The sequence below is a fragment of the Podarcis pityusensis genome (assembly GCF_964106645.2).
Source record: "Podarcis pityusensis genome assembly, chromosome: 6".
NCBI lineage: Eukaryota > Metazoa > Chordata > Lepidosauria > Squamata > Lacertidae > Podarcis > Podarcis pityusensis.
The window spans coordinates 88,984,421-89,056,509 of record NC_138030.1 but is presented as its reverse complement, the minus strand read 5'-3'; the positions used below and the strand labels follow the sequence as shown (position 1 = coordinate 89,056,509).

The 72,089-nt window shown below is 43.1% G+C and overlaps 2 long non-coding RNA genes across 2 annotated transcripts; one reads left to right on the top strand and one right to left on the bottom strand.

Annotated features, from left to right (window-relative positions):
* Nucleotides 1-11,807: 11,807 nt before the first annotated feature.
* LOC308480653 lies at nt 11,808-45,132 on the bottom strand. Its single transcript, XR_013988191.1, has 5 exons — nt 45,052-45,132; nt 34,486-34,645; nt 30,977-31,065; nt 14,063-14,233; nt 11,808-12,137 (listed from the first exon to the last, which is right to left on the bottom strand). It is a non-coding gene; the product is annotated as an uncharacterized lncRNA (long non-coding RNA).
* LOC308480642 lies at nt 30,049-31,807 on the top strand. Its single transcript, XR_013988173.1, has 2 exons — nt 30,049-31,203; nt 31,676-31,807. It is a non-coding gene; the product is annotated as an uncharacterized lncRNA (long non-coding RNA).
* Nucleotides 45,133-72,089: the final 26,957 nt, after the last annotated feature.

Genomic DNA, 72,089 nt, shown 5'->3' with positions numbered 1-72,089 from the left:
ATGTCAGGTTCCTACTGGAAGACCGGACAAAAGCTAGAACGTTGGCTGTGGCAAAGTTTTTATCAGTGGTTGCAAGAACAAATGAGCCCTATATGCTAAACAAAATGCTTGATTAACCTGGAGGTAGGCTGTATGAACTGTGTATTGATTTGTAATGTTATGCTGGGTCTATGGACCGTAATAAAGATTGTTGTTGTTGTTGTTGTATATTTGAAGGCTGCTGAAAACACATTTCTTCATGCAGCCTTTTGGTGGAAGACTGCAGGATCTTTGGGCTTATTTTAAACTGCTGCTGAATTGTTTTAATCATGGAACAGGTTTTTGTTTTGTTTTTTGTTATTGGTGTTTGATTTTATTTGTTATTTTATGGTATTGCCAGCAGTCTCATACCCGGCATTGCTCAGGAACTCTTAAGAAACACACACAAAATGTGCAGTTTTGAAAAATTCAGTCTGCCATCTTGATTTAAAATGCTGTCCAGTTGTATCAAAACATAAATGAAACCCTGCTCCATGATCTCAGAAACAATCATGCAAAATTTCTTTATGGCCACATAAGTAGAATGTGCAGAATGTACAAAAAACTTTCCCAACATATAGTAGATGTGCACTACCCTGAGATCCTTTTGGATGAAAGGCAGTCTGTCAAGCAAGGAAGCAAGCAAGCAAGCAAGCAAGCAAGCAAACAAACAAACAAACAAACAAACAAACAAATGTACAGTGGTATCTCGGGTTAAGTACTTAATTTGTTCCACAGGTCCTTAACCTGAAACTGTTCTTAACCTGAAGCACCACTTTAGCTAATGGGGCCTCCTGCTGCTGCCGCACCGCCGGAGCACGATTTCTGTTATCATCCTAAAGCAAAGTTCTTAATCTGAAGCACTATTTCTGGGTTAGCGGAGTCTGTAACCTGAAGCGTATGTAACCTGAAGTATATGTAACCCGAGGTACCACTGTACTACATTCCAATCATCTGTTTGCAGGTGAGATAAGGCTCACTTCAAGAGGAATATCATAGAGCTGGAAAACACATCAAAAGAATAATAAAAATGATCAAGGGCTCAGAGAAATTTCCCCACAATGATAGATGAATGTAGCTGGTGTTGTGTTTTGTTAGTTTAGGAAATAGCCTACTAAAACAAGCTGGCATGATTAGAGTTTTATGTATATACAGGGTGGTGAATAGCAGATTGTTCTCCCTTTCTCATAAGGCTAAGACACAGGGTCGACCAATGAAGCTGACTTGAAGAAGGTTCAGGACTGACCATAGGAGCTACTATGTCACACAAGCACTGATTAACTTGCACCATTCCATCTTACTCTACAACAGCAAAGGAGAATGTGTGGCTCTCTAGATTTTGCCCTACTACAACATTCCTGATGTCTAACCATAATGGCTGTAGGTGATGGACATTGGAATCCAACACCATTGTGGGTGATACACCTTCCACATCCACAACAAGATGCAAATGGTAGCCATTGGCTTATATGCCTTTAAAAGGAAATCCAACAAAATCATGGAGGACCGGTCTTATCCACAATTACTAAATAAAACATAATTGAGCAGAGTCAACATACCTCAAAATACAAGGAAAGCTTCCTAGACAAACAGTCATACCTCGGGTTACAGACGCTTCAGGTTGCGCGTTTTTGGGTTGTGCACCGTGCTGAACCCGGAAGTACCGGAATGGGTTACTTCAAGGTTTTGGCCTTTGCACATATCCAGAAACACTAAATCGTGCTTTGCGCATGCGCAGAAGTGCCGAATCGCAATCCTCGCATGCGCAGATGTGGCGCTGCAGGTTGCGAATGCTGCGGGTTGCGAACATGGTTCCCGCACGGATCACGTTCACAACCCAAGCGTCCACTGTATCTGGCTGGCAGCTGGTAAAAACAGAACGTTGGACAAGGCAAAGTGAAATCATCATCACAGGCACCAGTTCCTAAAGGGGCGAGGTGAAACCCTCTTACTCCTAATCTTTTTCACCTTGCGCTCCCTAAGCTAGCCTGATACTGTCAGGTGCAACGAAGGATGTTGTCCCATCAACAGTGTTTGAAGTAAGAGAAGGGCAACCAAGATGATCAAGGGTCTGGAAACCAAACATTATGAGGAACAGTTGAAGGAGCTGGGGCATGTTTAGTCTGGAAAAGAGGAAACTGAGAGGAGATATGATAGCCATCTTCAAATATCTTAAGGGCTGTCACATGGAGGAGGGAACAAGCTTGTTTTCCCCTGCTTTGGAGATTCTGACTAAATATATGGCAAAAGTTTCTGACAGTAAGAGTTGTTTGACAGTGGAACGGTCTCCCTCAGGAGGCTGTGGACCCTCCTTTCTTGGAGGTTTATAAGCAGAGGTTGGATGGCCATTTGTCATGGATGATTTGGCTGCTATTCCTGCATCAAAGATGACCTATGGGTCCCTTCCAACTCTCCAATTCTATGTCTTGTCATTTTCTGTATGTGGAATGGAGCAGGACTACCATCTTGTCCTTTGCATCCTGTATTAAAATGTTGACCTGGCCCTGGCTGCAGTGGCTGGGCCTTTGAGCAAATCACCAAGGCAATTTCTTGTGTCCTTAAGACAGAGGTGAACACTAGAGACTGGACTAGCACAGCCGTGGAGTTGACATGACTGCAGATTAACAGATACAACTTAAACAGACTCTAGCCTCTGTAGACGTTTTGCAAAGATGTTCATATTTTCCTTTGAAGTGATATTGAGCAGACCATGTATAATGTGTTTCTTCTACAAGCTGGTGCTATCTAGATCAATGAATACACCAGGGGAAGAATTGGTTAGCCTTAGCTGCTTCGCACAAAATTGCTATTTTTTTCTCCTTCCCTGAACAGATCTTTCCCTCTGTAACAAGTTGAAAGCATGCTTGAGACATACGCAGCTCCAAATAGACTGACAATGTCACTTTCAGATAAATCAGAATTATGAAACCACCATTTAAAAAGAGTTTAACCTGGTGTATTTCCTTGAAACTAGATTTCCTGCATAAATCATTGGCGAAGGGGCTGTGTCACAAATTTCTCTGTGCTAATGGGGTCTACGAACGATGAAATATTGCTTCATATGGTGTATCAATAAAGGCTATTTGAAAATATAAAGCATTATCACCTCCTTTCTTTGTAATTCTTCAGTATATGTTTGAAGTCAGATCCCCTTTGGCTTCTGTCCCATATTTTCATTCAGTCCCTTGGTGTCTGTGGCTTTTTTTTTTTTGAAGTGTGCAATTGCTTTTGCCAGCTCTCATGCATTTATGTATATGGATCTTATCAAGGGACTGCAATCCCCTTGTCTTCATCATGATTTGCGTTAATGAAATGTTTCCTCTGAAGATGACAACTTCATAGACTGCATTTTTAAAAAGAACTGATTGGTATGGGACTGAGATGCCTCACCGGCTACTAAGTACTCGAAGAACTCTTGTACACAAGCCTTCCAGAAGCCTGTCTATCAAGATTCAGATGTGGTGATCAGAAAGCCACAAGGGGATTGCATGGACTCGGCGCCGATGCCTTAACGAAATCCACAGGAATGTTACAGCTACAGCTACAAACCACTTAAGAGCAAGTCGTTAGTCCATCTAAAATGTCATTGACTTTACTTTGCTGGGGAGCCACGACTGGGGAAAGAAAGAGAGGGAGAGAGAATCCAACTATTGGCTGCCCTTGCTGCGTTCTCATGAGGAGCCTTGCTTGTGTTGTAAAGGATTTCTATAGTTGTCCTCTGGCTTCAGAGGGAAATACTTCACTGGAAAGGAACACGGGAACAGAGTATATTCTGGTTTTGCTGTAAGAGGATTCATTGGCCACTGCAACAGACACCCAACACAATACAACACCAGCTACCCCATCCAAGGAAGGCAACTGGCACGGAAATTGCCCACTCACAACAAAAAAACACAATATACAGGATTCTTCCAAGATCCTGTAATTAGAATGAGTGCACTTCATATCATTTAATGAAGATCCGTTGGAGGGCAAGCCTGGTGGCAGCTGCCGTGGTAATTCCAGTGTGGTGTAGTGGTTAAGAGCAGTAGTCTCATAATCTGGGGAACTGGGTTCATGTCTCCGCTTCTCCACATGCAGCTGCTGGGTGACCTTGTGTGACACTTCTTCTTTGAAGTCTCTCAGCCTCACTCACTTCACAGAGTGTTTGTTGTGGAGGAGGAAGGGAAAGGAGAATGTTAGCCGCTTTGAGACCCCTTACGGTAGTGATAAAGCGGGATATAAAATCCAAACTCCTCCTCCTCCTCCTCCTCTTCTTCTTCTTCTTATTCTTCAGTAGTGTGCATTAAATTTGCTGCAGTCAAGAAAACCTCGTTGTTGGATCTTGGGATCAAGGTGGTGGTCCAGTCCACCATGAGGTGATCTGCCACCTATCTCAGCCCCTCAACCTGATAACCATATATTTAAGGAGGAAGACCATGTGAGAGATCTCCACTAGGGATTTTTGAAGAATTTGGCCTTTGTGAATTCCTATATGAACTGCTCTAAGCTGTGGCTCCAGAATTAACAGGCATATCATAACTGGCTTTCACATATTCTTGACTCAAAAAGAAAGACAGAAAAGAAAGCATTTTAAAATATGCATTTTGAAGGAAATGCAGTTTAAGTGCCCATATTCATGCAAATTATGCAGAAAATTCAGATTATCAGAGAGATTGGATTTGCAAATAAACACATGGGAACCTGTCAAATGATTCATCCATTTTGAAAATGGAGAGGTGCTGGTGTGGGGGAAATGGTGTTTTCTCTCTTGTATCTTGCAATAGTATACCTTCTTTCCTGAATATAGGGATTTAAAGTTGCATCAAAAGCAGCATTATTTCATGATTCCATCAGCACTAGGATTTTTGGTTGTGCAGCACCACTTTATTTATTCCATTTATATATAATAATAATAATAATAATAATAATAATAATAGTAATAAATTTTATTTATATCCCGCCCTCTCCAGCCGAGGCCGGGCTCTGGGTGGCTAACAACAATAAAATATTACAACATTCTAAAATCATTTCATTAAAAAATTACTTCAAATCAAATTGATGGCAGCCATTGGGCTAGAGTTCTGTGAAGATTGCCAAAGGAGGCAGTCAGGCTGTGCTCTGGCCAAAGGCCTGGTGGAACAGCTCTGTTTTGCAGGCCCTGCAGAAAGATGTCAAGTCCCGCAGGGCCCTAGTCTCTTGTGACAGAGCGTTCCACCAGATCAGATCTGTGAGGTTGTCTTGAAGTGTTCCGACGTCGCTTCCAGGTCCTCCGTCTTGTTGCGCAGGTGGTCCAGGTTCTCTCCCCTTGCCAGCATACGCTCCATGTTCTGCGTCATGATGTTCTTGACACCCTCCACCTCATTCTGGAGGTTGCCATCCCGGGGGCACTTCCACCCTCCATGAGCCTGTTGAGTGGGTTCCCCAAGCAGGCGCTTCCCGGTCCTCGGCGAGCTCCCCAAAACTTCCTGCTTCTCTCTCACTCCCAACCGGCGGCCGCCTTTCCCTGCAAGGAGCCCTCTGCTCTCCATTTTATCCTTACAACAGCTCTATGAGGTCGGTCAAGCATAGGCAAACTCGGCCCTCCAGATGTTTCGGGACTACAACTCCCATGATCCCTAGCTAACAGGACCAGTGGTCAGGGATGGTGGGAATTGTAGTCCCAAAACATCTGGAGGGCCGTGTTTGCCTATGCTTGCGGTAGATTAAGCTAAGAGACAGTGATTAGCCCAAAGTCACCCACTGAGCTTCATGGGTAGGGATTTGAACTCTGGTTTCCTGGGTCATCACACAACATTGCCTCCCCTCCCTACTGCCCCATGAATTACTAAATCCTTGCACTGACAGAATGCATTAGTTGGATACTGCCCTTACTTCAGAGTAGGCATGCGGGTGAATTGTATTATTAGTAACATGATTGTCAGGTGACTAATATTACTGCTATAGCTTGGGACACTTGCCATGCTGAAGGTGGTTTTTGGCAGCAATGACAGCAGCATAATAACATCAGAATCAGGACAGCTAAAAAGCTTTCCTGAATCTCACTTGCCTTTTCTGTGCTCCCCTATCAATGCCTCATCCAAAGCCGCTCTTAGCTTGGAAGGCCCAGAGGGGCTCATATTGGATAGTTTTAATAGAAAAAACAAGAGTAAACAGACGAAGGAATTATCTGAAGTGCAATTTAATCAAAACTTTGGTGGGAAGCTTATTATAGCTGTAAATCAGTTTGTGTAAATCAGCCCACATGATATAAAAGAAGATATTTGTCTTTCAACCGAGCAGCTGAATGTATTGATATTATTTTACATTTTAATAAAAAAAGTTAATATATAGCTGCTATTAATTTCAGCAGTTTGATTATGGCAATAACATACAGAGTGAAGCAAGGTGCAGTAAATTATCTGGAGAGTCAATAATCAGAGCTTATAATGGCAGTCCGAATTTGGGGAGGAGGCACATCTTATTGGCAAACCCCATCTTAGAAGCTTTTAACATTATCTAGACTTTCTTTTGGTTCAATTCGAAGTAGAGTCTCAGTTGTTGAGTATTTGTACAATAGTTGCAGTATCAGCCTAAGAACAGGAAGTCTAAGCATGTGACAGATTGGATTGGAATGGCAGAATTCCAATTGGACCAAGCTAATTGAGAAATCCATTAGTGTGGATTATAGCAAAGAAGATCAAGGTATACTGTGCCCATCACTGGACTAGCTAGGGAAATATGGGTGGGTCGTGGAATCTGAAGAGACAAAACAATAAAAACGAAAAACAGTTCATGGCTATAAGTAGAGTTAGAGGTAAGGAGAAGAGGAAAAAATGGAGAAGGTGAGGCAAGGAAAAGATGAGACAGAAAAACATTTGAGAATCCAGAATGTGAGAGTAATGGGAAAACAGGAAGAGATAAGAACTACCTATGGTGGACTGACAATGAGCACTCACACTTTACATTGTGGGTGCCCTTTGCGGGTTCGCGTGTGGTGCTAGTTCCCAGGGAGCTTGCTGGCAAACATGGGCTGACTTGCCTCTCAGTGTTAATTTTGGAGGTTCACGCCCAGCCTCAGTAATCAAGTTTCTTGCTGGGAGGTGGGGCCAGCCCCATTAATGCTGTATTGTTTTTAACACTCGATTGGGAGCCTCGCAGAGTGGCTGGGGAAGCTCAGCCAGATGGGCGGGGTATAAATACTATATTATTATTATTATTAAATAGGGTTGGAGCCGACAATAGCCAAGCAGTCGGCTCTGGAGTTTCACCCTCCCTACCCTCCCTTTGTTTAATGTTTTCTTGTTTGCAGGTTAACTTTTTCTTTCTGTTTAGTGGGTGCTGCTACAGTCTTTGGCTGGTTGCTGTTGAAGGAACAGGAAGAAATTTTCCTGCATTGGCAGGTTTGTCTTCCCTGTAGCAATACGTCACAACGTTATGGCCTTGGGTGGAATCCTTTAGTCTTTTCTTCCCTATATTGGTGTGTGTGAAGTGGTGACTCACCCCCCTGCGGCGGTGATTCCAGGGTCCCCCTCTTTAAGGGGTTGCATAATGGGTGTCACTGGCCATACACAGAAAGGTTGTCAATGAACTACCCTGCGTGCAGGGATATGGGCTGGGCTGCCTACTACACTTACGTCTCACAGAGCACCCCCATATCCTATTTACCCTGATGTGCCCCAGTTCCCCCAGCTGGGGGGCTGGGAGAGATACACGCCCGAGGCCTAAGCCAAGGTATTCCTACATTCAGAAGTTTAATAAAGTTGTGGCCTAATTTTAATTCCATATAACATGGTCAGAGTCTTTATTCCTTTCTTATGATCCCTGGGGACTGGGGCTGCCGCCACCTGATCACGCAATAACATCTCTTTTGCACAGATGGGAGACCTTATCAGGTGTTTGGGAATATTAAGTTGTGGGTGAACATATCAGACGACACAGCGATTCTTCAAACAGCTCTTGTTCATTCACAGGCCAGAACAGAACTAAACTGAAGGGTTCAGCCAGCCTGCTTATATAGAGCTCCACTACAACGCAACTGTAACACTTTCTGTAACTATCCAATCACTGAACGTCACTTTCAATCCCTTATTTGCATATGTGGACCTGAGTGAAAACTACCTACAGTATCCCCCTGCTGGCCCAGGGTGAAAACTTCAGTACATAACAGGGAACCATGATTATGGAGCAGGAAGGGTAAAAAATGCATCCATTCTTTCTTCCCGCTCATGACCTATGTGTGTTGATTTAAGAGTAGGTGAATAGTGCTTAGGTGGGTAGGCTCTATTCAGATGTTCAGATCAACATTTGAGAGTTGGGAAGAGATACAGTGGCTGCTACCCTGCTCCATTTCCAAATGTTTATCACCTACAGCTCATGCCAGCCCAGTAAGTGGCGAGGAAGGGAGAGAGGGAAGTTGGAAAAATGAATTTCTCTATAACCAGGCCTTGGGCTGACTGAACATTCTATGGCTTTTAAATGTGTTCATGGGAAGGAGGTTATTGGTTTGTTTTTTGTTCTTTTTTATTACGTATTTTGTGTTCTCATTTTGTGTTCTTATGCTTTGAATTGCCCTGTGAACTTTGGATAAAGGGTGCATTATACTATAAAAGAGAGGAAGGCATTTTTTTTTGTAGTGCTTACTTTCCTTAGTATAGTGTTCCCTGACGTTCTAGCACTTGAATGCCTGGAATGAATGGAATTGATTGTTTTTAAAAGTACATATCAGTCATACAGTTAAAACAGCACTCAAAGTCATACTCAGAAATTACAAAAAAAAAAAAAAAATGAACAGTAAAATCCATAAAATCATTCTACCATTATATCAAAAGAGAACCAACTTTCACAACTTCAAGCTGCATGTCTTTAAAGGAAAATTTCCAGAAAGCCTTGGCTGATTGGCAGAGATAGATGCTGGATTGCTGTGGGTAGGGAATGACCCGGGTGAGAGGTATCTGCCCACAGCCCAATAAAAGGAAAGCTTGGGGTTAACTGTTTCCAAGGGTGCTTAACTCTGAGCCTGATTGTGGCCATATCACCTTGTGGCACTAATTATCGAGCATTAATGAGAATAGGGACGCAGGTGGCACTGTGGGTTAAACCACAGAGCCTAGGACTTGCTGAGCAGAAGGTCAGTGGTTTGAATCCCCGCGACGGGGTGAGCTCCCGTTGCTCGGTCCCTGCTCCTGCCAACCTAGCAGTTCGAAAGCACGTCAAAGTGCAAGTGGATAAATAGGTACTGTTCCGACGGGAAGGTAAACAGCATTTCTGTGCGCTGCTCTGATTCACCAGAAGCGGCTTAGTCATGCTGGCCACATGACCCGGAAGCTGTACGCCGGCTCCCTCGGCCAATAGAGTGAGATGAGCGCCGCAACCCCAGTCGGCCACGACTGGACCTAATGGTCAGGAGTCCCTTTACCTTTACCTTTAATGAGAATAGGGCATTGGGTGTCCTCACCTTCCTTGCTTACCTGGAGATGCAATAGGAAGGATCATGGCAGGTGCTCTGGTGGGGTGAAGCCACAGTACTGGGTTCCTGGCAACAAGGTTGCTGCCACTTACCTGGAACGTGAGGTAACAGGGATGCTGGCATGGTGTGGGTTCACTGGATTTGTTCCACCAGTGCATCTGCACCATGCGAACCTCCCCATCACCTTGTCCCTACCTGTTCCCTCCCTTCCAGGAAGCTAGTGTTGTGGCTTGTTGAGTGAGAAGCTTCTGGGTAGGGTACCCATTCATTCTTAGACATTTCAACAATGCCTAGGATAGAGTTTTCAAAGCAACAGCCCCCTCCCCTCATGCAGTGATGAATTAAGCTCTGGACTCAACCAGGCATTCTTCCTGTGCTTGATTTTATGAGACAGGAGCGACAGGGGTCAAGAGGGCACATGGTCAGAGGTATAGCTGCCAACACCTTTTCAACGCCAGCCAACTACAGAGGCAGAAACCAATCCCACATCACATCAAAAATGTTATTATAAAACTAGCCTGGGAAATTCCAGCAGAAAGGATCAGAAGTGGCAGCATCCACACAGGTGGGGTGGGGGGGACTAGCATCATGTGCATCAGAAGTAATGTTATTATTTTTATAGAATCATAGTTGGAAAGGACCCTGAGGATAATCTAGTTCTGGTCCAGCTCCCTGCAATGCAGGAATATGCAGCACTGTGAGACTGAAATAACTGAACACAGATACATAGGAAGTACCTTTGAACCAGATCATTGACCCATCTGCGAGAGGATCGTCTACAGTGACTGTCAGTGGCTCTTTAGGATTTCAGACTGAGAGATGCAAGGAGCTTTCTGCATGCCAAGTGGTTGTTGTTAGAGGCCCTGCCTTCACTAAAAGACCATATAACACCGGTCTTGAAAGACCTACACTGGCTTCCAGTACGTTTCCGAGCACAATTCAAAGTGTTGGTGCTGACCTTTAAAGCCCTAAACGGCCTCGGTCCTGTATACCTGAAGGAGCGTCTCCACCCGCATCGTTCTGCCCAGACACTGAGGTTCAGCGCTGAAGGCCTTTTGACAATTCCCTCGCTACGAGAAGCCAACTTACAGGGAACCAGGCAGAGGGCCTTCTCGGTAGTGGCACCCGCCCTGTGGAATGCCCTTCCACCAGATGTCAAAGAGAAAAATACCTACCAAACTTTTAGAAGACATCTGAAGGCAGCCCTGTTTAGGGAAGCTTTTAATGTTTAATAGGTTATTGTATTTTAGTGTTCTGTTGGAAGCCGCCCAGAGTGGCTGGGGAAACCCAGCCAGATGGGCGGGATGTAAATAATAAATTATTATTATTATTATTATATTATTATTATTATAAAATGTACCAGGCAAGTAGAATTATAGTATCAGAGAATTGTAGCGATGGACAGAACCTGAGGCTCACCTAGTGCAACCCCCTGCAATGCAGGATTTCTGCCCACAGCCATCCCTGGGTGGACTCGAACCACCAACCTTCTGGCTAACAGTCAGGCACACTAAGCCATTGCACCACAGGAGTAAAGCTGTCTTCTTGTCACTTTTGGTTTCTTTTTTCTTGTTGCGTGTTTCTGCAAAATTGAAGTTTCGTTGGAGAGCAAAATAATAGGATTCATATTGGGGCTTCAATCAGCTACAGAGTTGTTCACAGATGACCTCCATACTAACCAGCCTATTTGACTTTAATGGAAAATTATCCACTTAAAAGAGAAATGAAAAGCAATATTCTGCTGACAGGTTTGGAAAATGATAATAATTCATTAAGCCAGAGGATGAATTAATTTAGTTGGAAACCTTCCCCGCTACCACCACTTTAACTCAGGTGCTCAAGTTTATTTTTCAAGCCTAATAACAACTGTATGTGCAGCAATTGAGAGTTACAAATTGAGATGGTTGATTTTCTCCATAAGATTATATCCCTCTGCTCAATCTTCTCCTTCCAAACTCAACAAATTTGCACAATGCAACATAGATTTTACTTAATTTTGCCACCATTTTTTTCTGAAAGTGGAAGTTGAAGCCAATTGAAAGTCCTTTGGCAGGTGAAACAGCTCAAGCAACGTTGGGATACAACTTAAATAACTGTAGCAAAATTACTCCAGAAAATCTCTTAAACCACTATTTTTTAAAAACAACCACCACCCTGTGTTTATTAGGCATCAGCATCACTTCTGTGGTGGCAAAATAGTGGAGCAAATTCGGGTGATTCAGGAGTCATTCTTCTTCCCAAGTTGAATTGCAATGTCAGTAACTCATATCCTCCTAGAAATTCATGGGAGTTTTGCACTGTAATTTCCCCACTATTTGTAAGGATCAAGGTGGGAGTCAGGAGCAGGTCAGCAAGATGGCAATGAAGTTAACTCTTTATTCAAAGGAAAAAACAGCTCAGGTCTGCCAGTAGGTCTTGCCCCCAATGAGACAGTTGTTGTGTGGACTGAAGGTTCCTGCCTTCCCACCATTCTCTAAGTCTCCTCCTCCTCCCCTGGGTTCTTCACAAGCAACCCGAGACTTCTTCACTTTCTCTATCTTTGCTCTGCCCTCTTCATACCTCTGCATGCTGTGGGAGGCCAAGGGGGAAGGGAGCTGGTTACTGCAGGAGGGTAAGTCTCTCTGGCTTCTTAGGCACAGCCTGCCACATCTCTGCCTCTTGGCCCTCCTCCTCTCCAACTTTTGCCTCTGGACTGCTCTCGGCCACAGAAGAAGAAGAAGAGGAGGAGTTTGGATTTGATAGCCCGCTTTATCACTACCCGAAGGAGTCTCAAAGCGGCTAAGATTCTCCTTTCCCTTCCTCTCCCACAACAAACACTCTGTGAGGTGAGTGGGGCTGAGAGACTTCAGAGAAGTGTAACTAGCCCAAGGTCACCCAGCAGCTGCATGTGGAAGAGCGGAGACGCGAACCTGGTTCCCCAGATTACGAAGCTACCGCTCTTAACCACTACACCACACTGGCTCTCTTCCGCACAGCCTCTTTCTGCTCACTAAACCCTTTTAGCTCTTCAGCTTCCGACACTTCCTCCTCCCCAGTCTGCTCTCTCTTCTCCCTCTGACCACTCGTCAGTGTCCCACCACCAATCCCCTGGCTCTGAGCCTTCTTCTCTTGGGAATTCTCCATTTCTCTGCATCCATGACACTCACATCCTGTGATGAAATGTGGTGTGGTATGCTAGCATACAGTTCTTTCCCACCGTTTTAATGGGTGAATTATGCAGGAACGCTAAACCCAGCAGTAGGAATGGAATTTTGCATGACATGGTGGTATAGGTGGCAACCATTTCATGTGTGGGTTCCGTTCCTGGCCCCATGCACATCGGCAAAACATGTATAAGCATGCATAAGGCCCGTTACACCCTGTTACGCTCTGTCCCCATTCCTCCCCCATTCTGCCTTCTTCTAGGTCCAAAAGGACCCTGACATTGATTAATGTTTGTCAATTGGACACACCTAAAATGGCCACAGCCTGTATTCTGATCAAAAAGCCACCGTTCCATAGTACACAGTATACAGTGGTACCTGGGGTTAAGAACTTACTTTGTTCTGGTGGCCAATTCTTAACCTGAAATTGTTCTTAACCTGAGGTACCACTTTAGCTAATGGGGCCTCCCACTGCCACTGTGCTGCTGCCACACAATTTCTGTTCTCATCCTGAAGCAAAGTTCTTAACCTGGGGTACTATTTCTGGGTTAGCAGAGTCTGTAACCTGAAGCGTCTGTAACCTGAGGTACCACTGTAAAAGTAACATTAGAAACCGTGCATAAAAACCCCTTAATCTTCCTAATTAATACTTAATACCTAAATAAACCTAGACAGCATCTTAAAAAGCAGAGACATCACCTTGCCAACAAAGGTCCGTGTAGTTAAAGCCATGCTTTTCCCAGTAGTGATGTATGGAAGTGAGAGCTGGACCATAAAGAAGGCTGATCGCCGAAGAATTGATGCTTTTGAATTATGGTGCTGGAGGAGACTCTTGAGAGTCCCATGGACTGCAAGAAGATCAAACGCATCAATTCTTAAGAAAATCAGCCCTGAGTGCTCACTGGAAGGACAGATCGTGAAGCTGAGGCTCCAATACTTTGGCCACCTCATGAGAAGAGAAGACTCCCTGGAAAAGACCCTGATGTTGGGAAAGATGGAGGGCACAAGAAAAAGGGGATGACAGAGGATGAGATGGTTGGACTGTGTTCTCGAAGCTACAAACATGAGTCTGACCAAACTGCGGGAGACAGTGGAAGACAGAAGTGCCTGGCGTGCTCTGGTCCATGAGGTCACGAAAAGTCGGACACGACTAAACGACTAAACAACAACAACTTAAATAAACATTTTCTTTTTTCTTAATTCTTTTTACTTTAATTTTCTTTTTGCAGTATGAGATTGTAAACTCTTTGTAAATTCTTTGTGTATGTGTGCAATTTAAATTAATAAAGTTTTTTTAAAAAAGTAATGTTAGAAACCTAGACAGAAGCACTAGCTTTATAAATTGTGTCCAACAAGGAAAACCAGTGCAATAACCCCCATGTCTTAATGCACCCCATGTGGTCATAATAAGTGTAGGCTTTAGGGGTGGGAGTTATGCTGTTAGAAACTCACAATGGGCAAACAGAGCTCATACCTGTGTCAGCAAGAATCCTGAAAGTAGAACTGCAAACTCTCCGTCTTTCTTCCTAGAAAAGGTCCTGCCGAGCCACTGAGAATTCTCCCGATTTGTCTCCCTTCTCAGCAACTTCTTCAGTCTGGCAGCTGCCAGAGCTCAGAATGAGAGGCCAGGCTACTAATTTAAACACTGGGAAAAGAAACCACATTTACTTTTTGAGTGACAGATTGGATATTTATTACAAAATTGGATACCAACTGTCATGCTGAGATCCTGGATTTCTGATGTGAATCTGATATTGCTGTGAGGTGCCAAAATATCTCTGGGAGTTATATATGACATTTCCTGGCCTCTCCCCCCCCCCACCTCCAATATACTAAAACAGCTCAAATATTGAATGTATAGCTTATGGTTTTTTCAGTAGAGGGGGAGAAATTCAGAAAATTTGGAGCAATTGCTCTGCAGATGAAATTTCTAAGGGCACATTTGTTAACTAGGTAATGGAAGATAGTTACTGTTTTGCTGTTGCAGTTTTGTTACTTTGTGTAGTGTTTTATTGCAATGGCACAATAACTGTATTCATTCTTGTGGTTGAAAAAATGTGTTATCGTCATAACAATCATGACTGTTACATCATCATCATCATCATTAATGATAGTGATGCTGATAATGTTGATAATGTAGAGTTGTACACACACACACACACACACACACACACACACAGACAAAACCTGGGAACCCAAAAACGCTGAATCCAGCCCCAGAACAATTTGTGGTGGGGCTAATGTTTAATTAAGGTTTCTAAACCCTAAATAAACATTTGCTGGGGGGGGGGCAAGAAGGATACACTGCATTTCCTCCCTCCCTCTTGCTGAGTGCTCATTTGCAGCTGCCTTCACTACAGGGAAGACCCTCTCAAAGGGGCACCTAGAAGTTTGCAAAATTAGGAAAAAGAGGGAACATTTTATCACATGTGGCGGGAATGTAAAAAGGTGGAATGCTTCTGGGAGATGATATATAATGAATTGAAAAAAATGTTGAAATATACATTTATAAAGAAACCAGAAGCATTTCTCTTGGGTATTGTTGGAAACGATATAAATAAAAAGGAATGTAAGCTTTTTCTATATGCAGTAACAGCAGCAAGAATACTTTTGGCCCAAAAATGGAAGCAAGGAGAATTACCAACGATGGTAGAATGGAGGATGAAATTAATGGAATATGCGGAATTTGATAAACTAACGGGAAGGATCCGAAACCGGCGGGACCAGAAGTTTACCGAGGACTGGAGTAAATTTACGGATTATTTGAAAAGTATTTGCGATGACCAGACGACGTTTGTAGGTTTGCAAGAAGCTCTGTGAAGAATAATATTAGAAATATTGCAAAAATGAAGAAGGAGATGGGATATGTTAAAAATGTAAAGGCAATATTAAGTTAGGAAATGTGTAAGAAGTGAATAAGATGGAGGATTATTAGAGGTGCTGATGGAAGTCCAATAAGAATGTATTTGTGATAATTTGTGTGGTATGTTTTATAATTTTGTATTTTAAAACATATATATATGTGTGTGTGTGTGTGTGTGTGTGTTTGCAAAATGCAATCCTGCTGGGTGCTGCTTCCCAAGTGCCTTCCCAGCTGCTCAGGAGAGGATTCAGCCATGATGGGGTCTGCACAGAGACCCCAGCGCGGTCTCTGTGGGGAACATGCTGATGAAGTAGACCCCTGCAGCCTGCTTCATCAACCGACAACACCAGACTGCATTGGGTAACCCAATCTGGGTTGCTCCAAGGCTCTCTCAACCCATCTCAGCCCAAGCCTGGATCCCAGAAAATTGACCTTCAGTTTGGGATTCATCAGAACAGGGTACACAGCCCTAGATATCCTCATGATCATGATGATGATCTCCTTGACTAAGCTTCTACTTAGCGGCCCAGTTGTCCCACCAGGCTCATTAGCCACCACCGACCATTGCTAGGCATTATGGTGTCAGGGATTCCCGGTCCCCCAGCCTCACTTGCCTACACCATGAGTATCTGTGTCTAAGTTTATTTAATCATTTTCTGTGTTTGGTAGTTTTGGACATGAGGTGGAGTTCACCACTTGAGACAGTGGGAGGGCTGTCACATACTTGACAGGTCACAACATATAGCATTTGGCTTGGTGAGTCAGAAGTTCTGGTGAGTCAGAAGGTGTGGGCTTGTACTACATCTAAGGGATTGCAGTATTTCTTGATATTCTCAACTGTGATGCTGAAGGCAACATATATAAACTTTGGACAAACGTAGAAAATGAAAACAAGGTGCAGTAAAATGGCGTTGGCAAAAAGTGGATGGAATCATTGGTGGCCATACAATTGAAAATGTCACGGTCCGGTTCACAGGCGATCAAAGTCCCAGCTGGGGACGTCGGGACCGGGGGCAAGATGACGTGGTGGAGGTAGGAACAGGTCCAGAAGCCAAGAGTCTGAGGGTCAGAGAGCCAGGAGTCAAGAAGCCAAGGGTCTAAGGGTCAGGAAGCAAGGAGTCACGAAGTCAAGGGTCCAAGGATCAAGAAGCAAGGAGTCAAGGAGCCAAACACAGCAAGGCAGCGAATGTGTTGCTGTGGCAAAGAGCTGAAGGGAAATGCTGACCTTATATCCCTTCCCGGTTCTTGCCACCAGGTGCTGTGAGTTACCAATCAGCCTCACCTGTGCAGCCTCACATTGCCTCTTCAGAACAAACTTAGGAAGGCCCCAGTCCTGCAAAGTCCTACTGGTCACAGGGCCTGGCTCCTGCATGCACTCCTGACAGAAAACCAAGCAGCAGAACACAAAACAATATAATGTGGGGGAAAGGAAATATCTTCTTTTAATGTTTTAATGAAATTTGGGTTGAGCTAAAGGTTATGTTGTTGCTACAGTGCTGAATTTGAACAACCCACTTTCCATTTTTAACACATATTTACCTCAGAATGAATGGTCTTGATAACAATCAAAAAATCAATAAGAAATCCAGTATTCAAAAAAAGAAAAGAAGAAATATAGAGTTATGAAATATAGGAAACATGCATAAGAACATAACTCACTGATGACATTTAATAAGTGTTTAAACCTTCAAGCTCCAGCCATTTCCAGCCCCATCACATAGTGGTTATAGACGGGTATACACTCTGACAGAACTCTAGAAAATTCAGAGGGGATGTCAGCTTCTCTCAATCATTGTAGGATCACTTATGGTTCCATCATATCCTGCATTATTCAAAACCCAGTACAGTCATACCTCGGGTTACAGATGCTTCAAGTTGCTTTTTTTTTGTTACGGACCTGCCGAAACCTGGAAGTACCGGAATGGGTTACTTCTGGGTTTCGGGGGTCGCACATGCACAGAAGCGCCGAATCGCAACCTGCGCGTGCGCAGATGCGCCACTGCGGGTTGCGAACGTGCATCCTGCATGGATCACGTGTTGATGTTTCACAACTTTGACCTGTGGCAGGACCATCAGTTGCAGGCACAATGGACGAAGCAGGAGCAAAACGCTGCTACTAGTAACTTGGTTACTTAGATGTGTTTATTATTTACAGCAGACTCTACAAGTTACTATATACGAGAACAGACACACGGATCTTTACTAGCTCTCTCTTAACAAACTCCAAACGACTCTCAGAACTCACACTGACCAACACACTCTCCAGTCAGTAAGGGTCATAAGACATTATGCCTGTGTGAGAACTTAGCCAATGGTAAAGCTGTTTCCAGGGTCTCATATCTCCAGGCAGATAACTCCTCTCTGCTCAGTCATCCTTGGCTGTCGGCCAACTCTTAATTGACGCTGTGTGAAGCTGCACAGAATGGCACGTAGTTAAAAATCCCAACATCATGTCCGCAACCCGAGCGTCCACTGTAGTGACAATCAATGGATGTGGAGAGAGGATGGAGAAATGTAAACTATGATGATGTCACAATATAGGTAAGGGCACAATCCTGGTTCGACATCCACTGGGATGAGCAAGTTAGGATGTGACAGATCTATAGCTCAGCCAGTAGGTCCCCAGCTCAGTTTGGCAAAAATTTGGTCAGATAACTGGCTCTAAAAAAATGGCTAACCTATAAAAAATTATGAGAAGAATGTCATAATAATTAAGATTAAAAAATTATGACACTTTAAAACAAATTGGCATAATTTGGCTGCAATATTATCAACAGAATCTTTGAGCAAGATAAAAGAAAAAAGGGGTTTGAGAAAATAATCTCTGATTTAGACTAAGAACTCTCAAATAACAAAAAAGAATCTGTCTAAAATGTACAAATTATTATTAAAATTGCATTTTAAGATGTAATGGTAAAATGGGCACAAGACCTGAGATATAATATAGAATTAGAAAAATGGGATATCCTCTGGAAAAATGATATCAGATTCACAGCCTGTTACATGATTAAAGAAAATTTTCTTAAAATGATGTACCGGTGGTATATGACTGCAGCAAAATTGGCTAAAATGAACAAAAAGATTAGTAACAAATGCTGAAAATGTAATCAAAAAGAGGGGAGTCTTTTCCACATGTGGTGGACGTGTCCCAGAATCAAAACATTCTGGTACATGATATATGAAGGGAAAAAAAATGATTAGACATAAATATTTTTTAAAAGCCAGAATTATTTTTATTGGGAATTTTCACAACAGACATCCCAAAGGAAAATAAAAGAGTATTTCTATACGCAATCATAGCCGCAAGGATCATGACAGTGAAACAATGGAAATGTAATACAATTCCCACAAAAGAAGAATGGCACTTAAAATTAAGTGAATATATAGAACTTGCCAAATTAATGGATCTAATAAGAAATTACTCAAAAGAAAGAACAAGGAGAGAATGGGCTGTCGTTACTAATTACATGGAAAAAGAAGGTTTCCAGAACATCACCTGGTTTAGCATAGATTAAATCCCACTGACAGTCAGACTGTCTCTCCAATTTACCATTCGAATACAGTTATCTGGAAAAAAATGATTTGCTAAGTATGTTCGTCGATAGCGGAAAGTCAAGATGCGAATAAAGGAGCCAAGCCAAAGCTGTTTTAAAAAGGCTTGAACTCCCTATGTAGAAGTTGATATGAAAATATATTTTTTTTTGAAGTTTGTTATCTATTATTTCATTTTCATTCTTTGTTTTGTTTCTTTTCTCTTTTTTATTCTTTACTTTTCTTTTTAGTTTTATTTATGTATATTTTATGTATTTATGTGTTTGCAACTAATAAAAATCTTAAAATAAAATAAAATAAATATAAACTAATGCTCTGTTCTCAAAAGGGGATTCCAAGAGGGCAGCGGGGGGGGGGGGATTAGTGTTTCTAATTAGTTGCAGGTCCTTTCTGTATTCAGTCCAGAAGAGCCAATCCCTTAGTTGACGTCTATTCAAGCTCAAAGCCGAACTCAGTTCTGAAAGAGATATGGTTTTCAGAGTCGGTTACCATCCGATTCCATATAGCGCAGAGCAGGAAAATGCTCAATAGCCATACCGTGGTACCTCGGGTTACAAACGCTTGGGTTATGTGTTTTCAGGTTGCGGAGCGCAGGAAACCCGGAAGTACCGGAAAGGGTTACTTCCGGGTTTCGCCACTCGCACATGCGCAGAAGCGCCAAATCCCATCACGCGCGTGTGGAGTGTCGCGAATTCTCCGCGGCGCTTTAGCAGAAATGCTCAGAGTTCCAGGTTCTTCAGTGCAGAATATTTATTGTGAGCTATATATACAAATATCTACAGGCTATAATACACAAGCAGTTCATACAGTCAAACAGAGTACCTGGCTGCACCTTAAGGCAAATAGGAAGACCTTTCTATCTATCTATCTCTCTGACCACACTCCTCTACACCAACCCCTTACTACTGAAGGTTACCCTTTTAAACCAATGACAGCCAATCAACTGACAGCACATTACTGCTGAATCTTTCTGACCCAGCACTTCCATAGGAAGTATTGCAGGCTGACTGCATCAGCCAGTTGCAGCAGCTAGCAAACTCAAGCCTGCAGACTTACTATCTCACACAGCATTCTGTGAATCCCAACACGCAGATGCAGCGCTGCAGGTTACGAATGCTGCGGGTTGCGGACGTGCCTCCATCATGGATTACATCCGCAACCCGAGGTTCTACTGTAATAGCATTTTAATATATATATATATATATATATATAAATGCTATTACAGTGGTGCCCTGCAAGACGAATGCCTCGCAAGTCGGAAAACCCACTAGACGAAAGGGTTTTCCGTTTTTGAGTTGCTTCGCAGGACGAATTTCCCTATGGGCTTGCTTCGCAAGACGAAAATGTCTTGCGAGTCTTGAGATTTTTTTTCCGCTCCCCCCCCCCTTTATCTAAGCCGCTAAGCCTTTAATAGCCTTTTAGCAGCTAATCCGCTAAGCCGATAAGCCTTTAATAGCCGCTAAACTGCTAATAGCACTAATCCGTTAAGCCGCTAATAGGGTTGCTTCGCAAGACAAAAAAAACGCTAGACGAAGACACTTGCGGAACGGATTAATTTTGTCTTGCGAGGCACCACTGTACAGTAGAACCTCGGGTTCTACTGTATATATATATACTGAATATATATATATATATATTCACTGAGCACAGTCCCCTCTTGCTGGCCACCCAAATTCTGTACAATGAAGAGCTTTACACCATCTTAACTGAAGATGGCTTGAATTATGCTGGTTTCCCATAGCTATGATTGTTTCCTAAGTGTGCTAATAAAATATATGGATAACGGGAAGACATGATATAGGGGGTGTAGATCTCTACTACTGTCATTCTGCTGCCAGGGATGGAGGAGGAATCGGTTTAAAATGGATTTATACATGAAAATTTGTGGTTCTGATGCAATCAAGTTTTGCACACATTCGTTTGTCGTCACATTGAGTGCCTGTTTATGTCTGAGTTGCATTGCCTGGGTTGTTATTAAGTTAAAAAACCCTCAACTAATTACATGCAAAATTATATGCAAATAAATTACATATATGTGTAATACTTATCAAGGAATCAAGTCCCAGGTTGTACTATATTTCTACAGTGTTATATTATAAATATATTAATACACTTTTTTAGAGTTTCTTTTTTTTTTTTAATATAGATTTTTTTTGGTTTTACAGCATTTTTTAAACAATACAAACAAATAAAAAGACAAACAAACATGTATAATTTCACAACCTTTTTTCCATAACCTTCGTTTCTCGGACTCCCCCATACCTCCCCTTTCTGCATCCCTGTTTGCAAAATTATTTCAGCAGCTTTTAAGCAATTTTATCAAATATATGTCCTCTTAGTCCTTTCTCTAACTTAATCTTATGTCACTGTTTCCCCTTTTCTCTCAGCACCTCGGCATTTTAGCATTCATCAATTTTATAATAGCTCTTAAGATAAGTTTTAAATTTCTTCCAGTCCTCTTCCGCCGTCTCTTTCCTCTGCTCACGGATTCTGCCACTCATCTCAGCCAGTGTCATATAGTCTATCACTTTCATCTGCCATTCTTCCACGGTGGGTAGGTCTTGTGTCTTCCAATACTTTGCGATGAGTATTCTTGCTGCTGTCGTCGCATACATAAAGAAAATTCTATCTTTCTTTGACACCAATTGGCCGACAATGCCCAAGAGAAAGGCCTCTGGTTTCTTAGGGAAAGTACATTTAAGTACCTTTTTCATTTCATTATATATCATTTCCCAGAAAGCCTTAATCTTCGGACACGTCCACCAAAGAGGATAGAAAGTACCTTCAGTTTCTTTACACTTCCAACACTTATTATCAGGCAAATGATAAATCTTTGCTAGCTTGACTGGGGTCATGTACCACCTATATATCATTTTCATAACATTTTCCTTTAAGGCATTACATGCCGTAAATTTTATACCGGTGTTCCACAACCATTCCCAGTCAGCAAACATAATATTGTGACCAATGTCCTGTGCCCACTTAATCATAGCCGATTTAACTGTTTCATCTTGTGTATTCCATTTCAGCAGCAAGTTATACATTCTTGACAAATTCTTGGTATTGGGTTCTAACAATTCAGTTTCTAATTTTGATTTCTCCACCTGGAAGCCAATTTTCCTATCTTGTTTGTAAACCTCCATTATTTGATAATAATGGAGCCAATCTCTTACTTTAGGTTTCAATTTCTCATGACTCTGCAATTTCAATTTATCTCCATCTTGTTCCAAGATTTCCCAATACTTTGGCCATTCGGCCTCCATATTGAGTTTCTTCAATGCCTTAGCCTCCAAGGGTGACAACCATCTAGGGGTTTTGTTTTCCAACAAGTCTTTATATCTTATCCAAACATTAAATAGCGCTTTTCTGACAATGTGATTTTTAAAGGCCCTATGCACTTTGATTTTATCATACCATAGATATGCATGCCAACCAAATGTATTATTGAAACCTTCCAAGTCCAAGATATCTGTGTTCTCGAGGAGCATCCACTCTTTCAGCCAGCAAAACGCTGCTGCTTCATAGTACAATTTTAAGTCCGGCAGGGCAAATCCCCCTCTTTCTTTTGCATCTGTAAGTACTTTAAATTTTATTCTGGGCTTTTTGCCCTGCCAGACAAATTTCGAAATATCTTTCTGCCACCTCTTGAAACAGTCCATCTTGTCAAGAATCTGCAAAGTTTGAAACAAAAATAACATTCTAGGCAATACATTCATCTTAATAACTGCAATTCGGCCTAACATTGACAATTTCAAATTTGACCATATTTCTAGATCTTTTTTAATTTCTGACCAACATTTTTCATAATTGTCTTTATACAAGTTCAAATTTTTAGATGTCAAGTGAACCCCTAGGCACTTTTTTAGAGTTTCTCTCTGTTTATGCACTGGTTAGTTTAGGAAATCTGGTGTGCATATGCATATAATCAGTGCCAGATTTATGTATAAAGCTAAACAAACTATAGCTTAGGGCCCCACTCTCTTGGGGGCCCCCAAATAAATTTAGAGGGGGGGGAACTGGATGTACATTTCCAAAATATAAGATAAAAAATAAATAAAATAAAACCTACATACAGCAACAGTGTTGTGTTGTGTAGGCTCCTATGATTTAAGTCAGGCATTGGCAAACTCAGCCCTCCAGATGTTTTTGGACTACAACTCCCATCATCCCTGACCACTGGTCCTGTTAGCGAGGGATAATGTGAGTTGTAGTCCCAAAACATCTGGAGGACGGAGTTTGCCTATGCCTGATTTAAGTAATGGGCCCCACCTGCTCCCTAAAATATCACTGGTTTTAGATACCTATTAGCTCCATAAATTACCATATAGCATATATTCAACACAATAAACAGCCACAATTTGTTGTTGACAAAGGACAGCTGGGCATATACCTTTAGTAGTATATACCTAAATCCAGCCCTGCATATAATTGTTCATATTTTCAGCAGAACTGGGAGGGTTCGTTGCTTGTCAGAATGAAGGATTGAGATGAGACTTAAGAAAAATATATATGCAGAGAAACTCAAAAGCCGGCAGGCAACAGCACTGCCTCCGAGACAGAAGCAGTGTAGCTCTGCACTGCACAACCAGCCAGCCAGCCAGGAACCCTTTTGGGGGGACAGCGGCATTTACCTGTTCGTTTGAAAATGTCTGTACAGGGGGAAGAGAAAGGGTTAAAATGTAGACCAGTAGGAAAGCCGGAGGTGGAGCCTACCTGTTTATAAAAGGGCTTAGCCCGAGGTTTGGGGTGTGGGTAGTTGGCTGGTTTTAATGGGTTGGTTGGTTGGGAAAGGCAGTTGGAAAAGCAGTTGGCAGGCAGTTGGAAATAGAGAGACAGTTAGGCCAGTGGGTTCTTGTGTGAGGAGAGATATACCCGAAGGAGGGTCTCCACCTCCATCTTTCTGCCCAGACACTGAAGACCAGTGCTGAGGGCCTTCTGGCAGTTCCCTCGCAAGAAGTTACAGGGAACCAGGCAGAGGGCCTTCTTGGTAGTGGCACCCGCCCTGTGGAACACCCTCCCACCAGATGTCAAAGAGAAAAATAACTACCAAACTTTTAGCAGACATCTGAAGGCAGCCCTGTTTAGGGAAGCTTTTAATGTTTAATAGGTTATTGTATTTTAGTGTTTTGTTGGAAGCTGCCCAGAGTGGCTGGGGAAATCCAGCCAGATGGGCGGGGTATAAATAATAAATTATTGTTGTTGTTGTTGTTGTTGTTATAGAGACAGGAAAAAATAAGGCTAAGAAGGTAAAGAGTAACAACATTTGGAATGCAGTTAAAGTTTGTGTCTGCAATAAACTACATTTTTCTTTGTTAACTTGAGAACCTGACTGAGACTAAGTTATTTACCGGGGAGGACCTGGCCGGTGCGAGCGGATTAGTGGTGTACGGTTCAATAGTATGTGAGATGACCGGGAGCTCTGTATGAACGCCACAGGGGGCTCGGATGTGGAGGCAGTGCATCCCTGCCTCCGAGCCCGAGGCCCTCCCTGCAGAATAGGGTGCCTCACTATCTGCAGAGAGGAAGAGGGAGCTTCCACCGCCAGCCGCCGCAATGCAGATGTGCGATGTGACATACACATGCCTTCACGTTGTAGCCTTTCAGACCTTTTCCATGGGTTGGGTGAGCGTTGCTCCCAGGAGGGAGGAAGGAGTCAATAGACACCGAGGGTTGCTTCAGAGAAAGAGTTTATTCCTGCTCTCCGGAGCAGCAGAAAGGCACTGCATGATCGTTCACAGCAAGCGCACTTAGAGAGCAATTACATACAGCTTATATCCCTTTTAGGTCCCCTTTCCCCCTCCCCAGGAATCCAGCCTCGTGTGTGTTTGTACATGTAAGTTTACATCCTTGAGCCTCCTTGAGCATGAACAGACCTTCCTGTTCCTGTACTCTTATCTTGGAGTAGAAAGGTCACCCATTTATAGGAGTACTCCTTACTCCTGGCACCATCCCTGGGCTGACAGGCCTGTCTTGCAAGGTCTGTGCATCATCATTTACAACCGGTAAGATAAGACCATCCCATCTCCGCTAGGAACTGACAAGGCCATCCATTATGCCTTCAGGAACTGATAAAGTAGAAGTCTTTGTTTATACAGCTGGTTTGTGTTATACAGCTCAAGCTAATGGATTTTAGCTAATTATCAAAGAAGAAAGAATTAGGGAATTTGGGGGCTGGGGCCCGGTTCGAGTGACTGCACACTGAACATTCAGGTTTGGGTAACCTGTTCCTTCAACGTAATGTGTGTGACGTCACACATACTATGTGCTGGCATGTGCATGTGAAGTTGCACATCCATGTTGTGGCAGCAGGCACCCTCAATCCTGAGGGTGAGTTGGCCCTCCTGGTTGGAAGTGAACCTAAAGAACACCTATTCCAACCACCTGCAATTCAGGAAAAGACAGCTGTCTCACACAGGGATCAAACTGGCAACCTTGCCGTTATCAGAACCATGCTCTAACCGACTGAGCTGTAAATCCTCCTGCATCTTATACTTAATCTTTCTATCAGCCCATGGTTAGGCCTCAGCCCAGGCGCATATTGTAGAATATCTTGAATCTGAAACCCATGTGTTCTTTAAAAATGTTAAGCAAATGTGGAGTTCTTCAGATTTTATTGGTGTGGGAAAATACACTTTAATTAAAGTTTCTAAAGTTGTAGGGGGTGGAAATCCCAGCAAGTATATCAAATGTACTTTTGCAAATGTAGCCCTAAGGACAAGTCTAATTACTTTCTTTCCCACCGTTTTCATCTTTCTGTTTGTTTTGTTGATAATGTTCCACCATCTGATGACATTAACAGAGAGCAAGCCTAGTGACTCATTCCATGGCTCAGCTAGGGAGCCTGATGCTGTTCAGAATAGAGGGGGGTGCCTATATATATGTCTCTCTCTCTCTCTCTCTCTCTCTCTGTGTGTGTGTGTGTGTGTGTGTGTGTGATAGATTATCTGTGCTATTCTGCTGGAACTCCCACTGTGGCAATCCTTGTTGTGCACCCACAAGAAAAAATCAAATAATACACTAGACCAGAGATTCCCAACTTCTGTATTCTTGAGACACCTCTGTTGTGCCAGATTACCAGTTGGTTGAAACTAATATTTGCAAATTCTCCACATTTTTATCCATTTAGTTAGTCTACTAGGAGCTACTGGGTATGATTCCATGGTCGGAAATAGTGAGAAGGGAGCCCAAGAAGGAGGGGAGTTTCTAAAAGAAGAAATATTGAAGGCCCAAATGCAGACATTAACAACAAGAAAGAAAAGTGGGAGGCATCTCAGGAAACCTGTGTGGCTGCATAAGGAGCTTACAGATGAGCTGAGAGTTAAGCAGGGCATGTATAAGAAATGGAAGAAAGGGGAAATCACAAAGGAGGAGTATACACAAGTAGTCAACACTTGCAAGTGGGAAAGTCAGGCTGGCTAAAGCTCAGAGTGAGTTTAGGCTTGCAAGAGAGGTTAAAAATAATAAAAAGGTTTATTTGGCTATGTCTGAAGTAAGAGGAGGAACAAGCAAGTGGCCGTTCCTTTGTGTGGGGAACATAAAGAAATGCTATTGGGTGACAGAGAAAAGTCAGAACTACTCAACACCTTCTTTGCCTCTGTTTTCACCCCAAAGTGACGCCCAACCTGGTGATAACAGTACAAATGATATAAGGAGGGAGCTGTAGCCTAAAATAGGAAAAGAGGCCGTAAGGGGACACCTAGCTACTTTAAATGAATTCAAATTTCCAGGGCCTGATGAGCTGCATCCAAGGGTACTAAAGGAGCTTGCGGAGGTAATTTCAGAGACTTTGTCTATTATCTTTGAGAATTCTTGGAGAACAGGTGAGGTCCCTACAGACTGGAGGCAGGCAAATGTTGTCCCTATCTTCAAAAGGGGGGAAAGGAAGACACAGGTAACTATCGACTGGTGAGCTTGACATCGATACCAGGGAAGGTCTTAGAACAGATAATTCAACAGTCGGTCTGTGAGCATTTAAAAAAGGATGTTGTGATTACTAAAACCCAGCATGGGTTTCTCAAAAATAAGTCATGCCAGACCAATCTGATTTCCTTTTTTCCCCCTTTCAAAACTGCTTCCCACCCCAATCCCTTATTCATTACTATATATAAATTATACATTAAAGTAGACAAATAATACAGTGGTAACTCAGGTTAAGCACTTAATTTGTTCTGGAGGTCCGTTCTTAACCTGAAACTGTTCTTAACCTGAGGTACCACTTTAGCTAATGGGGCCTCTCGCTACCACCGCTTCGCCACCACACGATTTCTGTTCTCACCCTGAAGCAAAGTTCTTAACCCGAGGTACTATTTTTATTTCTGGGTTAGCGGAGTATGTAACCTGAAGCCTCTGTAACCTGAAGCATCTGTAACCTGAGGTACCACTGTAACTTACATAAAGGATCAATAAATGTGTCACCCATTGTCTATAAACCTTTATCATAATCACATGTCAGATTTTCTTTTGTGAATGAAATACAATGGTTTCAACAATAGCCAATAATCAAATGTAGAGCTTGGGGTACATTAAAAAAGGCATAGATCAACTCCCCAGATGTTCAGTGTCCAGGGGTTCAATGCCTGGCACCTAGAAACTCATGGCATAGGAGAGTCTGGCACCCACAAACTCATAACATTTCACTTCCTTAAGGGGAACAATTCATATTGTGAAGCAAGGTAGCTAAAGTAATGGTGTCATGTCCTCCATTGTAACACATCCCCTGCTGAGTGACTTGGCTGAGAAATTTGGGGAAAGCAACTATTTGAGGATAATTGCTCAGAAGAAAAGAGGCTTTTCAGGAAATACAACTGACACAAACAATGAAGATTTCTTCATCCCGCTTGTAGGTAGGATATCTTATTCTTTCCATAGTCTATTTCTTTTGCTATCCCTTAAGATTTAGAAATATAGGGAATCAGGTCATGGTTAGATTAATTTTTAAAGATTGTCCTCAAGGCCACCTTAGATGCTTTGAGGTAAATTTCTAGAAACCATTCCCTGATTATTTCCCCTCTTCTTCCCTAGGTTTTGAAGTCTCCAAAGACTCAGTGGGCTGCTGGTCTCCTGCTGCTGTGAACAGAGGGAGGAGGTTGATGTGATCAAAAATGAGAAGAAGGTGGTACAAATAAGACAAATATATGTAAGACCATATGACTAGGGGATGGATGCCACCATGTGCTTCTACCAATGGGGAGTGCTGATCTTTGTTCATGAAGAACAGAGAGATCAGAGAGAATCTGGATCACAGGGGTGGGGAGGCAGCTCCCTAATTCAAGAAGAGTTCAGGGATGGGATGAGGAAGGGAGAATAACGTAAGCCACCTTGAGATCGTGGCAGAAAGATGGGTTATCAACATAATAATAAATGGAAATACTAAGAATTGTTTCTCTTCTTTTCTCTGGACTCCCCCCGCCTTTGCCCAGTTCCCCTTCAAAAGAAAATTAAATTAATATATATTTTAAATTGTTATTATAATAAACTTCATTTACAAACATGAGCGTTTTCGATCATGATTTTGTGGGCATGGGTGGGAATCTGGGGCCTCGCTTCAGGAGTCTACAGTTTGGCTCCTTCCCTTGTGGGTACTTGCCCCAAAATGGAAAGAAGAAGTAGTCCCAGAGAAAGAAGAATGGATACCAAATCTTATGGAAGATGGAGAAATGGCAAAACCTTCCGGAAAATAAGAAATCAAGATAACAAATTGTTTATAAAAGAATGGAAATGGTTTATTGAATATTTAGAAATAAACTGTAAACATTGTAATAACCTGAAGTTTTATAAGAGCAAATGAATAAATGAGCAAATTAAGTTAATTTGGATGTGCAGAAAATATTAAACATAAATTTAAGGAACCATGGGAAAAGGCGGAAGGAAGTCGAGTTCTGAAATGTTAAAATGATTGTAAAATTATTGAAATGTATAAAACTGAAATTCCTAAATAAAATATAAAGAAGGGATAGGATAGATTCCAGGTATATTACTTTTGTAACTTAAGTCTGCCTTCTGGGATCCATCTGTGAACAGAATGTGAGTGAGTAAACTCTTTTTATACTTTTATAGAAGACTGTGTCATGTCTATTTCTTTTATGAGGGACTAAAGGGGAAATTACCAGATAACTTATTTTAGAGGCTTTAGCGAGCCTGAGCAAATGCATCTGCTGTGTAAGTTTACAAAGGGGAATGCTACTCTGCTAAATTGTAGAACTTGTTAACACAAGTTGGAAAGGATATAATCAAACAATATATCCTTTCTCGCATCCCTGAACATTCCCATAAAGAGTATTCATTAATGGTTCCTCATCATCCTGGGAAAAAAGTGGCCAGTAGTGTGTCACAGGGTCCTGTCCTGGGCCTGTTATTGTTCAACGTCTTTATAAATCATTTGGGTGAAAGAATTGAGGGGATGCTTATCAAATTTGCAGATGGCACTAAACTGGGAGGGGTAGCTAATGCCGCAGAAGACAGAATCAGAATTCAAAATGACATTAACAGATTGAAGAACTGGATGAAAGCCAACAAAATGAATGTCAACAGGGATAAATGTAAGGTTCTGCACCTAGGCAGGAAGAACCAGATTCCCTAACATAGGATGGGGGACACCTGGCTTCCTAGCAGTACCTGTGAAAAGAATCCAAGGGTCTTGATGGACCACAAGCTTCACATGCGTCAACAGTGTGATGCAGAAGCAAAAAAAGCTAGCACTATTCTAGGCTGCTTCAACAGAAGTATAGTGTCAAGGGAAGTAGTAGTACCACTCGATTCTGCTTTGGTCAGAACACACCTAGACTAATGTGTCCAATTGCAGGAGGTTGGACTAGATTACCATTGGGGTTCCTTGCAACTATAAGATTCTGTGATTCTATGAAATGGATCTGGATCAATGACAGCCATCCACCAGTGTCATATTTAAAACTGCTTCCCACCCCAGCCCCTAACTGATTACTATATATAAATAATACATTAAAGTACACAAATAATAACTTACAATAAACTTGTCACCCATTGCCTATAAACCTTTAAGATAACCACATGCCAGATTTTCATTTCTGAATGAAATAAAATGGTTTCAAACAGTTTTTAATAATCAAGAATCAAATGTAGAGCTTGGGGTACATTGAAACAAGGCTTAGATCAACTCCCCAGATGTTCAGTGTCCAGGGGTTCAGTGCCTGGCACCCAGAAACTCATGACAAAGGGGAGTCTGGCACCCACAAACATAACATTTCACTCCCTTGCAACCTAAGGAAAGCTGTTTATTGGCAGAGCACATTGGGCAGAAACAGAAAGAAACAGGGGGATGAGGAGGTAGAAGGGTGAAGTCCTGCTCCTGTCCATCATAATACTAGACAGTTTACTACAGGGTGTTGAGAGGAGTTATTTTTAACTCTTAAGTGAGAAACAGCATCCATAGTCTAGGCCAGAAGTGTTTTCCTTTGGTGACCCCTCCATGTTGAAAAGTGTGTGTGTGTTTGTGTGCATTTCCTGTCCTTTCCAGAAAATCACGGTGTTCCATGAAAAGGGGTCTAGACCTTTTTTTTAATGAATTAAATAAAACTGCTTAACCCACTAAAAGATACATTTTAAAATGTATATTAAGGGGAGGGATGCCCATTGTTCCATTGTTAAGCGAGGTAGCTAAAGTAATGGTGTCATGTCCTCTGCTGTGACATGTCCCCCTGCTGAGTGACTTGGCTCAGGACTTTGGGAAGAGCAACTATTTGAGGATAGTTAGTCCAGGCGAGAGGAGCTAGTTTTTGCAACAACAAAAATCCTCAGGGCCACCTTAGATGCTTTGAGGGAAGTGGCTTGCCTTCTCCCTTGTGGGCATCATCACAAGAAGGGAATCTCCCAGTTTTGGAGGATCTTTTGACAAGATGCACTCTCCATGAGAGGTTTCTGAAAGCAAGTTTAGCTGCCTGGTGCCCCCAATGCAGTGTAGAGATAGAAAGTGTTGAGGAAATAACTCTAATCCATTACCTGACCTTCTTTCTTTTCTTCCCTAGATTTCAAAGGCTGTGCAGGCTGCTGGCCTCCTTCTGTGACCCACCAAAACATGATGCCCTGGTCTAGGAGGAGGAGGAGGAGGAGGAGGAGGAGGAGGAGGAGGAGGAATTAGTGGCTGTGCCTCCCAAAAAAGGGAACTGGTAGTCAAAATCAGAGTAATCCATGTTTGACGCAAGGCTCAGGGGATGGATGTCACTAAGGTAAGAGATCACCTGTGTTCATGAGAAACAGTGAGGCCAGAGAGAATCTGGCTCTCTGGGGAGGAAGGAGGCAGATCACTGATTCAAGAAGACTTCAGGGACATCTCTTTTGAAGAAGAGAGACAACCATTTCTCTTTACTTCTGTCCTTTTCCATTATGGTGTAGTGCCCACTGCAGTCTCTCAGGTTTGCAGGTGTGCCCATCGGTTCAAAGGGTTGGCAACCCAAGTTAGACTGCTGGACCAGGACTGGGGGACCAGGGTTCAAATCCCCCCTCACCCATAGAACTGAATGGGTGGCCTTGGGTGCTCACTGCCTCTCGGCCTACCTAGCAGAGCTGTTGTGAGGATGGGATGAGGGGAGGGGACTCACGTAAGCCACCCTGAGATCCTTGCAGGGAAAAGGGGATGTCAATGGAATAATAAATGCATAGTGAATGAAAAAAATAAGAATCTTTTCTTTTTTCTTCCAGGCAGAAAACAATAGGCAGCAGCAATAGGAAGTCCAGCATCTCCAGTCCAGCTCCCCTCCAAAAACACCAATTTCCCCCCTTCCCCACAATCCAAAATATACAAATAAATACATAAGTTACACCTGCTTGCTACTTGGATATATTTTTCTTTGATTCTAATAAAGGTCCTATTACAAACATGCTACTCCTGGGTCATGATCTTATCTTTAGAAGTGATTTTTTTTCAACCATTGTGAGCATGGAAGGAAATCCTGGGTCTTGCTGCAGGAGTCAACCGTTTGGCTCCTTCCCTTGTGGTCTTGTTGCTTCTAGATGGAAGGAAGTGTGCATGTGTGAAGACAGAGTTTGGGTGGGGTGAGAAATTCCATTCAGTTTGTGCATTTTAAAGCAGGCCTATCCCATAGGCACATTCTGGAACGATATTGTGAGAGGCCACTCCAACGTCTGTTGAAGGGTGCGAGGTTCTAGGGGTCTTGGCACTTAACCAGGCTTTGTGCTTCCTTGCAATGAGGCACAACAGCCAATGATATTGTTTTTTGGTTGGCACGCTTATTTATGGTATGAAAAGGTGAAAGTACATAAAGGATTTATAAATCATGTAATGAGGAAAAATTTGTATAGATTATGGAATAAATAAACAAATCTATTAGAGGCAAAAACACCACTTTGGCTCTCACCATTGTAAATTATAATGGTTAAGAAAAAGAATATGATCAAAGGTCTGGAAACCAAGCCTAATGAGGAACGGTTGAGGGAGTTGGGTATGTTGAATGTTTATGATGTTTTAATGTATTTTAAATCTTTTGTTGGAAGCCGCCCAGCCAGATGGGGGCGTATCAATAAATTATTCTTATTCTTATTCTTATTCTTATTCTTATTCTTATTGTTATTATTATTAACCTGGAAAAGAGGAGACTGAGGTGGAATCTCCACACATGTTAAAAACATTGTGAAAATGCTTTTTTTTAAAAATTTCCTTTGTAAAATGCACGGAATTTGAAATAGCTCACAGTGTCACAATTGTATATTACACTTTACAATACATTCAGAACATTTTATTTGCAGCTGTACAGCTGAGTCCTGAGAGGAGATATGATAGGCATCTTCCAATATCTTAAGGGTTGTCTCATGGAGGATGGAGCAAGCTTGTTTCTCCTGCTCTAGAGGGTAGGATCCAAAGTGATGTCTTCAGGTTAGAAAAGAGATTTCAACTACACATCAGGAAGAATTTTCTGACAGTAAAAACTGTTCAACAGAGGTATGAATTCCCTCAGAAGGTGCTGGACTCTCCCTCCTTGGAGGTTTTAAAGCAGAGGTTGGATAGCCATCTGTCATGGATGCTTTTGTTGGGATCCCTGCATTGCAGGGGGTTGGACTAGATGACTGTACTGGTCCCTTCCAACGCTACAATTCTTGGATTCACAGCATATTTCACACACCGAATGCGAGACGTTTTTGTCTCAGCACTAATTATAGTGAGTATTCTCTGATGCTGGAGATTAAAAGAAAATAAAGCAGCTAGAAAAAGTAATTAGGTCTCCATGGGTAATTCTTTACAGTGAAGGACTATCTCATCATCCTCATTTTAATCCTAGGAAAACCTCTAAAAAGCCTTTAGGGTCATTGTTTGGCTCAGATGTGTAGAACTATAGCAAACAGCATGAGTCCACATGGTCCCCAGGTGAACCACATCTGCACAACAGTGTTCCAGGTCTCTGAAGCCCATATCAAGAAATGACTGGGGGTTTCCAGACCCTCCACTCCTCTGGTTGTTTGTTTTTTAAAAGCACACTGCAGCAAGACCTTAAGGCTTCAGATCCTGGTATAACACAATGGGAATCATAGCTCTCCTGATGTTGTCAGACTTCAACGCCCATCAGCCCCAACCAGCATTACCAATGAAGGGTGATGGGAGGCATAAGCCAATGACATCTGCAGGACCACAGGTCCCCAATCGACATGGCGAATCTCCCATTCCCTTGTGCCAAAGAAGAAGAAAGAAGACCATGTGCCAGAGCTGAAGGACAAAATGTTTGTTTTCTGATCTTTCAAATTATGACCCGGAAGACTGGGAATTTGCGACAGACTCATGCACTCCCTCTCTCCTCACTTCCACACTCAGATTTTACTGCTGACTTTCTCAGTCTGGCAAACTATGCCTTACAATTAACATCCAAACTGGGAAGTCCCTCTTTCCTCAGTCCCACAACAAATGTTCTGTAGAAGGGCCATGTCTTTGCGCCATGGAGAATCAGGGGGCCATGCATATATTAACCTGCTGTATCTTCATGGTGAGGGAATGGGGAGAGTGCCTCCGACATTGATGTGACTGAATCTGAGCATGTGAGGCAATCGGAACCTTCCCAAACTAGACGAGAGACAGTGGGTGCAGTCTTCCTTTAGCTTTTCATCAAGTAATGATATCCACTGCTACTTTATTCAGAAGATAACTTCACATGATTATGAATTTAAAATATCCATATTCCGCTTTTCTCCCCAACAGCAGGCCTCCAAGGTAGCTGGCAATAAGAGGAAATTAATTCATCAAAAGCAAAAGCAAAATGTACAATGTCAGTGGTGACTAATGAAGGCATATGAGGTGGAAAGTGTTATTAAATGTTCTTAGTCCAGACCTTAAATGGGCAACCTTTTTCTGTTGAGGGCCACATTCCCTCAAGAATAATTTAAAGTAATAATTTGCTAGGAGCCACATACTACTCTTTCCCCCTCTCCTTTTGCCATCTCCTTCTATCTTTATCTATTATTCCTGCCATCTCCTTCTCTCTTTCTTTTTGACATCCCTTTCCTACCTCTTTCCACCCATATGAGATCAGGTCCTGCAGAGAGGGACGAAAAGTTACTTTGCTGTTCTCATCAAGTGCCTTTTGCCTCCCATGGATTGTTTCTCCTCAGTGGGAACTGCCACATTCATCTTGCAGTTTCATTTGGTGAAATTTGATGTTGGCAATTCTACCCAGAACAATTAGAAAAAGCAAGTCTTCAGGCAAGTTTTCAAAGCATACCTCTTACAAATCAGGGTGAAATGAAAGGTGTGATTATCACTTACAGAAACAGTAGTTACAGGCTTTAGAATTTGATTCATATGACAAAATAAAAGTCCTATGAGTCACTATTAAATCCAGCATGAAACAGGGAAGAGAAGCACAATGAAATTAAATGAATTTAGAATTGGGAGATTATTATTGGCAACTCTGTATCTCTATTTCTAATACATTCCTAGGTTGCATAAAAATAAGAAAAAGAACACCCTTTCATTCAGAGACAAAATGAATAATAATGGAGAGGTCATTTTTAGGATCTGGGATTAATTTTGAAGCTGAGGGACATGGAATATCCTGGGGTTCCTCTTGGCTCCTGCAGCTGATGGCCAAATTTTCTATGTGCTCTATCACACCACATAAAAGTCACTTCTGGAAATGTAGCAGAAGTTTAACGTTCATTTCTGTGTTAATTTTTTCCCCATTAACTTGGAAAATCATGAAGTACACATGGAGGAGAGAACATGCTTGTTTTCTCCTGCTCTGGAGGGTAGGACTCAAACTAATAATAATAATAATAATAATAATAATAATAATAATAATAATTTATTTGTACCCCGCCCATCTGGCTGGGTTTTCCCAGCCACTCTGGGCGGCTTCCAACAAAGATTAAAAATACATTAAAATGTCAAACATTAAAAACTTCCCTGAACAGGGCTGCCTTCAGATGTCTTCTAAATGTCAGGTAGTTGTTTATCTCTTTGACATCTGATGGGAGGGCATTCCATAGGGCGGGTGCCACTACCGAGAAGGGCGTCTGCCTGCTTCCTTGTAGCTTTGCTTCTCACAATGAGGGAACCGCCAGAAGGCCCTCAGCGTCTGGGCAGAACGATGGGGGTGGAGATACTCCTTCAGGTCTTCAAGTTGCAAGAAAGGAGATTCCGACTAAGCATTCAGAACACTTTCTGACAGTAAGAGCTGTTCAGCAGTGAAACAGACTCCCACGAGAGGTGATGGGCTCTCCTTCCTTGGAAGTTTATAAACAGGTTGGATGTCCACCTGTCATGGATGCTTTACCTGAGATGCCTGGTTTGCAGGGGGTTGGACTAGATGACCCTTGGAGCCCTTCCAACTCAAAGATTTTAGGACTCTATGTCTGAATTCCCAATTCGTTCAAATTTGAGTAGGAGGTTTTAAGCCTCAATATTTAAATGCTTCATCTCTTGATTGTTTGGGTTCTTGGCAGGCTTCAAGAATGAAATAACCTGTCAACTGTCGAGCAACTCCCCAAATCCCACAGACATTTAAATTATGGAAGGAAATGGCTTCCTTTCCCACTGGTTGTTTACCAGTATTTAAAATAATGTGCTGTAGGTGGCAGTGAATGGTGGGGGGGGGGGGCTGAAATCTTGTTTCCACTTAAGGGAAAGTAGAATAAAGTGTACTGAATGATATTTGTTGCCAGGCACATTGGAAGGACACACTAGCAAATATTAAATCTTCCAATCTAGATTTATTTATATCATGCATTCAAAAAAATGGAAAAATTCCACTGATCTTTGATGGAGTTGAAAAAAGAACTTGCACTGGAAATGTCTAGTAGTTTCTATAAGAGGCAAGCAAATCTGATATTAGCAATGTTTGGGGGGGGGGGGAATTCTTCCAAAATAATAGTACTAAGCTACATCAAAGCAGATAATTATAGGAACAATTGATTAACTTTAGGCAATTTATAACATAATGAGGGACAAAAATGAATTTTGTTGAGTAGCTAGTATAAAATATAAACAAAAAATAGGGGTCAACTGTCAAATTGCATGCTAACATTGCATGCTATCTATCATGTTACTATCATGTAACATTGCATGCTATCTATCAAAGTACCAGTGAGAAATCAAGCTTGGCTAGTGTCTGCCCTCACCACACGATTCTATTTCAATTCCACTCATGTTGACTTCTGGTTGGAGTGAATGTACTGCAGGACAAAGGTAGATGCCAGCCCAATGCTCTACCCTAGCAGTATAAACCAGATTTGGGGAACTACAGGCTATGGTGTGGCTAGGTAAAAAGGTAAAGGACCCCTGGACGGTTAAGTCCAATCAAAGGCGACTAGGGGTTTGGGGCACTCATCTCGCTTTCAGGGCGAGGGAGCCAGCGTTTGTCCACAGTTTTCTGGGTCATGTGGCCAGCATGACTAAACCGATTCTGGGGCAACAGGACACCGTGACGGAAACCAGAAAACATGGAAATTCCATTTACCTTCCCGCCACAGTGGTACCTATTTATCTACTTGCACTGGTGTGCTTTTGAACTGCTAGGTTGGCAGGAGCCGGGACAGAGCAACAGGAGCTCACCCCGTCATGGAGATTTGAACCGCTGACCTTCCACTCAGCAAGCCCAAGTGGCTCAGTGGTTTAGACCACAGCGCCACCTATGTCCCACAGGGTGTGGCTAGTGTGTGTTTGTTGTGGTCCTCCAGGACTCTCTATCTGGCCCATGAGATTCTCCATGGGCTCTACACCCCACCAGCATTTAGTATTTCCTGGCTGGAACTTATCCTTGAACTTCACTAATGGCTCCTGCTTGGCTATATGGAGGATGGACAGGGGCCTGTTTGCATATGTGTAAGGGCAGAGATTTTGTGCTGGTTTCAAGTGGTCAGCAGAAGCTGCTGAGAACCCCTCAGACATGTTCCAAGCAGAAATGTCCAAATTAGCCCTATAAATTTCCCTTTGGGCAAAATATGGTGGCGAGAACCTGCATGTAAATAGAGAACTAGTTCCAACTGTTGCAATGAAGGAGTCACTTCTTCTGAGTAGACATATAGAATTGTTCTATATGTATCATGTCTCCTTCATTGCAAAACGTGTTCTCCCTAAATGAGAGCATGTGTTGCGGTTGGGGTAAACAAGCCACCCTGATGTTAATGGGCAGATTTGGTTAACCCAGGCCTTTAAGAGGTTAATTGGGTTACTGGGGAGTTTTGAATGTTGCCAATTTGGAGGTGGGGTCAGAGGCTTTAAATACAGGACACCCAACGCTGGGCGTCCTCTTGGCCTTTTTACACTGGATCAGGAGCAGCCTGCGTCTGGAGACGGTTGTATATTAGGCCTTGCTAATTTACAGATCCTACTTTCTGCTCCCTTAGGCCCCTCTCCTCCTTGCCCTCCGTCCTTTACCCCTGTATTCCTTCTTCCCCCCCCCTGTACCTCTCCTTTCTTCCTCGAATATACCACCTATATTTACCACTCTAATTATTTCCTTGGGGCAGAAAGAGATCGGCTGAGGGTGGGGATCCCCCCCCCAGCCCCGGGAGGCCTCGCCTCACCGGCCCACGGGGCCGGCCCCATCCGGATTGCGGGCCCGGCGGTAGCCTGCCGTAGGGGAGGTTCGCAGCCCCTCCTGTCCAGGCCGCGGGAGCGCCCCGTAATTTTTTGGGCAAATTCGCGGCTCCGCAGCCGCAGAGCGTTGCCAGGCCTTCTCACACGCAGCGGGGGTCGCTTACCTGGAGCTCCCTGTGGCTGTGGGCTCAGCCGTTGGGCCTCGGCGTCGTTTGGGGGCCGTTGCTGCGGTTCCTTTCTTCCCGGCCGTGTTGGCGTCGTTCGCCTTTTGGCGGGGGCGCGTCGGGCGCCTTCCTTTTGATTGGCTCTAGTGAGCCTTTTTTGGGGAGCCTTGTCGCCGCGCACCTCTCGGGCGGCGCGTGGCGGTCTGCGCGGCCCTCCCCAGGTCCTCCGGCGCGGCCTGTGCCTTCCCGTCGGGGTGGCTTGCGGTGCAGTTGCGAGGCCCTCCATTTTTTCCTTGCACGCAGGGGGCTGGGAGAGTGCCTGCCTACGATATTTTACTGTTAGCTGGCCCTCTTGTGGCCGTTTGCTGCCATTGCACCTGGGCTACGTGAGCTCCCCCAGTGGCTAGGTGCAGTATTGCGCCTCCTCCCCCCTCCCCTTTCTTGCTTGGTTGACCCAGCCATTGAGCCCTCTGCTGGCTGGCTTGAGGAGGTGCAGGGTCGCTCGCCATAGGGTTTTAAAAGCAGACAATTTAGATAGAAATAGATAGATAGATAGATAGATAGATAGATAAGTTAGATACGTGCTTGCGTATTTCATTGTTGGTTTTGAATTAAGGTGACATTTTATTTCTCTCAATTAATCGTGACATAGACAAGTTTGTTGATTTATTAATTTATTCTAATTTATTTTAATTTATTGATTTAATTTTATTTAATTTTAATTTATTATTTTAATTTTAATTTCTTTAATTTAAGAAAGGTGCTGATAGGCAGCAGAGCTACTTCGGCATGGATGGTGATTGGCCAGCAGTTGTTTACTTATTCTGAAGCTTGATAGACATTTATTGGTTGTGTTGCTTTGGTGGAGTTTATTGATATTAATTTTATTCCCAACTAGCAGGTATGGCTCCAAAGAAAGCCGCCGCTTGCTCGGGTCCAGCCACCGCCTCAAAACGGCCTATTAGAGGCCCATCCCAGGCGTTCCGCTCACCCACTGCAGGCCAACCGGTGGGGCGGGTTCAATCTTTGGTAGCGAGTATGGCCGGTGACCCAGCAGCCCTATCTCGTTTTGCGGCCGAAATGGACGGTTTTCTTCAACATTGCTCCACCCAGCCGTCTGCATCTGGAAGGCTGCCTCCTTCAGCAATGGCGTCGTCTCCGGTTTCACCGTCATCTAGTGAAGATGGGAGAGAAGGGTCATCATCGGGCGGTTTGATTGTGGACCCCCAGTTAGCCCAGTCCCCTGACTTACCTGCTGTCCGGGGTCGGTCACGCAGGTCTGGCGGTTCCACCAGGAGGGCCTCAGGAAAAAGGGGCCCCTCCACAGCTCCTGCTCGCCGGCGTACGTCTGCTCAGCCTCCCGCTGAGGTGGCATCGGGTTCTGGCCTCTCACATGTTGTCTCTCCGCAGTGTGTGTCAGCTCCATCCCTGCTGAATCCTGATTCCGAGTCTTCTATTGAAGACAGTCTTCCTGTCCCGGCCAGGAAGTCTTCAGGAGGGAAGCGTCGCCACAGGAGAGCATCCCGGAAGCGTGCCAAACGGAGGAAGGACGACACTTCTTCCTCTTATTCAGGTACATCATCTTCTAGTTCTGATGATGAGGGTAATTCCATGGAACTTTACTGGGGTTTTGGTGAATCGGCTTCGGGGCTTCCATGGTGGGCTTGGGAACGAAGGGCCAACACACATCGGGCAAAATATGGGGCCATCCAGGAGTGTAGGGATGGTGTGTTGGTTCCCGACGTTAAAGTCTCAACCAATTCTGCCAGGGATATCATACCAGGCTCACATTTGTCGGCAAAGCTGCGGTCCAGAATTTTGAATGGCCGCTACGTAGACATGTTTAAATTGCTCCCACCTTCGGAGGAGCAGAAGAAGGGAAGTTCTTCTGCTAAAAAACGCTCTGGGGCCTTTACGGCGGACAGGACATTCGAACATTGGCTCGATTGTTTCCAGGTCTTCACTGGCGTGGTTACGGCAGCTTACCCACGGAGATCTCTTCATTTGATAGTTTATCTATCCATTGTTCGCTCTGCATTCACCAAAGCTGGTGAAAAAGCTGCGATCAAATATGATGAGAATTTTAGGCGCCGCGCTGCCAGGATCCCTTCGGCCCGCTGGGATCGCAAGGATCTCGATGTGTGGACCACCTATGTAGCCCCACTCATTGATAAAAAGGTGCCGGAGCAGCAGAAGTCGAGGATTTCTGCTTTTAGACCGGGCCGTCGTCTGTTATGCTGGGATTTTAATAAGGGCTCCTGCCAGCGTCCAGCGTGCAGATTTGCTCACTCGTGTGAGAAATGCAATGGATCGCATCCTGCCTCCTCTTGTTTTGGCGGTAGACGGCCCTTTCGTGGGGGAAGAGGGGGTTCTCAGCAACCCCCCAAGTCAGCCCCCCTTCCTTCCACCTCAGGAACAGGAAAATAGTGTATTGACCTCCTTGGCTCATACCCCTGTACGCTTGTCGACCCTCCAAGTTTGGTTGCAGTCTTACCCCAATAGGGTTGCTGCACGTTATCTAGTTAATGGTTTTTCTGTTGGTTTTCGGATTCCGGTAGCCATGCCTCCCGTGGCACGGAATCCTTCTAATCAAAAATCAGTTTGCGAGCTGCCTGAAATCGCTCGGAAGAAGATTGCAAAGGAGGTGGCTATGCATCGTATGGCTGGTCCTTTCAGTGCTCCTCCATTTCGTAATTTGCATGTATCCCCATTGGGTATCGTGCCAAAGAAAGCCCCAGGCGAGTTTCGTTTAATTCATAATTTATCACATCCTAGGGGCACCTCAGTCAATGATGTTATTCCTCCGGAGCTTTGCTCTGTGAAGTACGCCTCTCTTGATCATGCGATCAAGATGATTCGGAAGTTCGGCCTTGCTGCCTTATTGGCGAAATGCGATATTGAATCGGCATTTCGTTTACTGCCGATTCATCCGGAGGATTTTTGGCTGCTAGGTTTCCAGTTTGAGGGCAAGTATTACTTTGACAAAGCCATGCCTATGGGCTGTTCAATAGCGTGTGCCGCTTTTGAATCTTTCAGCACGTTTTTGGAGTGGGCCCTCAAACAAAAAACTGGACTGGGCGGAGTCACTCATTATTTGGATGATTTTTTATTGGCCTCGGCTCATGATACCGGCAATTGCGCGGTGTTGCTGCATGCCTTCGCTGACCTTACGCAAGAATTGGGCGTTCCGCTCGCAGCGGAAAAGACGGAGGGTCCTTCGACCCAGCTTACTTATTTAGGTATCCTTTTAGATACGGTTTCTCAAACTTCCAGCTTGCCAAGGGATAAGCTGGTTGCTTTGAAGAGAGTTATAGAGGAATTGCTCCCTTTGAAGAAGGTGTCCCTAAGGCAACTCCAGTCGCTATTAGGGCACCTGAATTTTGCTTGCAGGGTGGTGGTGCCCGGGCGCCCCTTTTGTTCACGCCTGGCTCGACTTACCGTGGGGTTGAAGGCCCCGCATCATCGGGTTCACCTCTCTAGTGAGGTGAAGGTGGATCTTTGCATTTGGCTTGAATTCCTGGAGGAATTCAATGGGGTATCCCTGTGGCAAGGCACGTTGAACTTACATAATGATTTTCAAGTGCAATCAGATGCTGCAGGTTCCCTGGGCTTTGGTCTGTATTGGAAAGGCAGATGGTGCGCCATGCGTTGGCCGCCCGCCTGGCAGGGGGAAGCCATTACGCGGGACCTAACTTTTCTTGAGTTTTTTTCCCATTGCAGTGGCAGTGCACTTGTGGGTCGATGAGTTCAGGGACCGTCGTGTTTGCTTCTGGACCGATAACCAGGCGGTGGTGAACGTGCTGGCCAAGCTGTCTTCACGCTCCCCCAGGGTGTCGGCCCTTTTGCGGGCCTTTGTTTTACACTGTTTACGTTATAATATAGTGTTTTCTGCACGTTTCATTCCTGGGGTGTCTAACGAAATTGCTGATGCTCTGTCCCGTTTTCAGATGGAGCGGTTCAGACTTCTGGTTCCAGAGGCTCGGGAACGTCCGGAATATTTCCCGGATCATCTCTGGAACCTTGGCAGCAATTAGTTTTCCAGGGAGTAGCAGCATCTATTTCCCCTTCTACCCTCCGGTCATACACTAAAGCTTGGACTGATTTTTTGGCCTTTACCCATCAGTTAGCCAATGTGGAAGGGAGGGCCCCACCCTCCACTTCTCAGGTGCTAAGATATTTGGCGCACCTGTTTCAGTTGGGTCGTGCAGCCAAAACAATTAGGATTCAAGCAGCTGCAATAGCGTTTTTCTCTAAATCATATTTTGACAAAGATCCTTGCGCGAAGTTTGTCGTGCGTAGGGCCCTTGAAGGTTGGAGTAGGCTTTGTCCTTCCCGACCTGCATCCCGGCGCCCGATCTCATTCGACTTGCTTGGCAGGATGCGCAAAAAGTTGCGGAGTGTCTGCTGGTCCGGGTATGAGGCTCGCCTTTTTTCGGCAGCCTTTTCTATTGCCTTATTTGGAGCCTTACGGGTGGGCGAGCTGGTGTTGGAAGTTCACAGGGACGGTCGTTCTAGGGGCCTATTGCTCCAGGACGTACAGTTATCCCCGGCGGAGCTGAGACTCACGATTAGGAACTCAAAAACGGATCAGAGGGGTAGGGGAGCCCTTATTCGTCTCCCTGCTACGGGGGAGGCTGGCCCCTGCCCCGTAGAAGATGTTAGAAGGTACCTGGCTGTTCGCTCCCCAGGGGATGGTCCGATGCTGAGGCATGAAAATGGGCTACCCCTGTCAAGACACCAGTTCGCAAGGGTGATGCGGAAGGCGATCATGGCTTGTGGCGATTCGGCTTATGGTTTTGCCCCCCATTCCTTTAGGATCGGGGCGGCCATGACTGCAGCGCATTGGGGCCTGTCGGCTGACAGAATAAAAGATTTGGGTCGTTGGAAATCAAACGCGTTCAGGGGTTATGTTCGTTAACATTATGGTATGCTTACATCTTTGTTTTGTTTTGCTTGTTTACCTCAGGTTTAGCGGCTGTCCGCATCTGGATGGTGGGGCACAGCATCGTGCATTGGGCTGGCATCGGAGCCCGGCAGTCCGGATTGGGACCAGGTCTCGGCCTTCCTCCACATGTCCACTTGTCTTGGCTGTCCAGACGGGGAATGCGCTGGTCAGAGTTCCTGCCATTGATTCGGAGGCAGATGTTTTTGGAAGGGCCGCCCGCAGCTATTGTGGTACAGCTGGGTGAGAACGACCTGGTTTCCATGGACTGTTTTTCGTTACGTGCGGCAATTTTGGGCGACCTGGAGGTGCTGCGGGCAATGTTGCCGACAGCAAAGATTTTTTGGTCACAGCTTTTGCAACGACGTGTTTGGAGAGGTAGTCGTTGCCCAGCTGCCACCGAAAGGGCCAGAAAACGTATCAATTCTGCGGTGTCAAAAAAGGTTTTTGAGTTGGGTGGCGATGTGATTTCCCATCCCGAGATCATTTTTCAGGCTGAATCCTTTTTCAGAGATGATGGTGTGCACCTTTCGGCCTTAGGGAATGAGGCTTGGCTGGGTGCGGTGGTGGCTAAGCTGAGGGCTTGGCTGGGTCTGTGAGTGGTTTGGCGGTGAGCTTAGGGCTCCATGGCGGTTAGGCATTGGTTAAAATTGGTTGGTGGAGGGGTAAGTGCCTACCCATCCAATGGTGGTGCGGAAAAGGGAATTCCGTTAAAGGAATCCAGGGGCTTGCCATTCTTTCGTCCTTGTCCCTGGTATCGGACTCGGGCCGTGCAAGCCCCACCGGAACATGAGGGTGAGAAGTGAGAGACTGATGCCCAGCTTCATTTTCTCACCCAATACTTGTTTCCCACGCTGGCTTCCGCTGGAATCCGGAAGTCAGCTCTGTCCCTGGGGCGAGGACAGATAGTCATAACCAATGCCTAAGCAACCACTCACATTTTTTGTATTTTAAATAACGTTGTGGCCAAATTTATGCCAAAAAACCTTAAACAAAAATTTGATGTGTGATGTGTGACTTTTTGGTGGGGGGTGGCATTGTGGGACTCAACACGCAACAGTTGGAACTAGTTCTATACTTACAGTACATGTTGATAAACAGGGATCTTTTTTCTCCTCCACACACCTTCACGTTTTCAATTTTCTTCTTCATTTGTCAGTACGCTCCTGGGGGAGAGGGGCTCTGCACATTTCACAGTTTATGCGTCCTACCTTTCCCCATCTGACAGAAACAATCTATGTCAAAGTCATTAGCTGCCATAACATTTTAACTGTCTCTGTGAGGTGAGGGCCTCAGATCTGGTGGCAATAATTAAAAAGGCAAATACAAGGAGGAAAAACCTGAACTGTAACAGGCGAACTATTATAATGGCAGATTGCTAATTACTTACAGCTCTTTATTGATGACACTTTCAAGAACCATTAGCCACATTCCTTTGTTTCATTAGTTTCATTACAGTTTATCTCCAAGAAACATGTCTGGAGATGTTTTTTAATTGTCTTTCTAAAATCAGATCCATTTCAAAGTGTTTATTGAGTCTCCACACAGGAATGCGGCGATACCCACCCATAAACTAGGTGCAGTCAATGCGAGATGTGAACTTTTTTTGCTTCAAGAAAGAAACAAAAACCACATATGGGATTATTGTTTGGAGGAGAGAGATGGGAAGGAGATCGCTTGGAGTAAGGAATGTGAAAGTATATGGAGGTCAGAAACAACATGGCATAATAGATAAGAATGACAGATGGGGAAAGGGAGGGAAGTTGTTGGAGGTGAGGTTAGGTGTTAGGAGATTAATAGTTCTTTTCACATTAATCCAAGACTCCAGTTTAGTGTGATTCCCCCACCCCATAATTTATCAGATAAGCAATCTGTTGTTAAATTTGGGTAATTGTCAGTGAAACTATGCTGAAAGGGTCTGGAGGCTTACTCTTGTCACAATAAATTGTGGCACTTTTGAACTCCTAATCCAAGGATAGCAAACATATGACCCTGCAGCTGTACTTAGTCATAATCATGTAGTGGACCAAAGTTCCACAATAACTGTTGTCACCATAGGAACCATTCTACTCAGTAGCTCTCTGGAAAATATATTGGAGGGATTTTTAACTCCATAAATGCTGTGCAGAATCTTGTTTTCTGAAACTTTCACTATTCTGGTGTTTACATTAGTACCAGATTCCCAACTTCTAGCTAGAAGAACTTATTTATGAATTTCTTTGGGGGGGGGGAGAGACAAATCATAAGTCAACATGTGTTAAATTCAAATTCTAAGCTGTTTTATTTTTGTGATGAGAAACAGTGCTGGTCACTTTAAGTACTGGCTGAGTCTCATCAGTGCTATCAGATAAAAAAAAAAAGGTAAAAGGTAAAGGCCCCCTTGATGGTTAAGTCCAGTCAAAGGTGACTATGGGTTTGTGGCACTCATCTCGCTTTCAGGCCAAGGGAGCTGGCATTTGTCCACAGACATCTTTCTGGGTCATGTGGCCAGCAGGACTAAACCACTTTTGATGCAATGGGACACCATGACAGAAACCAGAGCTCACAGAAAGGCCGTTTACCTTCCCACCGCACCGGTCCTATTCATCTACTTGCACCGGCATGCTTTCAAACTGTTAGGTTGGCAGGAGCTGGGACAGAGCAACGGGAGCTCACCCCATCATGGGGATTTGAACTGCCAACCCTCCGATCGGCAAGCCCAAGAGGCTCAGTGGTTTAGACCACAGCGCCACCCGCGTCGCATAAATAATATGCATATTGAATATGCAGAGGGTATTTAGGAACTCACAAGAGGGGGCTGAAGGTCTGATATTAAAAACTCAGCAGGAAATGAGGAGACGAGTTGGGGATAGACAGAGGCTGCACTCAGAGAGGTGACCCAGTGACAAGAATGGTCCTTGACTCCTTTCAAAATAAGGGATCCACCAGGTGGATCCTAAAGTAAGAATATAATCTAAGGATCTGAATGATCCCTAAAGTTATTCAGGCTAACTGAACAAAAATATGACAGCTTTTTTAAAGTGTTTGTTCAAATTGTGCAATACTTTAAATATGCATTGAGAGTGGTGCTTAATTATCAACAACCTTGTTTAGACAGGAACTACACACAGAGAAGCAGCATTCTATACAGGAACCCCAGGACTCATGTAGCTGAACCCACTGCCAAAAGTTATGGAAACCAGGGATCCTGCAGCTCAGCCATTTTGGAAGGCAGAGTTGGAGGTTGCATTCAGTTCTCTGTCCTTTCCCCTCCAAACCACTGCTCGATCTGATTCCTCTTCCTTTCATCAGCTGAGCTGGCCCATCCATGGGGCAGGCCGAGGCAGCCGCTTCAGGTGGTGGAACTGTAAGAAATACCATCCTCACAGGCAACCCACCGACTGCCTCCACCACCATTGGAAAATCAAGCAAACAATTAAACCCCTGTGTTGCAATCAATTATCAGATATTTCCATTGGAAACGCGGCAGTGGCAGCTTCAGATGAGATCTTGATGAAATCTCGCAAGATTTCATGAGAGCTTTGCAAGAGCTCACCAGAACCTGTTGCTGCTACTTTGTGGTCACTGCTGTAATACCTGCCAAAGAGAGGCCTTGGCAGGTGTGGAGTGACACCTACCCCTTTGCCTCAGATGGTGATACAGGACATGCTGCCCCTGTTTATCAGAGTACACATGTGCCAACCTAGCTAGTGCATACTGTGTTGGGCTGGAGCCATTAAACAGAATCAATATTCACTTGAAAGTAAGTCCCATTGACCACAGGGGGACATTTCTGAGCACAATATTTCACTGTCAGTGTGATCCTAATAGTCTGAGCTTTGGTGCAATAGAGCGAATTCTCCATTCCTCTCAGTTAGCAGTGATACCTGTTGTTATGTACTGAAGTTCTCACCCTGGGCCAGCAGGAGGATACTGTAGATAGTTATGCAAATGAAGGATCGAAAGTGACGTTCAGTGATTGGATAGTTTTAGAAAGTTGTTGCAGTAACTTTGTACTGGAGCTCTATATAAGCAGGCTGACTGAACCCTTCAGTTCAGTTCTGTTCTGGCCTGAGAATAAACAAGAGCTGTTTGAAGAATCGCTGTGTCGTCTGATATGTTCACCCACAACCTAACAATACCAACATTTTATTTGTTGAGTTTCTGGGTTTTTTTTAGCAATAATGGTAAGCCAACTGCAGCAATGTGGGGGAAATTGTTTTAAAATTATCAGTCACCATTTAGCTGACTTCTGTCATGTATTCAGCTCCTCCCGTCTTAACTTTCAGCTCAAGCAATAACTCCCCTGGAGAACAGGGGCATACAATGCTTTTTGCGACTGTCATATATCCAATTTGCAGTCTTTTCTTCTCAATTCCATGAAATTTTCACTACTGACATCCATTTGGAAAGGCGTCCCCCCAAAGTTTTTGTCTAAATAATTGTGATATTTTTCTCCGTACTAATGAAACATTCAATATATATTCTGCTCAACATTCATCTAAAACTAAGGTCAGTCTACGCGAGAAGGAGAACATAAAAAAGCTGAGGGAAATATAAAGAGTCCAATAAATTATAAGGATTAGCTTGAGAACAAATAACAGGGGCTAAGAAAGTGGGTGGCCATATTTTGTCTCTTGACAAGTCTGTTACCTAGGAAACAAAAGACCAAATGATTGCTTAAATGACCCTATGCCTGTAGATTTAAATTGATGGAATTATATAGGGCTGCAATCTACAAAGAACAAGGAAATGTATTGTCAGAGCCACTATTTATTAGGTGAAATAAAAAAATAAAAAAAAATGAGAAAGTAATTTTCAATCTGATGAGACTGGGATTTTTGTCTCTCCAGCATTTATTGCCTAAGTCTTTATTATCAGACCCCTGATCCAACCAAGCAGAGGAATTAAAAGCAACCAGTCAACATATCCTGCTGATTAATCACCATTTTTTTTTAAAGACTTCTGTATAGGAAGCTAATCACCAGCTGAACTCCAAGCTCTCAGCAGCAGGAAGGAAGTTGATTCCAGCCGACATCCAGATGGTATCAGTAGGACATCATTTTGACTTGTGGCAAGAAGTTCATTAATCCTCCTGCGACTGCTGGACTTCCAGCAAAGGTAAGCCAGTATAATTTTTATCCAAGAAAAACCACGGTGAGCCCTCGCAGTAAACGGCAAACAGATATTGCTCATTAATTTTACAACACAGAAACCTAGTGATGCATCGCCCACAATCAGTATAATAACCTTCTGTGAACATATGAGGGAAACCACTAAAAAAAAAAAGGCAGAGAAAGAATAAACTTTGCACCTGTTGGATGAAGCAATCTGAGGTGTTTACACAATTCCCACAACAATCTCCAAAGATAGTGGCCTTTTACACAATGAAAATCTTCCAGATTGGCTGCATAGGTAGGGACTAGGGCTGGGTGACACTTGGTTTTCAACATTGTGATATATCACCAGCTAAACATTGCAATAAATTGATATATTGCAATGTCTGAAATAAGGATGGAGCTATGTAGAGGCATTGGCTGGCTTCACGGTTTCCCCACATCTTGATTTTTATTTTTTTTACATAGCACACAAACATCATGATTCACAGTACAGTGGTTACCTCGGGTTAGAGACACTTCAGGTTACAGACGCTTGAGGTTACAGACTCTGCTAACCCAGAAATAGTACCTCAGGTTAAGAACTTTGCTTCAGGATGAGAACAGAAATCGTGCAGCGGCGGCGGCCCCATTAGCTAAAGTAGTACCTCAGGTTAAGAACAGTTTCAGGTTAAGAACGGACATCCAGAACGAATTAAGTTCTTAACCTGAGGTACCACTGTACCAGGTCAAAAATTATGAAACCAATATGGGCTTTGAACCAGTTTTGAACGATATAGTGATGTATCACCCAACCCTAGTAGGGTCCCATGGAAAAATGTTCCTGAACTAAAAGCAGAAATGTGTTCATTCAAGACAATCCATCATTCCTTGTTTGACCATTTTAACTCTGAAAAGCCATTCTCTCACACAACGTAGAGCAGGAATTGGGACCCTATGGCTCTCCAGCTTTTATTGGACTCCAACTCCCATCAGTCCTAGCCACCATGGGCACTGGTCAGCAATGGTGGGAGTTGGAGTTGGAGTTGCAGATTCATTGAACAGTTGTATTGGGATATTTTTGTAGAAGCAGACAACACTAGCTGCTTATTTTTCAATTTTTTAAAAACCTTTTTTATTATTGTGTTGTATAAACAAGAATAATGTTATACAAATAAGTATACTAAGTTTTCTCATGTCATTTGTATATCACAAAAATACCATAATAAATTTGGAAAAATATGTACAACGTATGTTTCATTGTTGTTTATTCGTTTAGTCATGTCCAACTCTTTGTGACCCCATGGACCAGAGCACGCCAGGCACTCCTGTCTCCCACTGCCTCCCACAGCTTGGTCAAACTCATGTTCGTAGCTTCGAGAACACTATCCAACCTTCTCGTCCTCTGTCGTCCCCTTCTCCTTGTTCCCTCCATCTTTCCCAACATCAGGGTCTTTTCCAGGGAGTCTTCTCTTCTCATGAGGTGGGCAAAGTATTGGAGCGTCAGCTTCAGGATCTGTCTTCCAGTGAGCACTCAGGGCTGATTTCCTTCAGAATGGATAGGTTTGATCTTCTTGCAGTCCATGGGACTCTCAAGAGTCTCCTCCAGCACCATAATTCAAAAGCATCAGTTCTTCAGTGATCGGCCTTCTTTATGGTCCAGCTCTCACTTTGATACATCACTACTGGGAAAACCATAGCTTTAACTATATGGACCTTTGTAAGCAAAGTGATGTCTCTGCTTTTTAAGATGTTGTCTAGGTAATGATGAAACTGTATGTTTCATTATTAGTGGTCAATGAGTTATTGGTTTAAACAATTAGGAAGAAGAAGAAGACTAGCTGCTTATGATTGCAATACCAAAGGTTTATTTAGACTAAAAAGAGTGACACCTAGAAAATTATATTGGCTTGAAAGACTAACTCACAAGAGGTGCAAATTCAACCTGTACTAGAAATTCTGTGATAGCTTGATGGTGACACCTGATCTGGAGCTGGGCTTAGCTACTCCAAGTCTCTTGTGAATATCTTCATGGTGATACCTGCTCTGGAGCTGAACTACTAAAAGTCTTGTGAACATTTTCAGTGGTGCTAAACAGTGTTTCACATTTTCTGTAGAATTATTGCTATTCCTTTCCTTTGGGAAATATTAAATATTATTTTTTTTACTTGCTCTTACTCTCAATTATTTTTACTTTTCCTCTGTGTCATTGTCATAGTCAAGTCTGATGACCTAGTACGTTGACATCATCTCACCCATTGTGTACTTCCTTAACTGGATGGATCACCTATATGCCTATGAAGCTGCTCTATCCTGAGGGTAGAGCCCTATCTTGGACATTAGTCCACTGATCACAGTGTTGTCTTCTTTAAACTGTGAGCAGTCCTCTAGGGTTCCAAGCAGGGGTCTTTCTCATCACTTTTTTTTTTGAGCTGGAGATGTCTACATGCAAGCACTGAGTTGCAGACAAATTTAAGCAAGGGGAAATAAACAGTGGCAAAGGAGAAAAGCAGGGCTAGAGTAACAGCAGCAGCTACCATGGAAAGAGCAACAATAGCCCCAAAGTCTAGATCTGGGTTATTCCTAGTCTTTACCCCCAAAAATAAACTAGAGATTTTTGGGCAGCACTCCGATTTGTGTCAAGAAAGGAATGTAAGGATGCTAAGCATCTGAGAAGGTTTCTTTTTTTAATTAAAAAAAAATACAGGTTTTTAAAACATAAGCAGACTTGAGATAATGAGAAATAAAGTATTGCCATCGCCCGAAGTCAGGGCAAGAGCTTACATCTCTTTTATCTTACCTGAGAAATGGAAAACTGAGCCTCTCTTTTCATCATTTTGGTTTATATCCCCCAGTAATATGCAATGCCAACCTCTCTTCTGCATTCTCTGTGGCTTTTGTTAATTATGTGATCACTTTTTATCTTCCACTTAGGGTACTGGCCTTTGTTTTTCAGATACGGCTTGGGGAGGTAGAAATATTCCACCAGGTCTCACTAATTGCTTCTGCTCTTCTTTGTGTTTCATTATTTTTTCAGTGCTCGGAGTTTACTTTATTCTGGTGTTTGTATATCTTATTTCAGTTATTAATTTTGCAGGTGAAGCTTTGCTTTTATAAACAAAGTTGGGATAACTGAGTGCACAGGGACCTAGCTGCTCTTTAACTGCAAAAATCACCTGCTAGTTCCTATAATGCCTAACTTCTAACATTATCTTCCCACAAATCCAGCTTATTATAATTTAAGTGAGCGAGAAATGAGTTCGTAAACACTTCTCAGCCGTCTTCTATGGATGACCCTTCCTTGAGGGATGCAACATCCATGTTTCTTTTCAGTTTCCCCATGATGATCATGTATGGGATGCAAAGAATTCAAATTCAGCAGAAACGGTGGTGTCCTTATGATATATGGCTCATCCCCAGGCTGTCACCTCAAAAGGAAATTAGCCTGACTTAATTAACTTTTAACACTTGTTGATTCCCTAGGATTAAAGACGTTTCTGACGCACAGCCTAATACACACAGGTCTTGATTAGATTCTAACACACAGTGTCTGACACATAGTTTTAACACACAAGCCTTTATTAAATTCTAACACTAGCTTGATCTGGAATTTAGGGTTTCTTACACCAACAAACCTTTAACAATCTTGGTTAAAATGTAAACAGAGAAACAATGCTCAAGACAAGTTGCCTTACAGAGTATGAGATGACTAGATGGGAGGTGATAAGTTAGAAGTTGGTGGACGATAACTGCCATAAAGTAATATGCAGAACACCTGTTCTGGGTTGCTGTTCAAACCGAGCTGATTTTATTGGATTGCACAAAAGAACAAGAGAATTGCATTTAAATATGGCATTTTCAGTATGCAAGGCTGAGGTGGAGGAAATGAAACTGGCTAGCAGCCGATATCACTGGCTCCAGACGTTTGGCAGGAGAGAGGCGCAACAACAAGAAGATACCTCCAATACTGCCCAAGGCAGCCTTTCCATTAGTAAGCAACTTGGCCATCCTCCACAATTCCATTCGACCTACCCATGCCATTGGTCTTGGCAGTTCCAGCTCGATAGTCATTGACTTTGTGAGCTTTGCAGCTGGTCTTTGGTTCAGATGAAGATCATTTAAAAATTAAACAGAATTACATTGCCCTCACCTGTTTTGAAGCACGAACCACAGCAAGGAACCACAGCTGTCAAAAACGGAGCCAGCAGTGTCAGTACTTAGGAAGACATTTCAGTAGAAATAGAAGAGGAAGTGAAGGGTATTTTGTTCTACTTCAGGGTCTGCCAAATGTGATTTCTGTCACTCTCCATCTACTGGCCTTGGATGCCAGAAGACTCTGGAGATTCTTGCGCTCTTCACCTCTTGTTGACCTCTAACAGCCATTCCTCTCCTGTGTTCCCCTTCTTCTTCCTCAAGGATGTTCAATATGTCCACAGCCTGTTGGGTTTACCAACTAAATTGTGGGCAGGAACCTTCAGCTATGAGGACCACTGGCAAAATGCTATTTTGGTGTGCAACTTCCAGCATGATTGGGCCTCTCTGGCAGCAACAGTATTGTGACCTATGGTAGGTGACTGTGAGCAAGAATAGGGAAATATAGGGAAATCTGTCCATTTCAATTTCTCCCTATTCCTCATCTTTCCAACAAATTTGTAAATTGATTTTTTAAGAAGCCCTCATGAAAATTAATCAGCATTTCAGAGTGAATATCTCCTAATAATACAATTTCTTTTGTTTGCAATTTGTCCTGGGGCTCCCACTTGTGGACACAGTACTTGGACTCTCATCTTGATTATTCCCAACAGCTATATTCAGAAATAAAATCTTTACATGGCTTCAACATAGGTCAGGCTGCAGATTACATGGTTCAAGAGTTCAAAGCAGAGCTCTAAGCTAGGAACAGGCTAAGATGTTTTTTCAACATGTGACATGCCCCCTTTGCCCTTCTTTTGAAGAGCAAAACAGGCACAGCCATTCACACATTTTATCTCTGGAGCAAGGGGCTGGGGCAAGCAAGCAGGCTGGGTTTGTTCATGCTCGTGCATTCAACAGAGCATTCTTGGAGATGAAGGCAAGGTCTGCCCACCCAACTCAGTGTGTTATCAGACACTTCCCCAGTTGCCAGAGCGATTTCACTAGTATGAGGCAGGGCAGTGGCTGGTTCAGATGATTCTCTCTCCTCTGCTGGAACATCCAACACCAGTGAGATGGATATGTCTCCTGATAGATTACTTGGCTTCTCCCCAGCATCAGCCTCTGTGCTCTCACCCAATTCCTTCTCCCCCTCTTCCAAGTCCTGCTGAGAAGTCTCATGTCAGGCTTCAGGGAATCAGCTTCCTCCACCCCCCTAAGCAGTAGATAAGCAGAACAAAGGAAAAGGAGTCTTCTTACCAGTTAGAAACTTTAATGATCACAGCGAGAGAACAAAGAATCTAAGAATGGTGGTGCTCCCAATTAAGAGTTCCACCCATTTCCTCCCTATAGTCACCCATGTCACGACTGCATCTTGTAGCCTGAGCTCGTAACCTCTGTGCTTTCTGTTCTGCCAGCTTATCAGCTCTTCTCGTCCTTGGGCAAGGCGGAGGAAGGTAGACTGATATTCATTCTTCCATACTTTCCTTTCCACCTGTCTTCAAGTCCTGGGGTGGATGTTGGAATCCTGGTCTGGATCAAGGAATGGATCTGCCAATTGTTTGTTTGTTTGTTTGTTTGTTTTATTTTTACAACCTTTCCCTTTTAATTCCGCTTTCCCTTTCAGTTCATCACCAACCAATGAGACCACCTATCCAATGGTAAAGGAAACCATGCCTTGCCAAATGGGCACAGATTCTTTTCCAACATCAGGGTCTTTTCCAGGGAGTCTTCTCTTCTCATGAAGTGGCCAAAGCATTGGAGCCTCAGCTTCAGGATCTGTCCTTCCAGTGAGCACTCAGGGCTGATTTCCTTCAGAATGGATAGGTTTGATCTTCTTGCAGTCCATGGGACTCTCAAGAGTCTCCTCCAGCACCATAATTCAAAAGCATCAATTCTTCGGCGATCAGCCTTCTTTATGGTCCAGCTCTCACTTCCATACATCACTACTGGGAAAACCATAGCTTTTACTATACGGACCTTGGTTGGCAAGGTGATGTCTCTACTTTTTAAGATGCTGTCTAGGTTTGTCATTTCAGTAGCCTTCCTTAAAAGTTCTAAAAGGATCTGTAACAGAAGTGCATGTTCTGGTTTACCAATTGAAATTCTACTCAATTTCTCTGTATTTGCCTCTGTCCCCGTCCAAATTATAGTAGCTCAGAAGACACACCAATTAAGGCTTTCTGTGTTTATTTTCTCCACACACACACCTTGATCCACATTACTCTTTTATTCTGTGACAAAAGGCAAAACTTCTAACCAGGCATAGCCGTTTTGAGATCATTAGTAGATCGCACCATGACAGTTACTTTACTACTGCGGTATCGGCAGCAAAATGAAATTACCTGACCTATCTGGGGATGTGCAAAGCACTGTTATTTACATATGTAGCCTCTTCTGCCAATCTCAAGTAGGTTTTAGCACTCAACAAGTATGCTGGTAAAACATGCAGTAAAAATAATGACAGCCCTCAACTGACCTATGCTCCTATTGTTCTTACCCCATAAATTCAGTCAGTGAACTGGAACAGTCTGAGAAGGGAAAAGTCTTGTTTCTGCTGTCAAGCTTCTCAACTTCATATCCCAAAGACACAATATTATTTACCAAGTTTATCATTTTATAGTTGACTGGCCTACTGGGAAGGGGGGGGGGGACCAAGCACAGTGCTTCAAACAATTGATGTTTCAAAATGTCCAAAACAACAACAGCTCATTTTTGTCAAAATGGACCATAAGCAAAGTGAGCAGAATGGATGCCCACTATGAAATATGAGCATATTTTCACCCAAACTTTGGAACTCCCTGTTTAGAGATGTTTATTTTCTCTTTTCCTTATTGGCCTTCAACCTCAGGTTTAAAATCTTCCTGTTTAGGAAGACTTTGGAGCATGGATAGAAAGTCTATGACCCTTCTTAGCAGATATGTAAGTATGTCTGTACACACATACATGTGAAGCTGTATCTTGCATACATTTTGACAGAAAATTATAATTTGGGGGATTAGCAATACTGTTCTTGGGATCTTCACTGAAGACAATTGAGAATAGCAAATGAGATTCTGGGAGCTAGTGTTTGCCACAAAAAGGTTGCTATTGTTCCCTACCCCTCCTCTAAACTACAATATACCGTATTTTTTGCTCTATAAGACTCACTTTTTCCCTCCTAAAAGGTAAGGGGAAATGTGTGTGCGTCTTATGGAGCGAATGCAGGCTGTGCAGCTATCACAGAAGCCAGAACTGCAAGAGGGATTGCTGCTTTCACTGCGCAGCGATCCCTCTTGCTGTTCTGGCTTCTGAGATTCAGAATATTTTTTTTCTTGTTTTCCTCCTCCAAAAACTAGGTGTGTCTTGTGGTCTGGTGCGTCTTATAGAGTGAAAAATACGGTAAATGTTCCATATTGGTATTGTTTCATAAAGGCAGGAAGTATCAAATTCATTTTGAAGAGTTCATCTTAACAACACTCTTGTTTGCATTTGAGTACCCTCAAAACAATATTGCTACCGGCTCTGTAGGTTTCAAGGCATTCTTTTTCAAGTATAACATCCAGCCAGCTGTAAATGCTTTTTCATTGCCACAAGTCATATGGTGTAACAAGAAACAGATTACCAGCTGGTGTACTTAAAATCCTAGGGGTGGGTGGGTCAGAGTCTGGCTATTTTGTGCTCACCTGCTATGAAAAATGATGTGTCTGGTGTCCTAGTGGTATATATTTAGCAACTGCATCCTCTTTCTTCATGGTACTTTAGTACTGGACACACTGAGTTCAATCACAGCTTCTGAGTGTGTTCGCACATTGAACCCACACTTTACAAGTGAGGGTCATGAACTTTTTCACTGCAGTGTCAAATGGAAAGGAGGTCCATGGAATAATTCTGTCCTTCTCTTAAAGGTAAACTAATCAAAATAAGCTTCCCTGAAATGGATATGTTTCTTTCTGAACCTGCTCTCTTTTACTGGCTCATCATGCAATCCTACGTACATTGAAGTCAGTCCCATTGAGTTCAATGGGGCTAGTGCAAGGAAAGAGGATATAAGAGCCCATAAGGGACAAATGAGGGAAATATTTTCTTTGGGTAAATTAATACTCCATCTCAAGGAAACACTTTGCAGTCGTACCTTGGTTCTCAAACACTTTGGTACTCATCTGTTTTGGTTCCTGAATGCCGCAAACTCGGAAGCAAGTGTTCTGGTTTGTGAACGTTTTTGAAAGCCGAACGACTCTTTTCTGATGAGAGCAGCTTTTACATCTCATTTGGAAACCAAGGACCCAGAGTCTGGAGGAAGAATGGGGAGGCACACAATGCCAGATGCTTGAAGTCCAGTGTGAAGTTTCCACAGTCTGTGTTGATTTGGGGAGCCATGTCATCAGCTGGTGTTGGTCCACTGTGCTTCATTAAGTCCAGGGTCAATGCATCCATCTACCAGGAGATTTTGGAGCACTTCATGCTTCCTTCCGCCGATGAGCTTTATGGGGATGCTGACTTCATTTTCCATCAGGACTTTGGTACCTGCTCACACTGCCAAAAGTACCAAAACCTGGTTCATTGCCCATGGGATTACTGTGCTTGATTGGCCAGCAAACTCGCCTGACCTGAACCCCATAGAGAATCTATGGGGCACTGTCAAGAGAAAGATGAGAGACATGAGACCGAGCAGTGCAGAAGAGCTGAAGGCTGCTATTGAAGCTTCCTGGTCTTCCATAACACCTCAGCAGTGCCACAGGCTGATAGCGTCCATGCCACCCCACATTGAGGCTGTAATTGATGCAAAAGGGGCCCAAACCAAGTACTGAGTACATATGCATGCTTCTACTTCTCAGAGGTCCAATATTGCTCTATTTGCAATCCTTGTTTTGCTGATTTCCTTTTATATTCTAATTTTCTGAGATTGTTAATTTGGGGTTTTCATCAGCTGTATGCCATGGTCATCACAATTATAACAAATAAAGGCTTGACATATCTCGATTTGCATGTCATGAGTCTATCTCATATATTAGTTTCACCTTTTAAGTTGAATTACTGAAATAAATGAACTTTTCCACAATATTCTAATTTTCCGAGTTTCACCTGTAGGGCCTTTTGTATGCAAAGCAGATACCCTACCACAGAGCTTCCCCCAACCCTTATTAGCCCCTGCCAGTATGTCCAATGCAATAGTCAGGGATGATGGGAGTTGCAGGTCTACTGAAATATTTATTCATAAAAGTTAAAAACAGAACACTGGACTATAATGCAAGGCTACCACTAGAACATGCTTTTCCAAACTTGGATATCCAGCTGTTTTTGGACAACAACAGCAACAACTTATTATTTATACCCCGCCCATCTGGCTGGGTCTCCCCAACCACTCTGGGTGGCTCCCAACAGAATTAAAAGCACAATAAAACATCAAACATTAAAAACCTCCCTAAACAGGGCTCCCTTTCGATGCCTTCTAAAAGTCAGATAGTTGTTTATCCCCTTGACATCTGATGGGACGGCATTCCACAGGGTGGGTGCCACTACCGAGAAGGCCCTCTGTCTGGTTCTCTGCAACCTCACTTCTCGCAGGGAGGGAACAGAAGGTCCTCAGAGCTGGATCTTAGTGTCTGGGCTGAGTGATGTGGGTGGAGACGTTCCTACAGTTTTCATCATCCCTGACCACTGGTCCTGTTAGCCAAGGATGATGGGAGTTGTAGCCCCAAACAAACTGGAGATCCAAGTTTGGGAAACCCTGTACTAGAAGCTATTTCCAGTGCTATGTTGAAACTTTTCCTCTGGTTTCTTGAAAGCTTTCTTTCCCCCACGAAACAGGCTTCAGTTTTTCTGCTTCATTTGCAGGCTGCTTTAAATTTATGTTAGGCTTTCCTCATCACTTCAGCAAGTGCAGGGTTGAGCTTACCTTATCATTATGAGGTAGCCGAAGGTGTTGTACGGATTTTTCTTCCCATTAAACATTTCTCCAGGGCTGTTCAGCCTTCCCAGCATAGCACAAAGCTCTGGGGAATAATATTAACATTAGACACATAACAGGGCTGCTGTTATTAAGGTCCAGGTTGGGCTGCCTTGTCATGGAGCATCCTGGTTTGGATTGGAGCCTTTTCAAATTTGAATTTGATCAGGGTCCCTATGCACAACCTTGATAAGTAGTACCACCCCCCACCAATGAAAAGTTCTGATCTTCATCTTGCTCTGCAATGTCCCTATGAACCCAGCTTATCCCCAGCTGGCTCCTTAATCTCAGCGAGAAGTGAGTATCCCACCCTAAGTTTAACAAAAAAGAGCAGGCTCCACATATTCTATACATTATTATATGTATAATATTATATGTATACATAATCTCCATGTTTCCAAAAGTAACCGGTACAGTAACTAGGAGTGGGGAACCTTTGGCTCTCTTGAAGTTGGTAAACTATAACTCCCATCAGCCGTAGCAAATAAAGGAAATGACCAGGGATGCTGGGAGATCTTATTTTCCAGCATCTCAAGGGCCAATGCTTTCTCACTCCTTTCAGAGCCTCGGAAAGGGACTGGAGAGCTCAAAATTCAGTGCTACCAAAACCAGCGCCCAAAATCCTCTCTCGGGCTTCTTCTGGGGGTGCATAGCACCCTTGTGCTTCCTCCCTGCACCCCTTGACGATCGGACCTCTCTATGGGGATCAAGGTCCGTGCTCTGCAGCCATTAGCGATAACCTGGAAGTTGGGCCAATGCTTTCTCACACCTGTCAGGAACAGAAACTTACAAAAATGCACATAACTGTATACAAAGTACATATGTATTCATACATTAGATGGAGAGAGAAATATGCTGCAGAAATGAAGTACAACATGGGGCTTGATTCATTTATGTTTTAAGATAAATTTATTGTCATTGTCCGTATATACACAGTATACACAACAACGAAAATCAAACACCCACCCAAAGACCGGGTTCACATACACATTTGCACGTATCTCCAACACTCTCATCCTATTCAGACATAATCTATAAAAACATATCATACTCCAGAATGTAACATAACCTATTAAAGGCATAACATAACCTAAAAACCTGTCTCATTCCTTCCTACTCCCTGCTTGCTATTTCTTGCAACTGGCCCTGAGATCATTATTTAGTGCAATCAGAGCTCTTGGATAGAAACTATTCAGAAGGCGTGTGGTTCGTGTTTTCATTGTCCTATATCTTCTGCCCGAAGGCAACAGTTCAAAGAAGTTGTGAGCAGGATGGGTGGGATCTCTCAGGATATTGTGTGACTTCTTCAAAGTGCGAGACGTGAAGATCTCATCCAGGGTTGGTAGTTGGAGCCCAATAACATTCTGGGCAATTTTAATTATTCTCTGTAAAGCTTTTTTATCCGTTTCAGAGCTGCTCCCATACCACGATAATATACTATAGGTTAAGACACTCTCGATGGTACTGTGATAATAGGACAGAAGTAGGTGCTGAGATAGAGTCAGTCCCCTGAGCATTCTCAGGAAATACAACCTCCCCTGCACCTTCCTCACAACCATATTAATATTTGCAGTCCATGAGAGGTCCTCAGAGATGTAAATGCCCAGGTATTTAAAACTACCAACCCTCTCCACCTCCTCGCCATTTATGTGCAATGGTAAAAATACACTTTTCTTTCTCCTAAAGTCAATTATGAGTTCTTTGGTTTTTTTGGTGTTAAGCATAAGATTGTTTTCTTTACACCATTGAATTAACCCCTGTACTTCTTTCCTATAAGCAGTCTCATCGTTCTCACTAATGAGCCCCACCACTGCTGTATCATCCGCAAATTTGATGATTGTGTTGGACTTATACAGTGGGGTGCAATCAAATGTGTACAGGGAATAGAGAAAGGGACTTAGCACACATCCCTGAGGGGCTCCTGTGCTTAATACTAGAGTAGAAGAATAGTAAGGGCCCATTCTCACTGTCTGCGGCCTATCAGTCAGGAAATTCCTTACCCACAGACAGATCTTCTGATGTATACCCAAATTGGTCATTTTAAGAAATAACCTGTCTGGCAGAATTGTATTGAAGGCAGAACTGTAGTCCACAAACAACAGCCTTGCGTAGGTTCCCTGTCGTTCTAGATGACTCAGTACAGTATGGACAGCGATGGAAATAGCATCATCAGTAGATCTATTTCTTCTGTATGCAAACTGGAACGGGTCTAGAGTGGATGGAAGACCAGCCTTAATATGATCTAGCACCAATCTCTCAAAACATTTCATAACGACAGATGTTAAGGCTATTGGTCTATAGTCATTGAGAGATACCACCACTGACTGCTTGGGGACTGGCACTATAATCGATGTCTTCAGGCAGGTAGGGACAGAACCCTGCAACAGGGATAGGTTAAAAATGTCCGTAAACACACCAGCTAATTCTGCAGCGCAGTCCCTAATAGCCCGTCCCATGATTCCATCCGGTCCAGCTGCCTTCCTAATGTTAATGCTCCGAAAGGCACGTTGTACGTCACAGGTCTGTAATAAAAATGGTTGTCTATCAGTAGTAGTTTCTGATGATGTGCTGGTAGCCAATGCTGTAGTGACGGTAGTTCCAGTTCCCACCTCAAAGCGACTAAAAAATTGATTCAGTTGATCAGCCAGGTGCGCACTGCACCTGTATGCTCTACACACACACACACACACACACACATTTTTATTTTTGCATATGGTTAGTTAGGCTGTTCTTTAAAAACAAGAAAGTGCACCAGTGGCTCAGACATAAGGGGGAACTTGCTGCAAGAGGTGCACACAAAGTTCCATTGTGTCAGAAGAACCATCTGATTCTGTGTATACATCCTTTTGAGAGATATTCTTCCTCTACCCTAGTGGACAGAGTCCTAAAGGAGTCCTTTGGACTGGTGCCTTGCACTCTTCTGCTTATAAATCAGCTCCTGCTGACTTAAATCAGCTCCCGTACAAGCTCAGTGTCAGGCCCAGAGTCTGGGTTCAGCACCTCTGCAGCTTGCACTGCTGGTCTTCCTGACCCAGCTGGTTCCTCCCTCTCTTTGTCAGAGGCCTGCCTGCTGCTCAGGGTCAAAGTCATGACAAGTCGCATCTCTGATTCAAGCAGAATCCAAGGAGATAATTGCAAGGGGAAATGTAAAGAATGATCTTCATCGTAAAAGGAAAATTAGCTCTGGAAGGAAGCTACCTGAAGGAAGAAGCCACTTAGACCCAAAGACAGCGCTAAAAATACACTGAGGACCAGAAGGCTGCAACCAATTTCTCTATTTCCAATGCACATAATTAACCTCAGATGGCATATTAGGGTTTATAGCCATTTTGCCACCATTCTACTATTCCCCCCCGAATCTGTGACCTTCAAATTGAGAAAAAGGCCAGAACGTTGCAACACAGAAAACAAGCTAAAACAATATGAACGAATTCTGCAATGCTTAATTTTGACTGCTGGATCGAATTCCATACTTGCCAAGCCAAATTACAGACCTGTGGCGCGCACACTACCTTCCCAACAGGAGAGAAAAAAATGGGTACAATTTTCATTCCCCAGAATGCTCCGCCCAAATTCCTCTTGCAATACCGGGATGTCTCTCATCTCTCTATTCTAAGAGGCACATCCTGCCAGCCTTGAGACGAGAAGAGAATGTGCGCTGATTCCCAGCAGGGGATTGCGGCATTCAACATCAAAGCCCCCAACAAAAGGAAAAACCAAAGAGCCGCAGCATATTGTTGTGTTCTCCAATTCTTCAAACTTTCACACTGTGAAAGCTGGAGGCTCCTTATCTTGCAGGTACAATCAGGCACCATTCCCCTCATGTGTCGACAGTGACCCTGCAGTTGCTTGTTTTTCTCTATGTATAAAGCTCTGCTGGTAGAGAGAACAGGTGCTCCCATAGAGTTTGGAGGGAAACAAAATGACTATATTAAGCTTGGAATTTGTCAGCAGAGAAGCCCAATAGGAAAGAGAGAGAGAGAGAGAAAGAGAGAAATATGTTTAATGCAAATGTTACAGGCATTACTAGTATGCTTTGAAGTCACTGTGGGAGTGGAAGACAGTGTGACTGAGGGATATTACTTCCAGATGAACATTTTTTTCAGATGCAAATGTGTGGAGTTTGCACAGTCTTTGTACTGACGTGGCATAGCCTTCAAACAATTCTGCTATCAAAACTTGCACAATTCAGATTGAAGCTAGAAGTTCAAACAAGCCTGCAAATGGTGAATAAAATTCTACTGGCCTTATAAAGTTCCACAAGGCTTTCTATGGGGCAAACCTTTCACCACTGGAGCTCCAAGGCATTCCCACCTTCACAGTATTGCAGTATTTGTTCCATGCCCTTCCAATAGTTTTCTTTTGTACACACCAAAACATTAAAACACTATATGCTGCTATTCAGGCTCTGGCCAGATATGCTTATACAGCAAATATGCAACAATCATTCAGTGTTTCCATATGATTTTAATACAGCTCACACTGTATGGGAAGACTTTATTAAACTTAATGCCACAACTTCTGTCTTTGCATTTAAGTGTTAGGTAACAATGAGCATTGTGCATAGCAATTTCATGATGGCAATAATTTGCTTCTAATGAGCAACTGAACTGAAATAGGGACCAGTTTCTATCCAGTGAAAGCTACTTCAATGTAGTGGCTAAATGACTGAGCTGGGCAAGAAACTCCAAGCTCAGATTCCATCACTGCCATAAACTCTGGAAGTGGCCTTAGCCAAGAAACTAGTTTTTAACCACAGCTGCCATGTACAATATGAGTATAATAATACCGACTCACCTTACAGGATTATCAAAAGGTTGCCCAAGGTAATGTGAAGAACATTGGGTGTTATGTAAATGCTAATTCTTCTTAATCTTCTGTTGCTAAACTAGTATTAATATGAATGACATAAAGCAACCTTCCTCATCTTGATGCTGTCCAGATGTTGTTAGACTGCAGCTCCCGTCTGTCCCAGCCAGCATGACCAAAGGACACTGATGACAGGAGTTGTAGTCCAACAAGATACCGAGGGAACCAGGTTGGGGAAGGATGATGTAAGGTGTCTTGCAGGAAGCCATCCTCTGAAGATTCACCCAATAACAAGAACATTTTCTACAAACAGATGGTTCAGAACTTCAGTGGCTAAAGTACAATCCTCTTATAGCATTGCACCACAGTGATGTGTGAAATCTGACCAGGAAATTGTGGGTGTCTTACCAAAACATTTTGGCTTCCCTAGAAACTTATCATATGCTTTATCTGGAAGACAGCCCCATCCCAGTCCTCTTGGATTCTAAGTTTGTGTTCGGTGGAATTTCAGCACCATGGACAGGGAAAGGAGCAATATTTTTCAGATCATTAAAAACTGCCTTCTGGAAACAAACTCACAGTAGCCAGGCTGGGGGTGTGGCGGGTTAGGTAAAGGTTTCCCTCTACCCAGCTCTCCCAGATAAGATGGTTTCTCACCAGGCAATGAAGATTTGACAGGTGGGTGGCCCACTGGTGGTATCCATGCCAACAGGAGTCAGTGGGAAGTCCAGAAATGGGGTCTTCCTAGGGCAGGGAAGGATGAGGCTGAGCCAACAGCATCAGGCCTGATCATCCTATGCTCCTACCTTCCTCTCGGGGTGGGCACTGACTTCTCATTCCTGCACTATATCCTCTAATGCCAAAATCTCTAACACTTTGGACACCAGACTGAAATGAACACAGCAGAAGACCATTGGCTTCCCATTAGCCCAGTTGCTGCTGAGGACTCATGCCTATCTTCTGCTCTTTGCTACCAGTGTGGATGTTAGGGACTGGGCAGAGGAGGAATAGTGGAGACCATCTCCCCAGCCTGACCCTTCCAGAGAAGAAGAAGACTGTACAGAATTACAACAGGGGTTTGAGGGATATCACAGCTCAGAGGAAGATGAGGGGAAAAGTTAGGAAGTAATGGGAGAGGAGGAGGAAGAAGAACCCGGCAAGCCTTAAAAATAGGAGAGCAAAGGGCTCAGAAGCAAACAGTCCTCAGCACCACCCATAGAAGAGATAACGAAATAAGAAGGGGAGTGGAGGTTTTCTTGGGGCAATGCCATTATTCCAAGAGGCTGCTTTCCCAAGCCTCTCTCTGTAATATTGAATAAAAGCAGATGGTAAGGATTTTTCCTTGTCTTATCCGTTCCTGGCAACCTGCCATCGGGGTGGGTTCCTCTGCTGCCTGACAGTGTAGAAACTTAGGAAACTGTCTTATACTGTGTCCAGCCATTGGTTTACCTTGCTGAGTATTGTCTACACTGACTGGCAACAGCTTTCAAGGGTTCCAGAACAGGAATCTTTTCCTGCCCTACTTGGAGATGCCTGCGATTGAACCCAGGACCATCTGCATGCAAAGTAGATACTTTACCACTGAGTGATGCCCCTTCCTTTAAGAAAGCATTTGGCCAGATATGCAGAAATTTCCTGAAGAAATTGGAGCAAGGCACCCACTCCTGCCTTCTCCCTCCTCCGTACTGAGTATTCAGTATTCTCCATGCAAGAAGCCCTCTTTACTAATATGTGGAGTGAAACGACTTACTTCTGTTTTTGCTTTCTGCTGTTCCCAGTTGATTCCTCAGTTTCTATGGAAACTTTATATTACCCTTAATGAAACTTTTAATACAAACCTAACAAAAGGCAGAAACTTTCTCGCAGACATGTTCTTGCACCTGAAAGCAAAATGTGAAGGACAAATAATGAGAAAATTATCCCTGCTCCTATGTGTGGGTGTGAAGAATGTGTCTTTGGGAAGCTGAGCTAAAGTAACATTTTTCCCTTCAGAGTGAACCTAAGAGTTTAGCAGGTAACAGCAGAGTGCTCCTGTACTCCAATAAACCTAATTGCTTCCACCATCATGTCATTCTTATTGGATTTCCACACAATACTTCTATAGAGAAATATTACAGTGCTTCTAACACAAGACACCATTCATGCATTATTCTGAAGTCCTATCAGCATTACTGCCATATTTGGCAGAGTGCTTGAATGGGAGTGGGGCAGCCCCCTTACTTAGATGATGGCCTCTGAAAAGGTCAATGGGGCTTTCGAGTTTCATTGAGCATCCCTCTGTCTTTGCTCTCATAATTGACTCATTGGTATGGTCTCTCTTTTCAGTATGTGCCCATTCAATCAGCTCACTTTTAAATAGCAGGCTTTGCCCTCGCCATATGCCTGCTTCATCTTGGCTTCAGGCCCCTCTTATCTTCAAAAGACAGTGTCACAATTTATTTCTTAGGTTGGCTTCAAATAGCTTTGGGAGACAGCACAACAATTCCATATATGCACACCATGCAAACATAGGCTTGTTTCTCCCTTCCAGGCATAGCCCCCTGTATTAATTGGAATGCTACTCTAGCACAGTGATGGAAAACCAGTGGCCCTCCAGATGTTGGCAGACTACAAATCCCATGATATATGACCAATGGCCCTACTGGGAGTCCAACAACATATGGAGGGCTACAGGTTCCCCATCCCTGGTCTGAAGCCATGTACAAATATCCTCAGAAACCAGCATAGCCATAATATTGGCTTCTCTTAAGGGGTCAGTAAGCCATCCAGAGAGGAGAAGCTTTAATTCTGTCACTTTGATTGAAATTAGTTATCTTCAGCAAAAGAAAATGAACCCCGCCCTCAAATTAGTAGCTATTCCAAGTTAACGTAAAACTGCTAAGATAGAAAATGAGCTTCATGGAGGATGAATAGCCTGCAAGACTCAGGCCATATGGGGAATTAGCTTTCTAGTGGTATTTGCTCAACAGAGCTAAGAACAGGGGAAGTATAGCAAATATGAAAGGGGGGAAAGGGTCACTATAAAAATGATTCAGTTAAGCCACTGTGACTCCTTAATCCACATGAAAGATTAAGTTGCCATATGTGATAGAATATAAAACATTGAACAATGTGGCTTTTCTAGAGGTCAACAGGGAGAGAGAAATCCACAAGCAGTAAGGAAACGAGTCACATATAGTCAATAAGCTTGGTGACGAACCTTCAGGTATTACTTTTGGAAGAACTTAATCGGAGGTATTAGACGAGTCAATAATAGGAGACATATTAGAGGAACTGAGTTCTGCTCAAACTGATGAGCTGGGAGACTTTTAAGACTTGCTTTCTGCTTTATTGCTTTCATTTTGTATTGAGTACAGAGCCTGTAGTCAGTGAAGAATTTAACCTCAAGGGTATCTCTTGACTTATACTGGAGACCAGAGGATGCCCTCTGTTACCCCAAAGCCCTTGAGTGTCATTCACAAAGGCCCTAAGAGTTGACTGCAAAATATAACTCTGCCTTTTCCAAATAGTGTAGAAGTCATGTATGCTGAGATCTATGGTGGAACTTGTCATTTGACAGGGTGGGAAATAATGTGCTGTATATCTTAAGGAAAATTAAGATGGATGTGACCCTAACAAAAGTTCATGGGGTGCTTTCGCACAACATCAGTGGCTGCATAAAATTCCACTTATAAGAAAGATTAGCTGAATTTTTGACAGTTTTCATTTTCATGTTGAACTTTGCATGGCTACCAAATATTGGACAATAGGTAAGAAAGACATGACATGCATAAGATTATGACTTACAAGCATTTTTTAGAAGGAAAGAAATTACTCTATAAAGATCTCTTAAGAAACAATCTTCATTCATGAACATCTGGAACAGAGACAGACCAACAGAATTAACTGGCATGGATGTTTTGACAATCTGATGCAGAGTGAACATATTTTTATTTTATATGAAGTTGGAGAACTTGAGTGATTAAACTGATTAAAAAAATACCTGCTGGAAATAAACCAATTTATTGTTGTTATTTTATGTTCTGGTAATAACAAATAAAGGAATTAGCTTGATTAGTAAGAATGACCTCTGTGCAAGTAAAGGTCAGGAGCAGCAAGGATATGGAGCCCATTAGCACATATATATTATTTGTTTCCATGATGACTGTCTGCAAAGAGCTTATGAGAGACAGACCAACAGAACTGGATTATTATTATTATTATTATCATCATCATCATTATTATTATTATTATTAAAAATGAGTATCTGTTTTAATGAACAAGTACAAAATTGGTGGTACTGTTGAATTTATTGCTGCATTTTAAATATATATCTAAAACAAGGAGGTATTTAAAACATCCTCTTGAAAATGTTTTCACCATAAATTCACACCCTCGGCCACTCTTCTTTGGTGGTGAAGGAGTGTGAACAGAAGAGAGCAACACATCTAATTGTGTAAGGGCAACATTGCCACCGTCATAATTCTTGTGCAGGACAAATAGGCTGCAAATGTAGAAAGAAACTGTATAATACGAGGTTTGATGTATTCCTCCCATCATGAAAGTTAATGGAGCATAGAGTAAAGTCCAAAGCTAGGTCTAGTAACATCTGTTTAGTCTAAATTTGACTCGATCTGCACATTTGCTATGTATTACATGAAGCTCTGATGGTCCCAGGGAAAGGCACAGATTAAACAGTATATGTCGATCCGTGCTGTTATGAGATGGATCTACAATAGAGATCTAGGTGTTAATGAAAAAAGAGCCATCAGATTATGTTCCATGAAACTGTGATGTTCTGTAATAAGAGACAGGCATTTCGCTTTCTAGGGTTCATTGTGGAATTTGGTACAGTCTGAAAATAAATGTTCCTTCTAACAATGGCCATCTGGACCATTTATTTCTGTATAACTCTATCTCCCCCCACCCCCGAACATTTTCTTTCACCTTTGTTAGTCTAATGACATACCTGCCAACATTTTGCAGATGAAATCAGCAACTCTCCTGTATCACCACTGCTTGATCATACCCAGTACACATTCCTCCTGCAACAACTTGTATTACACCAGCTTCTGAAGCAGATGTATTAGCAAACTGACCTTAAGATGTATGAAAATTTCCTAGAATGTTTTATCTCACAATGGCTCTGGCTCTACCTGTGGCACCAAGTTAGTATAGAGTAGCTGCAACTCAAAGCACATTGGCTTGGAGTCTAATGCCAGTTCATGGAATGGATGAAATTTCCCCATCTCTTCTTTCCTACAGCCACTTGCAGTGCTGTTAAAGCTTCACTGGAGGGTGGGGTGGGGCTGAACAAGTAGAGTGGAATGCAAGGAACTGGTTGTGGGAGGAAGGGAGAGGAGCCATTTTGTGAACTTCTTGAAGTTAACTTACATTAGAGTCGCAAAGCACTCACTAGAAGGTATTTGAAGGGGCCCTATCTCCATATGTACCTACTAGGTGTGTGGAGAAACCACAAGATTAGGTTTGTATCTTTTGTGCTTGGAAGCAGCCTGAATGGTTTTGTGTTGTTCTGGTTTGCATTATTGTTAGGGTTCAAATACTATTAGTTAAATCTGAAGCTCTGTTTCTTCTTCTTCTTGACTATGTTGCAGGATCTTTCCCCTTTTAAAAATTGATTTTTCATAAAGATATGTACAAGCTAACACATAAGCATGTAAACAATAGCAGAACCATACACAGAGAATATGCCATGTAATTTTTTTTACAGGTATAAGGTTAAATATAGCAATTTTTAAATATACGTCTGGGTAACCCAACCACAACAAGGAGTGAGTCATGAGAGGAGTGTTTATTTCTTTCTATTTATATAATCAAATAATAGTAAGTAGTCTGCATCAAAACTCTCTGATTTGGCTTTCTCCCAGTCTTCGTCTTCCCTACATAAGTGGCTGAAATTTGCAGGCATAGTTGTCTCTTCTGAGGTTTGCAAGCATAGACACCACTATATTTAGAAATGTAGATGTGGCAGTTCTTCTGCAAGGGCAGACTTTACTATTTTGGGCTGAGAAAAAGAAATCATGTTCCCTCCCCTAGATTTATTGTTGAGGGAATCAGCTTGAAAACTGAAAACATTAGGGAAGTTTCCCTTGGTAAGAAACCTGTCAAAGTTCAGACAAATAGATCCAGGGGATATTGGGGGAGGTGATTTTACTTTGATTATTTTTTAAAAATGGGAAACATCACTGTTTTTATCACTGCCCCCCTGCTTCCTGGAAGAGTTCTCTCAAAAGAAAAAAAATGAAAAGTAAGCAAGCTATGGGTTGGGTTGGGTTGGGTTGGGTTGAGTTGAATTTGTTTGCTAAGAAAAATGTGGAAGAAGCAAACTACCCCTATAATCTTATAGAACCTTTAAAGACTTGCTCTCACACCCAGATCTCAGAGGAGAATGATGACCCATACGAAGAACAACTCTCTTTGCTTACCTCAACATGCCGCCCGCCCAAGTCACTGCTAGTAAAATCTAGGCCTGTCCTTCAAAATGAAAATTTCTCCCCTCTCCACCCCCACTATCCTACTATCCTTTCCTCTAGCTTCATCTAGAGATCTAGTTTTGTTTCATTGTTCAGGAAAGAAAAGGAGGGTGATAACATGTTATTAACTCTCTCTCTCTTTTGGAAAAACCAAGACCACAGAGCATCTCAGACGCTTTGGGGGTCCCTGAGATGGCTTGAAACACCTTTTTTACAGTGTGATCTGACTCAGGAAAGTAAGGTCATGACCCCAAGCTTTTAGGATCCCAAGCTTTTAAGGTGCAACTAACTGTTTTATGCTGCTTTGATGTGCTTGTGGTGTTCATTTACATTTCAGTCGTTTTATTCCTTTTGCAAACAATTGTGGGAATACAATGGATGGGTGGCATGAAAATACATGTAACAAAGAAAAAATCCAGCAACATTTTACTCTCCTGATAGACATCGGTGGAAAGGCGCTCGCGCTCTTTGAAGCAATGTGTGCACAGGGGAAACACTTTGCTGTCTGTTCCTCATTTCAAAGAATGGTTCCTTGTTTAATAATGCTTCATAAGGAATTGGTGGGAAGTCCAAGCAGGGGAGACAACTGTACATGGATCAAGGCAAATCAGGCCCCCTCTGTCCAGTCTTACTTGGATCTCCCTGTTTGATTTCTGATCCACTTTGTTCTGCAGGCCTTGTCCTGCAGAGGGCAACCACTTCAAGGATCTGGTTCCAATAATATCAGGACCAGTCTGAATGAGTCCCGTGCTGGCCTGGGTCTCAGAAAGGCTGCTTGGGTAACCATTCCAGTGTGCAGCTATATGAGAAAATAATACGAATCTCCCTTTCTTCTTCTTTAAAAAAGTAGAAGGAAGCAATCATGTACTTGAATGGAAAGGCTGGAGAGGCTGAAAAGAAACAGGAAATGATTTTAAAGATGAACCCCAGAAGAGTAACATTTGCTTTGCAAGTTTGCCAGTCATCTTCTGCAGTTAGCCTGTGAATGAAGATAAACTCAGCTTAGGAGAGAAAACCAAAGAAAAATTCAGCCATTTAATCTTCTTAGACTGATTATTGCAAGCTGTGATAATTCTTTCCACTATGTGCTTTTAGTACTTTCATATGACAAGGCTTAGGAAGCCCTTCGTATTTTAGCTCAAATAAATGCTGACAGTTTTAAAGCCTGCTTTTTGATTGGCATTGCAGTTTGCATTCTCCCTTCTACACCAGAGATTTCCTCTTTCCTTTCCCTTTTTAGATTACTGGGTTCATTCTTTGGGCACAGTCTGTGCACGTGCAGTGGATGGATTCTTTGAAGGCTGATCTCTCAACTGATCCGTCAACAACTTCTTGTCTTGGCTACTGCAACATGGTGGGGCTGCCAAATAAGGTAGAGCAGAAATTTCAGTAGATCAAAAATGGTATTAACCATTAGGGCATATAGCACCTATAAAGAAAGAGTTCCACTGGTTGCTAACATATTTCCAGGATACACTGGGGAAGCAAGTTCTTACACTTAAGGTTCTTTGTTCTGCATACTTTAGAGAGCTCATTCTAGTGTGTAGGTGTGTTACATGAATGCTTCCAGAGCTCCTTCTGGGGCTGGAAAGTGGTTAGTTTAACCTCTGGTTTGCTAGTAAAGCTGAATTACTGTGTTGCAGAACAATGTCTAAAAACTGTGTCACCAACATGAAAATACAGTGGTACCTTGGTTCTCAAACTTAATCCGTTCTGGAAGTCCATTCCAAAACCAAAGCGTTCCAAAAACAAGGTGTGCTTTCCCATAGAAAGTAATGCAAAATGGATTACTCCATCCTAGACTTTTAAAAACAACCCCTAAAACAGCAATTTAACATGAATTTTACTATCTATCGAGACCATTGATCCATAAAATGAAAGCAATAATCAATGTACTGTACTATAAAATAAACAAGACAGTATTGTAGATTATAAAAAAATAAAATTATTATTATTTTCTTACCAGCACTGATGATAGTCATTGTTTGGCTGGGGGGCTTTTATCCATTTCCGCAGTCACACAGTCAATCAATCAGTAGCTGAACTGGGTTCCACACAGTCACAAAATCAAATTAGCTGAAAAAGCCTCAAAAACAAAAACGCAATATAAATAGAAAAAACAAAGGCGCCAAACTTAATCCATTCCGGATGTTTGTTTGACTTCTGAAATGTTCGGAAACCAAGTTGAAGCTTCTGATTGGTGCAGGTGCACCAGAAACAATAGCCAACAGCCACGTCGGACGTTTGGATTCTGAAAAACATTCGAAAACCGGAACACTTACAGTGGTGCCTCGCAAGACGAAATTAATTCGTTCTGCGAGTTTTTTCGTCTTGCGAATTTTTCGTCTTGCGAAGCATGGTTTCCCATAGGAATGCACTGAAAAGGAAACAAACTTGCAAGACGTTTTCATTTTTCGTCTTGCAAAGCAAGCCCATAGGGAAATTCGTCTTGCGAAGCAACTCAAAAAACGAAAAACTCTTTCGTCTTGCGAGGCATTCGTCTTGCGAGGCATTCGTCTTGCGAGGTACCACTGTACTTCCGGGTTTTCAG